This window comes from Rhipicephalus sanguineus, chromosome 1 (genome assembly GCF_013339695.2).
Source record: "Rhipicephalus sanguineus isolate Rsan-2018 chromosome 1, BIME_Rsan_1.4, whole genome shotgun sequence".
Taxonomy (NCBI): Eukaryota; Metazoa; Arthropoda; class Arachnida; order Ixodida; family Ixodidae; genus Rhipicephalus; species Rhipicephalus sanguineus.
The window spans coordinates 171500460-171560458 of record NC_051176.1 but is presented as its reverse complement, the minus strand read 5'-3'; the positions used below and the strand labels follow the sequence as shown (position 1 = coordinate 171560458).

The 59999-nt window shown below is 46.2% G+C and overlaps 1 protein-coding gene across 1 annotated transcript; it reads left to right on the top strand.

The window, feature by feature from the left end:
* Positions 1 to 15926: 15926 nt before the first annotated feature.
* On the top strand, positions 15927 to 58448 carry LOC119402279 (heterogeneous nuclear ribonucleoprotein H; the record flags this gene model as incomplete). Its single annotated transcript, XM_037669420.2, is given in 10 exon segments — positions 15927 to 16054; positions 16818 to 16923; positions 17516 to 17671; positions 22426 to 22569; positions 23221 to 23359; positions 44009 to 44184; positions 46207 to 46239; positions 47564 to 47658; positions 47945 to 48080; positions 58261 to 58448. Coding segments are annotated over 9 exon segments (1167 nt in total), but the record flags the coding sequence as incomplete, so codon positions are not given.
* Between the last annotated feature and the right edge of the window lie 1551 nt (positions 58449 to 59999).

Below are 59999 nucleotides of genomic sequence, written 5' to 3'. Positions count from 1 at the left end.
CGCCATCAACGCGCCGCGCCCGCAGCCAGGTGAACGGCCTCGCGACATTGACGACTACCTCACCGGAACACAGTCGCAAGAACGACGACCTTCCCGATCGCCGTCGCCCGGCCGCTACATGTCACCGCACCGCCGGCAGTACACTGGCCCAAACAGGGGCCGGTCGCCTAGCCCGTATCCGGGAAACTAAGGGCAGCAACCGATGGAGGTGCGGTTGCTGTACGACGAAATGCGGAAGATCCTCCGCGGCCGCCGACAACGCGACGAGACCTTCAGAACACGACGCAAACCGGACGGAGCCCTCACGACGAAATTTCGCGGCCCGAAGAAAACCTGACGACGCAACGTCGAAACAGCGGGACGAATCGACGAAGCCGTGATCCGACGCCACGACCTAACCGCAACGCAAGACGACGGACTAGCGACCTCGATGTTCTTATCGACGGCCACAGCGTCACAGCTCTCGTCGACACCGGAGCCGACTATTCCGTCGTCAGTGGGCCATTCGCCACCAAGCTGAAGAAAGTAAAGACCGCTTAGAGTGGACCCGAAATCCGGACCGCTGGATGCCATCTGATAACGCCGATTGGTGTCTGCACGGCGAGAGTCACCATCAATAACCGGACTTATCCTGCGAGCTTTGTAATCCTACAAAGCATGCTCCAGGGATGTGATACTCGGAATGGACTTCCTAAGTGACCACGGCGCCGTTATCGACCTGAGGTCTGTCTTCCGTCGCAACGCCGGAGTCTTCCGTCGCTGGCAATCTCGGCAGGTCTTAACGTAGTGGGCGACGTCGGCAGCAAGGCGTGGCCAGTAGTATTTTTCCTGTATTCTGGCGAGCGTGCGGGAAACACAGAGGTGCCCAGCCGTCGGGTCGTCGTGTAGGGCCTGGAGGACCTCTGGTCGCAATGATGAGGGCACGACAAGAAGGTAGTCGGTTCGAAGTGCCGAAAAGTTCTTCATGAGAACGCCGTTCCGTAAGAAAAACGACGGCATTGCTCGCTTGAATACCTTCGGAACAACGGCGGTCTTGCACTCGAGGTACTCCATAAGGCCCCCCAGTTCCGCGTCGGCTCGTTGCCTTTCGGCGAAGTCGTCGGTACTTATAGTGCCGAGGAAGGAGTCGTCGTCGTCCACTTGCGGCGGCGCGTCAACGGGAGCTCGGGACAGGCAGTCGGCGTCAAAGTGTTTTCATCCGGACTTGTACACGACGGTAATGTCAAATTCTTGAAGCCTCAGACTCCATCGTGCGAGACGACCTGAAGGGTCCTTCAAGTTAGCTAGCCAACATAAGGCGTGATGGTCACTGACAACTTTGAAGGGCCTGCTCAGCACCTCCACCAGTTGTCACGTGGTCGTGACGTCGACGAAGACAGCAGTCAGCACGTCCGAGATGAAACTGTTTATTTGGCCGAACTTGTGGCCGGGAAACTGAAAGTCAAACTACAGCAATACACTGATATCGTCGAACAGAGCGTCGACCGTCGATTCACTGACGAGCGGTCAAGTGCGTCGGCTTTTATACAGGTGCTATCGAACTTTCCAGCGATGTCGCTGGTGGCGGCGTTATCTCTCGATAAAGCTGGAACATTCGCGTGCGGCGCGAAATCTTAACAAAAATATCTACTACAATCGAGAAGCTTCTCGAACACTGCTTCGCGGACAGCCTCGAGCGTTGATAACCGTCCTGCTGGTGTGGAGATAGGTTTAGCACAAAGTTTACCCTATGAGGCGACCGTGAAGGGACGCGACGTTCTCCACTGCCGCAGTTCGTCGACTCCGGCACGGCGCAGAAAAGGCACTCGAAGCAGGATGTCAACAAACAACACGGGTTTATTAACCCAAGATGCAGCACAGTACGACAGTCACGGGCTTGCAGGCCGTAAAGGGAACTCCGCAAGACCGATCGAGTACGCTTGCCAGCGGCGCTGCGACTATCACACAAAGGGCAGCAGTCGAGCACACGAACGAGAAGCCGCCTGCAGAGCAGCGCGTCAACCTCTCGTGCTAGCCTGAGAGCATCTGACGCGGGCAAGCCCGCGCCAGACGCTCAAGGGGGAAGGGATTGTCACTCGTGGCCAATGAGGACAGGCGCAGCGCAGTGACGTAGGCTAGCGGGGTGGCGTGAGCACGTGAGCATGTCGAGGCATGCCCGGACGCGTGCCCGCGCTCCGGGAGGCCGACGCATGGCTCGCACCAGACAAAGAGGCCTGGCGCTGCCGCCGTGGTCGCCATACTGCCGATTAACGGTGGTCCCCGGCGCTCGAGCCGCGCGCTATGGAACGAGGCGCCAAAGGGGAGGGCGCGCTCGATTCCCACACTGGTCAAACCCAAAAAACATAAAATAAAACAAGAAGTGGGCGTGGCAATATCTAACCCTCCTTCTCACCACTGCCTTGCCTCCTCAACTCATGAGACACGCTGGCGATTGCAGCGCTCTCGTGAGCGCACTCGACGGTTTGAGGTTCGCCCAGTCATGGCCTCCGATATTGCGCACCGACAGGTTGCGCGCAATATCAGATGCCATTAGAGTTACTGTAATGCTACCTTTGGGTAGCAGAGTTGCGCATAGGTCTGGCAAGCAACCATGGCTATGTCACGAAGACTCACTCCGTTTTTGCAGGCGACATGCCTTCCGGGTCACCGGTCGACATGTTCGGCGTGTCGAAGACCGGTGATTTACTTTAACGTGAATGACTAGTGTCAATCCAGTTCGCTGCAGCGGCGCCATCGAGAAATACAACACTTTGCCCCAGCGTCAGCTTCTCCGCAACGCATGGCTGCTAGCGGCGTTTGCAAGACAGATGCGCAACTCTGCTACCTAAAGGTAGCATATTCAGTAAATCTAGAGGCCATGGTGGCCACCCTAGCCATGGCACAGTGCGCCCGCCTCACCGCACGCCACAGGTGCCGCCACACTACCAGCCGATCTTTTTTTTTTTCTCCTGTACGGTGACAACCTGTAAAAGCATGCGGACAAACAAAGAGAATTCGATAACGATCACCGATAAGCGTAAACTCTGGCAATGTGGTTGTGTCTTCAGGGTTGAAGTTACAGCCGTAGACACGTGGATGGTGGGGTTCAGGGGCGTAGCCAAGGGGGGGGGGGGGGGGGGGGTTGGGGGGTTTCAACCCCCCCCCCCTCGGAAATTTTTCAATTTTGTTTGCGTATATATACACGCACACATACAAACGCACGCACGAACATACATAAAGCATGGTTGAACCCCCCCCCCCCCCCGAAAAAAATTTCTGGCTACGCCCCTGGTGGGGTTGACCGGATAGCGAGAGAGAGCGCGACGCTCATTGCAGCGAGGAGCTGCAGCGCTTCCGCTCGCCAGATGCCTCACAAACATTACGAGATGTCGCAGTTTTACATGTCACCAATTGCTATGTATTTGGCACACAACATAGCTAGGGCAATTCAGCTGTGTCCACTAGAAAAGAAACCTCGCGTCGAGATAAACACTGTCGCTCAGGTCACGTCAACACGGAGCACGTTGTAACACAGGCAGACGACGCTCGCTGCATACAAGGTTCAGTGACGTGGACTGGGCATATCCAATCAGATCGGTCGCTGGGTGCTACGTGTATTGGAACAATTCTATGTGTAAAAGGCGCGAGTGTGGTACAATTCTACGTGTAAAAGGCGCCTTACATTGCAGTGAGTGTGGCTCACTGTAATGTAAGGGGCCGGCACGTGACGACACCCCGTGGCAAGAAGCGCATCTGATCCAACGCCGCTCTTGATTTATGTTGGCTATTGACCAATAGTATGTTATCCGCTGTTCGACGTCTAAGAGCAGGCGCCGGGAGCTCCGAAGAGAGTGAGCACAGACCTCTGTATGAAAATAGGGCGCCTGAGAAAATGGGAATTTCAACCCCTTTAAACGAAAAAGTCACAGTGAGTGAGTGAACAACTTTACTGGGTTTCTGCAGGTTGCCGGGTTGGGTTCCCCGGCCGAGAGACCGCATCTCTCACCGGCTTCTGCTGGATCGCGCAGAGTTCGTGGTCCAGCCCTGAGCTGAGCAGCGCGGCCCGCCAACGCGCCTGAACGTCCTCATTGGAAGCCACGTCCCCAGTTTTGGCAATTATATAGTGTTGGAAACTACCGGAGAACATGAGCTAGCCTAGTGAGGTCGTATTATTAGTACGAAAGGCGTTAATATTTATTGAATAGCCACAATGCGAAAAAGAAAAAAAATATGGGTGTTCCCTCCGTCATAGGAATCGGTATAACACGAAAGTGAAACGTGTCTTCACAGAGGTAGTTGGCCCTTTATTGTGCATCGTTTCGCCGTAAGGGCGAAGCAATGAATGCGACAGCAACAAATTGAAATGTCACGCGAAGAACGACAAGCAGCTCGAAACTTGCAGCGTGCTGCTCAAGCACAAAGGACGCGTGAAAAGAACACACACAGGGCGAGCGCGAACTGTCACAACTGTTACTTCTTTGTGTTTGAGCAGCACGCACATTTAGCAAACGCGGCCGCTGCAGCGAACTAAGTGACTTTCGTGCACTCTGTAACTTCAGCGTAAACTTGCGGTGAAAGCACAAGACGTACAAACAGCCCATGGGGCATAGGCAAGAATTTGGGCAAAATGTGTCATAGGCAAAATGTGTCATTTGGCAAACGTAGGCAAAATGTGTCACGTGAAACGGCCTTTAAGGCCGTTTCACGTGACAAAAAACAGAGCGATTTTCGGGCTGCGAATTCGCTCGCAGCGAAAAAAAAACGGCCGATCGCTGTCGCTGCAGCGGTCAGCGGCGAGCGACCAATATGTTGGAAATTTTTCGCTCTGTTCGCAGCGGCGGAGCGATTTTTCAGTCCAGACCCGTCGAAATTGCGTCGACCCGGCCGAGCCGCCGAAATTGCGTTTTGGTTATGGCCGTTGTTGCGTGTTCTCAAGTGAATTTAGATTGGAAAGTGCTTTTAAATGACAAAACACGCGTGCTCTTCGCTACCGGTGATGAAAAGTTAAGAATATCATGACGCACAGATTGTTACATTACATTCGAAAATTATGCAGTGTCTGCCACAAACAACGGCAGCAAGCAGCTTTGCGCGCCGCGTCAGTAGCAGAGCGAAACCGCTGTTAGCGGCGGTTGCGAACCGAGCGATTTTCTTCGCTGCAGTCGCGGCATGTGAAACAGCCTTTAGCTGGCGGGAAGCGCGTGCTTTCTGATACTCGCCGAACATCGCAGCCCCGACGCAGTAGCGAAAGTCTTCGTCGCGAAAGTGCTTGTAGCATACACAACTCGCAGCCGACGGGTACCGGTGCAGGCTGCCACTGGGCTCCGTTGCGTAGGCCCAGCACTGCGGCACCGAGATGTTGAGCAACATGTTCGTCGCCTTCGGAGGCAGCCACTTCTATTACAATGGGTTGTGTTCAAAATGCGAGAAAACCTCCGCATTTCAACAGACCGCAGCGCAGGCGGAACTTGAAACTCGTTTTCAAAACACGCTGCAGCGCTCCACAATCAGCCGACGCGGCCGCTGAGACCACGTGATCCTGCCAAGCACGTCGCGTCGACGGTGGTGCCGGCGTTTCCAGTGGTGGGATTCGCGCCCAATATCTGCCAAACAACAATAGACATTGCCATAGGCGTGCGCAGGGTTCCCCTCCAGGGGGGGGGGGGTCATCGCGGCGCCCCCCACCTCCCTATTAAGTCAATGTATGGGGCAGACTTTGCGCCCCCCTCTTCTTCAGTGACTAGACGGGGGGGGGGGGGGGCGCCCCCCTCCCGTGCGGACGCCTATGGAGATTGTACAAGCTCTCATGTACCAATACACTATAAAGAATCAACTACTGCGGTGACGACGCGTTACACTTTCGTGTTATACCGATTCCTGTGACGAAGGGATCAGCCATCTTTTTCTTTGTCATCTGTTAGTGTACATTTTGCAACGTCATATCCGTGACGGAGAACGTCAGTGAAGTCTTGGTGGGCCCAGGCATTAAACACTTCCGTGTTAAAAAAATTGCGTACAGCGGTGAGCACTGTTAGGGTGAACACGCGAGCGCGTGGCCGACGGCACTATCGGCGCCGCGTAACAGCCATTGTTGGAAACTTTGCACATGAGCAGCATGTGCTTTGCGATACACTCTTTCCACCACGCGCACTGCGTCATAGATATGCTTGTTGGGGATACGCTTGTGTGCGCGCGGTGGAAAGAGTATTTCGTAGAACGCACGATGCGCATGCGCAATGTTTCCACCGATGATCGTTACGCGGCGCCGACAGTGCCGTCGGCCACGCGCTCGCGTGTTCACCCTAAGAGTGCTCACCGCTGTACCTCGCACTGGAGGCGCTACCCTTAATAAAACAAATTTAGACAGTCTATTGACTGTCTAAGCCAATTTTTAGACAGTCTACATACTGTCTACATACATTTTAAATGCGAAGCATTTCTTAGCGAACTTCTGCGACTTTGAGCGTATCTATCTATCTATCTATCTATCTATCTATCTATCTATCTATCTATCTATCTATCTATCTATCTATCTATCTATCTATCTATCTATCTATCTATCTATCCAGCCGCCTACGACTTTGTGCTCTCCTGACCGTTTCGTTAATCGGATGTATACCAAAATTGGTGTGTCATAACATGGCCTTATTACGAACGGAAATGACAGGTCATATCATGAAAATCATGACACGCATGTCATGAACAGCATGATTTACATTTCACGGCATTTGGGCTCCCTGGCCGTTCCGTTAATCGGATGTGTGCCAAAATTGGTGCGTCATAACATGGCCTTATCACGAACATAAATGACAGGTCATATTATGAAAATCATGACACGCATGTCATGAATAGCATGATTTACATTCCACGGCCTTTGGGCTCTTGCGGCGGTTCCGTTAATTTCATATATACCAAAATTGGTACGGCGTGACAAGTGTTCATGACGAACATAATGACAGGTCCTAACATGCAAATCATGACGCGCATGTCATGTGCAGCATGATTTACATGACATGGTCTCGGGGTGCTCGCGGCCGTTTAAATGAAGGGATACATACGAAAACTGGTATGACGAGACATTTCTGTATGACTAACATAACTGACAGGTGGTAACATGAAAATCATGATATGCATGTCATGTATGACATGATTTACATGCCACGCTCATGGCGCACTCGCGGCCGTTTCGCTGGATTGATATACACCAAAATTGGTACTGTGCGCTGTGACTTTATGAAGAACATGAATAACAGGTGGTAGCATGAAAACCATGACATTCATGACATGTATGTCATGATTTACATGCCACGCTCATGGTGGATTCGCGTCCGTTTCGCTTGCGTCATGTACACCAAAATTGGTGTTACGCGACACGACAGTATGACGAACGTAAGTGAGACGTGGTAGCATGAAAATCATGACATGCAAGTCATGTACGTCCTGATTTACATGCCACGCTCATGATGCGCTACCGGCAGTTTCAGTAGATTGATATACACCAAAATTTTTATTGCGCGATGTGACTGTATGAAGAGCATGAATGACAGTTGGTAAGATGAAAACCATGACATGCATGTCATGTATGTCATGACTTAATTGCCACGCTCATAATGCGTTCGCGGCCGCTTCGCTAGCTCGATGTACACCAAAATTGGCAGGGGCGTAGCCAGAAATTTTTTTCGGGGGGGGTTCAACCATACTTTATGTATGTTCGTGCGTGCGTTTGTATGTGCGCGTGTATATATACGCAAGCAAAACTGAAAAATTTCGGGGGGGGGTTTGAACCCCCCGAACCCCCCCCCCCTTGGCTACGCCCCTGAAAATTGGTATTTCGCGAAGCGACTGTATGACGAAGGTAAATGGGACGTGGTAATATGAAAACCATGACATGCATGACATGCACGACATGATTTACATGTCATGCTCATGACGCACTCGTGCCGTTTCGCTTGCTTGACATACACCAAAATTGGTACTGCGCTACGCGACTGCATGAAGAACGTAAATGAGAGGTGGTAACATGGAAATCATGACATGCAGGTTATGTATGTCAAGATTTACATGCCGCGCTCATTGTGCATTCCCGGCAGTTTCGCTAGCTTGGTATACACCAAAATTGGTATTGCGCGACGCCACTGTATGACGAACGTAAATGAAAGCATGACATGCATGAAATGTACGCCAGATTTACATGCCATGCTCATGGCGCACTCGTGGCCGTTTTGCTAGATCGATATGCACCAAAATTGGTATTGCGCGATGTGACTGTATGAAGAACATGAATAACAGGTGATAACATGAAAACTATGACATGCGTGCCATGTATGTCATGACTTACATGCCACGCTCATGCTGCATTCGCGGCCGTTTCGATAGCTTGATATACACCAAAACTGGTATTGCGCGATGATACTGTATGATGAACATTAGTGAGAGGTGGTAACATGAAAAACCATAATATTCATGTCATGTATGGCATGATTTACATGCTCTGCTCATGGTACACTCGCGGCCATTTCGCTCCTTTTATATACACCAAAATTGGTATTGCGCGATGTGTCTATGACGAACATAAATGAGAGGTCTTAACATGCCAATCATGTTATGCATGTCATGTACGGTATGATTTACATGCCACTGTCATGGTGCGCTTCTGGCCGTTTTGTTAACATGATATATACCAAAATTGGTATGGCATGACACGAGTGCGTGATGAACATAAACAACAGGTCATGCATTTATATACCAGAATATGCGTTTCATTGGCATGGTGCACACTACATTGTGCATGCATGCTGAGTGGCAAACATGCGATATATGATGGACTAGATGCCATGGCATGAATGATTTCATTTGTCTCAAAGACAAACAAGGCGATGTATGCAGCTCTTTGCTGGCTGCTTCGCATTACATCGATTCCCACAGTGCGTGGGATCTGCCGAATTTTTTTGTAAGGGATTTGCTAAAGAGACAGCGGAGCTGATGGGGACCTAGGTATAGACCTGGCTGCAGCTGTTTTGCCAAACTTTGCACATTTTCTGTTTCTTTCTTCCTCTATTTCTTTTTACAGCGAAGCTGCTACCCCGCAACAGCTTCGTCTCCGTGGGCAGAAACGCCAGGCCCTTAAACCATCAACAGACGCTCGCGCTCACGTGCTCCTCTGCTAGCAGATGCGCGCGCTCCTTGCGTTTTCACCTCGGACACTAGTCTAGGCGAAAAACTTTCTTCGCGAGGCGAGATTCGAACCCGCGTACCTACGATCCGAAGGCTACGCTAGCAGAGCATAGCATAGCCTTGTATAGTAAGTATAGCAAGGCGGTGGAAAAGGGAAGTGAGGGTGAGGAGGAGGGGAGAGAGTAAAAGAAAGAAAGGGAAAAAAGAGGAATGTATATATATATATATATATATATATATATATATATCGCTACACTATAGTATCGCCTAGAGTTACTGTATATGCTGCCTTTAGGTAGCAGAGTTGTGCATAGGTCTGACTACAGCTATGCGGGGAAGTCGCACTCTGTTTTTGCAGGCGGCATGCCTACCGTGTCGCTGATTAAGATGTCTGGCGTGTTAATCATGTCTCGCGATAAACATCCCCTGTCGATGACTAGTGTTAATTCAGTTCGCTGCAGCGGCGGTGTCGAGAAATACAAAAAAATTGACCCGATCCGTCAGCTTCTCCGCAATGCATGGTTGCTAGCGGCGTTTGGAAGACAGATGCGCAACTCTGCTACCTAAAGGTAGCATATACAGTAACTCTAGTATCGCCAGAGAACATCTACCACTTTGTATCGCCATATCGCCTCTTGCCTGGGCACGCATGCGCAGATAACCTTTTGTGTCTACCTTCTTTCCCGCCGCTGTGCGCCTTTTTCAGTTGTTGGTTGGCGTTTGTGGTGTACTGACTTTTTCTCTCCTGTGTCCGTGTTACAGGGGCGTAGCCAGGGGGGGGGGGGTATTGAACCTCCCCCCCCCCCCCGAAATTTTTCGATTTTACATGTGTATATATACACGCGGACATACAAACGCACGCATGAACATCAAAAAAGGATGGTTGAAATCCCCCCCCCCCCCGAAAAATATTTCTGGCTACGCTTCTGCCATGTTAGTACGCCCAGTCTTTTTAACATGAATACCTACCAACTAGCTCAGCTCTTAGATAGTTTAAGGTTCTCTGCCGTGAGGAGCAGAAAGTTGGCCCCGCTGCCCACAGAGCGAAGCCTGTTGAAGCCATAACTCAGTTCAAATCGACCGCCTCATCAGAGCTGCGTATGCACAACCAGTGGGTTCACTGCCGTATTATGCCGTATCCCTGCGCCGCGCCGCCGCGGCTCCGCGGCCCTCTCCCCGTCGACAGCTTGAGCGCCCGCCAGGGGCGCTGCCACCAGTTTCTCCTGAAAACTCTAGCGGGGTGTGAAGCGCGTCCCCTTGGTCGGTGGGGGTTAGGCTGGTTACGCTGTAGTTGCGGGGGTATCAACAAACGCGATGTTGGTGGCGGGGAGAGGGCCACCACAATGACACAAGACACAAAAAAAAGAGGAGGAGAGAGGGTCGATTATTTTATTTTTTTTTTAACTGACCCAGGCTTTAGTTGAAGCTGCTGTTTCCATTTGTGTGTGCCCTGCAGCGCATGTTCACGCCGTTCATTCGTTTGAAGGACCTTTGTCGGCACCACGCGTGTCACTTTAGTGCACTTATATATGCTTGTTTTTCTGAAGGACCGGCATCTGTGTCTATCCGCAAATCGCAACTGTCTCAAAGACGGCCCGCCGTTTCATCTGGACGGGAGGGACGCGCTTTTTTACAGCCTCAGGCGGTCGTGCACATAGAGCATGAAGCGTACGTGCAGAGAAATTTCTGTGGCAGCGTTTGACAACAAAAAAACAGCTGGACCCAACGAAGCTAGGAGTGACCGCAGAGTCAAGTGCGACAACAATAAAAGCAATGAAAACCATACTCGTGCTTTGGTAAAACGGGGGGGGGGGGGGTCAGGGTACTTCTAAAAAAATAATAAAGAACGCTGGTACGTTGCTGCTTGTTTCGCTATCGAAGTCCTGAGCACAGAACTATACGGATGAAAAGGGCTGGATAGGACGTACAGAAAAAGGAGATGTAGAGGGGGCCCGGGCTGAAGTAGCAGGGGAGGTCCAAAGGGATTGGGCTCTCTTTGGGATGCCCCAGTGCCTGGTAGATTGACGTTGTCGTCGGCTGTCGACTGCAAGCATCGCCGGCGTTTCTTGCTGTCCTTTATTTTTCATTTTCGTAGTCGATTAGCAGATGTTCATACACGTTTATTGCATCTGTTTATCGTTCGACCACGAGTGAAAATTTCTGCATTGTTGATCCATATTGTGATATGGGAAACATTCGCGCATACATAGGCAGGGTTTTGTGTAAATAAAATCAGTTTGTCAGCGCGTGACGCTGTCGAGTGTTTCTTCGTGTCCTGTTTTATCCGCGCTGCTGAAGAACTGGTGCAATTCTACGGTGCAATAAAAATATGTGTACGCACGTGATGCATGTTACTTGTTATGTACTCATAATGCTATGTATAATTTTTTTTTTCATTGGGCATACGAGTCCAATTGCAGTTTTGGTAACCCTGTACGATCTACGTCTGCAAATGAAACATTTTTTAAGAGTTGGGTGCGGATACATCTATTACGAAGCCGAGTGATTCCGCCCATTATTGATTCGCGAAAAAAAAAAAAGAACATTAAGTGGGTTAGTTACACAGACCAGCTCATATATATGCGAAAAAAAATAATTAAAAAATGAGGCGTTGTTTATATAGTCGCTATGATCGCTACAGTGGCGAAAGTGCATTGAAAATCGTATCGATCAGCAGAACAAAAAAAAAAAAAAAACTAACGCCCCCAACTACACACCCTGTTATTGCAGCGGCTGCGTGGGAGCATTCATCTATGCAATAGCCGCTTAAAACATCACCCGCCCTCCGTAAATCAGTCACAACGACAGTAACTTATTTTACAACACACAGAAAACTTGCATCAAGACAACTTCCGTGAATTGCGCACCACAACTTTGACTTTTCTTGCGCGCAAAACAGCAACGCGCGCTAGCCGCGCCCTGCAACCCGCCGGAAAGTTTCAGGTGATGCTGCGAGCCGCGCCGCCTGTCGGCGGCGACATGAAGTGCGTCACGCTCCGCCGCTCAGTGAGCGCACTACAAACTTCTAGAACACTGTACTCGAAACCAGTGAAAATGCTCCCCACGGATTGGAGCAATGCGGATACTAATCTTGATCCGAGCCAGAGAAAGCATGTATGAGCTACAGTGCACTGTATTTGAGCCGAACCAAGCACTGATCTCCACTAGGAGGGGCTGGATGGCGCATCGAGCTTCACCGGAAGCCGCCGTTTTTGTCCCGGAAAAGAGCTTTTCTCTTCTTTTTTTTAAAGAAATACTTGTCTGTAGCGCAGTAAACTGTACGAATCAACCGGAAAAGTCGTCAGGGAAGATATTTAATGCGTAAGTACCTCAAAGCTGCATTACTTTTTACGCGTTTTGTACGTTGCAGCACTCCGCTGTATTCGGACGGTGTCGGCACGGCGTCTGTCATCTTTCGTATAGCGTTCGTCGGCGTCTAAAGTGAGGCGTAATCGCAGAGTTTGAACAAATAAAAAAACGATCATAACAACAGCTGCCACCCGAGAATATTTGAATTGCGCGAGTGAGACGCACAGAAGACGCCAGCTTCCGGGACAAACAGGGGACCTTCCGGTGGCTTCACAAGCACCCGCCTCGCAGAGCGGGGATGCGCCGTCCAGCCTTTTAAATGGAGGTCAGTGGAACCAAGGAGGATAAAAAAGAAATTCTGGAGTGGAAGCTCTCGCAAGCCGGTGAAGCCCAGGGATGGGTTCTGCCATTCCTCTAGGAACAACCAACCAACCAACCAGTGAAGTGGTAGCTGCTTGGAGATAAAGTGGTTTTGCTCCGTTAATGTAAACGCTGGGCTCATTATGAAATAAGAGATCGTTGTTCCCGACTTAAGTAATACTTTTATTGACGAACGTTCAACTGGTTGACCGTTCGGCAAGGTGTTCACTGCATGGTTCACTGGTTCAACCATGCTCGAGATAGAGTGTACTAGAACTTTTGAGTGGCGCGACCGAAACGCTCTCCCCTTGCTTTCCCATCCCCAACTTGCGGCGAAAGTAGCGGCGGCGCTGCCATCGCCCAATCTTCCCACTTGGCTTGCTCGGCGGCATGGCCGGCATCTCTCTTTTGGTCGCGAAATGTAAAAAAAAACAGCGTTTAAACATTTTTACGCGCCAGGTTGCACAAATGGACATCCGCGTGTGTAACAAAGTCTCAAGTTATCCCTTTTTAAGGCCCCGAATGACGAAGAACAACGACTCCTTTGGGAGCGGAACCTCCATCGGCTTGACAAACCGCTTGACGCCGATTGTGCTGTGTGCGAATTACATTTCGAACCGCATTTCATTGTGAGAGACTACGTGCATATTATCAATTTTGCTGAAGCTACTTACATGCAGAGATTGCCTATGCATACCTTATTACAAGCCGCTTAAGCGAAGATAAAATTGAAAACCTCTTCGGTATTGTCAGGCTGTCATCTGAATGCAATGCTCATCCCACTCCGCAACAATTTCTCACGACCATTAATTGTCTAAGCTCCTTGCCAAGAGTGTTGCTGGATCACACGTTTCAGAGGGGGTTGTAAGCTCGCTTTTCACTGTCGCAGACAAGCCTGCTAACTTGTATAAGCAGCAGCAACTGATTGACTTGTTGCTTGATGAAGGATACTTGGAAGGTGCTGAAGGTTCGCTTCACAGAAGCTCTTTGACTGCACCAGACCACCCATACGTCAATCAGCATAGCGACTCCAGGCGTACGTACTTGTGGCAGGCTATGTTGCTAGAACATGTGTGCTCCAAAGTGCAGTGCATGCATGAATGAGCTTCTGCTGCCTTCATGAGATGGCCAGTCCCTAAATGGTGCTGTTTTCACAAAATATTGTGATTTCGGTGTTCTTCTGTACCCTTCACAGAAAGCTTTTGTTTTTATTAGTGAACTTCAAGAAATTTTCACTGGTTGTTTTAGTACGAGTGACTTACACAAAGACAGCATCTTGGATGCCTTGGCAGTAATCAACAGGAGAAGCATTTTGGGGGTGTTGGCTGCAACGAACATTGCAAGCCATTGACTGCTCAGCTGATCCGTTTTTATGTGGTCACACGTATGCATGTTTATGTGAAGGGTTTAACACGACGCGGGATGAGAAACAAAGCGCACAGCAGTACCTGAAATTGAGTAGGTTATAATTGCTACAGCGGCGTAAAAAGGATGTCATTTTTCGTGCATATTTTATTGCACTCCTAATTTTTTTAAGGTACACCAAGAAGAAAAACAATTTTTCCGAGAAGAGGCTTGTAAGTGAGAGAACGTGCAAATTCTGACGCGATATCTCAAAATAAAACTTTGATTTTGAATCTTTTTGTATTAATAAGCCTGTGATGGTAAATTTAGCAGCATTATGGGTGTCGGAGCACAATTAATCGATCTAAGCCGATTCACGGTTCCACTTTAGTGTCCCTTCAAACGACTATGCAACCATAACATATTTTTTTTATTTAAATGTATTTTGGAAAAACAACCTAAACACTGTCTTTGTGTTTTCTTTGTTTTATGTTATTTTTGTATCCTGGCTCTATAATTTTGTTTTTTACAATTTGCTAATTTGCAAATGTATTGTTTCATAAATATGCAAACCTTGTATTTTTGTGTTATCAATGATTATTATCATTACAGTTACGACTCTGCTTTGCAGTGGTGCTGCGTTTTTTAAACTCTCAAAATCTTCCATGACTATGTTTCACTGAAAGCCTTCTTCTGCAGTATTACGTATTTGAATTTTTGTGGGTCCTACAACAATGAATCTAATCCCATATTTCAAAATCAAAGGGAGGTTTGGAAAAACTCTGCTGTTATTCAAACAATGTCAATAAAGCCTGCTTTTTTGTCGTGTGTGCACGCAGCCACAAGCAACGCGCCCTTTGATTCCAGCTTTAGTGTTTTACATGGAACGGGCCAAGAGTTCTTCGTTTTGTGGGCAGCATACTCATTTTTTTTTCGGGGAGATGGGGGGGGGGGGGGGGAGGGGGGGGCTTCCGTTGTGTACCAGCCAGCTGGTTTCTCATTTAATTGTACACTGTAAAACATGGCAAAAAAAAAAAAAAACGCGCTCCTTATACTGTATAATGTGCTATGCTGCTTCAGTGCGGTCAGCAGCAACTTCAATAACAATAATGTCAAATAATATTTATTTGCATTAATATTTATGAAAGAGAGGAAGTATAAGAATAAGAAAAAAGTGGGAGATCATCTTGGCCGGCACACTATAGGCGCGACGGAGAGGCACCAACACGTACGCGGAACGCCTGCCAGCCATCCGCCCGGGAAGATTGGTCGACGCCAGCGCCACCGCATCATTCCACGCTGAAACGCCCGCTCCCAAGCAGCCACTCGCGCCACTCAAAAGCTTCTAGTACACTCTACTCGAGAGATGCTCGAGAGCAATTGGGGGCCGGAATAGGAAACACGTCACCGCTTCTGCAAGCGCGAAAAACTGCCCCACGATGTCTACAGTGGTACCACTGTAACCAACGCACATCTCGCAGCCGTCGCAGCTAACCACACACCAGAACGGAAGCGCTCTGAGCTGGAGCGTGCTGCTCTGAAAGAAGCAACCGAATGTATTCACTATTTATACCAGTCGATTTGACGCACTTCGCCAGAGCGGATGCCAGGGCTGCACTTTGCCAGTGTGCTGCATAGATTTTTCTATTCCACTGATCCTATTCGGTGTGGTGAGAGAGGAGGGTGAAAGGTGGCATCTACAGTAGTGGCATCGCAATCTACATCGCAAGCGATCGCAGCACCCTCTTGCCGACCGTTTCCGACTGCCTCGTCAGCGGGTCTCCTCTCCTGGCGCTTGGATAGGCCGGCCCGCCTGAGCAGCCCAGCCCAGCCAGTCCAGCGGTATTTGCCGTTGTTTTCTGGTTCTTGCCGCCATTGTTGAACGTAGGTGTGTTTTATGTTGTTTTATCTACCAGTTTCTCACTTTAACTTAACATCCATGAGCGTTTTTGGTCAAGTATTGCGTGCTGCTTGAAGATACATTTGAATCTTCAGCCAGCAAGCAATGGAGAATGCATGGGTTGCCGGTAGTCCTCGCGCAGGAGCCGGTGATTGTTAAGCCTATCGCATCTGACTGCACACATGCTTTTGTACTGAATTTCGCGTCATATTTCTGCGCATTAGGAGCTGTAACGAGTCGAGCGTGTTGTGGTGCGTGTGACATTTGTTTATGCGCTGTTGTGTGCTTTGTTTGCGTTACATTACACTTCTCTCTGTCGCTTCTTTGTTCGTCGTGCCGATCGGCTGAAATGGCGATAGCGGGAGAAGCTTCAATCGACGTCTGCGTGGGTGATGTAGATGAGAACGCCTTAGCGTAATTGCAATATGTCGCGTGCGTGATATGTTTTTTACATCGGACGCGGATGTGTTCGTATACTTTTTTTTCTATACGCTGTTGACAGTAACATTCTTTTTGCTCGATGTTCGATGTCGCGCGCGCGCGGGAGGCGGCATCGTTTTACTAATTGCTAGTTTTGGCTGCTGACTGGAAGTGGCTTTTGAGCTGCTGTGGAAATATGGTAGGCTGATTGGTACTCTTGAGACTCAAGTATTAGCGATTTCCTTTTGTACATGTTCGGCTGCCTCGCTCGCATACTGCATGTAGCTGTTAACACTATTGTGCAAGCGAAGGATCTGCTAATTTCTTACAGAACAAAATGACAACTCCTGTGGACGACGAAGGGTTTGTTCTGCGCATTCGGGGCCTTCCGTGGTCAACGACCAAGGAAGAGATTTTGAACTTCTTCACCTCAAAGGGTAAGCGCGCCTGTTATGCACATGTAAAAGTAGCGACGTTTCTGGGAAGTTTTAGCTTGCTGTGTCATATTTTAAACGTTTAGTTTAAGCGTTGCACTGACTCCATAAAGCGTACACCTCACGATAAAGCTCGCTTAATATGACTTCAGCATCTGGTGAGGCGTTGCAGAAGGTTCTTGTGAATCGCAAGAGTAGACGTAGGTAACTTGTGTATGTAGGTCAGGTCGAAAAAGCCACTAAGCCATTTTATGCATGGTTGTCATGAAGATACATAATATTTTTATGTTGACTTTGCTCTTGCTGTGGTGGCTTACTGACTGCTGTGTTGTTCAGGGTGGGTTTTGATGGCTGTGTTTCAATTATTGCAAAATGCAAAATATACCACTGTGTAAGATTTGAGAGCATGGGAAAAACCTCAAGTGTTCAAAAGTACCACACACCATACATTGGTGCTTGGTACTTGCAATAAGCGCCCTGATAGTTTGCAGTGGGCTCTCAGAATGTCATTTCTCTATTTTATGTTGCGACTGTGCTGGTGAGTTCTACACAGGCCTGAAGTTTAAAGGTAACATATTTTTTGCTTCTTCTGCAGAGTGCCACATCAAAGGAGGCATTAATGGAGTGCACATGACACTTTCAAGAGAAGGCAGGCCCAGTGGTGAAGCATATATTGAGCTTGAAAGCGAGCAAGACATGGAGATAGGCCTGCAGCGTCACAATGAGCACATTGGTCACAGGTACATTGAAGGTGAGCATATTTAAACCATTTTAGGTTTGTGCCTTAATGAACTTGTAATGTTTGCTCACAAGTTACAACAGCAGTCGGCAAGGGTATGCACACATCATCCACAAAAAGTGCTTGCATTGATCATGACTGTTGCCATTGCTGGTCGCAATTTCAACTTTAAATGATGCTTACATTTGTTAAAGCTCACGTGGGAAGTCACAGAAAAGGAATCTTGGTGGTTTTTAGACCTGAAGTTGTCTCTTTCAAGTCAACATGTTTGTTGGACGTATGAACTACGAGCAAAATGCTGTTTCCGCCGGTTTCGTCAGCCCACAGCTAGGTAGCCAGGAGGGCTGTCGCACATGCATGTACCGTATTTGCTCGAATCTCGGCCGACCCTGGAAATTCGCAAGGCCAGGAAAAAAAAAAAAAAAAACTAAACCCGAACGCAGGCCATCGCTTCTGAAGCACAGTTGGCGCAGGCGTTTCGCGATCACGTGTTTAAGGCACGACTACACTGCATGATCGCTTCCAGAAAACTGACCAGCTCGCGCTCTGCCACCTCTGCGTCACGCGACAGGAAGAGAGAGGGTGTCAAAGTGTGTGGCATTTGCCGACGCTGTAATCATGTGACCCGATCCACCTTTGCCCGCCTTTGCTGGCGTGAAATCTCGCCGGCTCGATGACGACCCTTGCTGCATGAATGTGGGACTGTAAGATTTCGAAACAATGGACAGTACGAAGCAGACGACGCGGTTGGCCTGAGTAGCCATGGGGACCACCACTTTGCCGCTGAGCCTGAGCGACCTCGTCACCATGCAGCTACTGTAGGATGTCGCGAAAATGACCCTCGGACGCGCGTGCAGAGCCGTCTGCATACGGTAGCCTGAGATCTGTGCATGGTGAGCTGCCATGCCACTAGCGCAGCCTGCCGGGCCTTTAGGTAGGTGCCGGCTGCGGTCAAAGCATGGTACTGGAATCTTAAGCCGACCCCCCCCCCCCCCACTTTCGCACACCGTTTTTTCGAAAAAACATCGGCTTAGATTTGAGTAAATACGGTATGTGGAATGCACTCAGTAGATCTTGTCCCCATGCCATTAATTACTTCACAGTGAAAATGGCTTCTTCGGGAAGAAGCTGGTTACCCAGCACACTTGTTCATCCTGGTGTCTGAGATGCTGTGCAAGAGGACAAGATGAGGTGACACTGTTGGTGAAGCACAAACAAGGAAGAAAGTGGCACACATCGCGGCCTGAATCATGTGTTTGGACATGGCTTAAGAAAGTTGGACAGTGCACAATAATTGCCATTGGTTTTAATGTGCTGTGCAGACTTCTATTTGTGTAGGCATGCTGGGGTGCAACAGCGATGCAATTTCGTTTTCTGTGCCAGAACTGCAATATTTGTCGAAATTGCACCACGCTGCGCCAAAACGCCCCAGGTAACCACATTTTTAGGTTGCGCTAGTTTTAGCCTGGTTTTAGTGCAGAACGAAGCCTGCATTGGCGACCTTATGTTGGGAAAGGCACCTTCTCTAATCCAGTCCGATCCAGTGGCGCTCGACTCAAACAAGACATTAATCTGTTCCGGCGTGTTTGCTGGTGGGCCGATGGGCCTAAATGAAGTGTTTGCTGCTGGTTCAAACACTGCTTTACAGGGTCATTCACCATGAGCAAAGGTGAGCACCCATTTATGTGGAAGCACGGCATAAAGAAAGTTAACTGACAAATTGGCCCTTTGACACGTACTGCAAATCTTAGTGGGGATGTCGTTATTGTTAGGTGGCGTCCGGTTCAATACTGCCTTTGTTCAACTAGCAGTACTCACGTGCACGAATTCGCGAGTTGTATATACAGTAAAGTCTTTTTAAATGTATTGACGAGGAAAGTGTTGTTCAGAAAAGTGCTACACGCGAAAACCCTGACCGCCTTAGCCGAACGTGTTCGTCAAGGTACTTGTTCCCCCCCAACTAGCGGTGAGGCCGACACCACAATGTGCTGAGAAAGGCCTTCTGCTTTTTGGTCACTAAACGCTGTACTTGTGTAGCATTGGCATTCTTGTCAAGTACAACAAAGCCAATATGCATGGGGATCATGTTGCTACAACTGCCTTTTCATTAGCAGCTTAGTAGAACATAGCCTGTCATTGCAAAATTAGTTCTGCCTGTAATTAATTATATCACATAAGGTGTCATGCTGCTAAGCTCGACGGTGCAGGTTCAATTCCCGGCCATGGCAGCAGCATTTCGGTGGGGGAAAAAACAGTTGTATGCTTGTACTTAGGTGCACAAGATGGAAATTCGTATGGAGTCCCCCACTACAGTGTGCTTCATAATTGCATTGTGGTTTTTTTCACATGAAACCCCAGAAATTATTGTGCAGTTAAATATCAGTCCAGAAAAATAGATTTGCTCAAAAAAGTGTTTTATTCCACAAGTAGCCTTAAAAGGACATTAATACATTGTTACATGCCTATCAGTATGGGTTTCTATCCGTTGCTGCTGAAACTGTACAAATAACAGGACACAAGGAGAGGGGACAAACCATACTGCTAACTGAAACAAGTAAGGGGCAGGTCTCTTGTCATGTTCTTTGTGCCATTTCCGTGGCAAGTATGAACCCAAATGGGCACACTTTTGCATTCCAGCCACTGTCATGGTTTTGCTGTACATACACAAAAGTACATCTATCAATACATGCGCCAAATATCCATCCCTTAGCAAATGAACAGGGTTCAATTACACTATTATGGGCTTCTTCAGATCAGTTGTGCAGTACCACTGCCCCTGTTAACACAGATGTTCGCATTGTTGGCACAATTTGAAGCTGTTTGGTGGTCTTGAGCGACAGTTGCTCGAGGTGTTAATCAGCATGTAAAACAAGGCACAATACGAGACTCAAATTAAGCTTTGCAACTGTGGCTTGGCTTGGTTTGTCCCATTGTGTTTGTGCAGTCAGAATTGGCAGATGCATTACACTTCAGGGGGCACTCGGATGTATACCAGAATTAATATATTGCTCCTTCTGCGACTAATTCATCACGCAGTCATGAATAGGGAATCTGTTCTACTGAAACATGCTTTGCAAGGCATTCAGGTTTTCACTCGTCTTGGTAATACAGTCAAACCCACTTATAACGATCCCACATATAACGATCTATCGGTTATAACGACCATATTTGGGTGCACTTACGATTTTCCTATGCTAATCATTGAAGCTGCGTCCAGATATAGCGAACATTTTTCAAAGCCTCCTACTTTTACAACGAACATTTGAGACGCGGTCGCAGTAAAAATATGGCGCATACGAAGCGAAAAAAAGTTAAAGCATGCCTTCTAAAGCGTGACAGGGGCCCGCGCTCGCGCGTGCCCCGCTCCCGTTTACTCGCGACAAGATACCCAGATCAGCGAGCACCGCACGCAGATTTCGGACGCTGCGAGCGAGGTCGCTCACTTTCGAGGCGTTTCTTCAGTGGTAGAATGGCAGTGAGGAAAAAAAAAAAAAATAGTAGGCAGCATGAAGCCTTGTGGTCAGCTTTCGCACGGGGACCTTTCCTGACGCCGTTCTCTGTAGCTATAGTATACGACCGCCTGCGATAAACCAAACAATGCCTTGGAACGCAAGAAGGCATAAATGCAAGAAGTGATAACCGCGATAACTTTTCATCGCAAAAAGGTTCACTGCGTCCCTAAACTCGTCGACGCCACAATGTGCCGCAAGAAGTCGTAGTCTTTTCGGTAACGGCAGAGACCGGTCGATCGGTGATTACGACTTCCGCGCGATTGCGGCGATGCCTTCGCGGATAAGCATCAGAAAAGAGCGAAGGCGAGGTGGCGGCCGTCGATAAACGTGCCGTTATGCCTTATAGCCGACAGCCTTATCACAGTCATCTGTAGATATCTGCTCGGCTGCGCGTGTGGCGTACGCCGTACACTGCGGATTGACGGCGGTACGAGCATGGCCGTTCGCAAGTTTGCCGCCGCCGCATCGTGCGAGACCGCTTTAAAGTGCGCGTCGCTTTGTAGAAACGAAAGTAGCTCGCTGTTGTTGAGCGGCGCTGGCATTGAGAAACGTCGATGCACTGACAGCGAGCGTATACTGCGTGTTTGACTAGGTGACAACTGAAGTGCGCCGCACATCGTCGTGCAGGGCCGCGAGAGCATCGCGGAGACGTGGTGCGCGTTGCTTGGAAAATGCTTGTTTTCGCCGCGTTGACCGAAGAGGCTAGTCGCCGCATCCGTGCACGATCCGGAGTGAAGCAAGCACGAAGAACGTACATACAAACGCGCGCATACGGCATACAGCAAGCGGCCCGGCAGTGACTCCGCGACCCGAGTAAACGACGCGCTGCACGCAACTAGCCAGGGACGATCGGCTCCACATCGCGGTACCTGCGCTTCGGTGAAACGGTGTCAGCTCATTGCAAAGGTGGTTAATTCACTCGTGAGCACGCAGCGGGCGTCGCTTCAAGACGCGAAAAGGCTTAGCTTGTCACCGAAGGGGTTGTTAGCACTTTAATAAAAGTGCACAAAGGAAAAAAGAACGGCTTGGCCGCAAAGCGCACGTTTTTAAGGGCGAGTCCATATACAACGAACTACTGATATAACGACCACTTTTCGCGACACTTTCGAGTTCGTTATAAACGGGTTCGACTGTACGTGTATGGGGTAAGCGATCGTGTCATGAAGTTGAGGGTATTGCTGTCTGGCGACTGCTGTGGGAGTTATTTGACTATTGTTTATGAATTGCTGGTAAAATATTTACTTTTGTCGACAGTGTTTAAATCAAAGCGCAGTGAAATGGATTGGGTCGTGAAGCGCAGTGGAGCACACCAACAGGACTCTCTCAATGATGGCTGCGTCAGGTTGAGAGGCCTGCCCTTTGGTTGCTCCAAAGAAGAAATCGCACAGTTCTTTTCAGGTAAGTTTCTTCATTAAGTAGTCTCTTAGGTGAGAGAGGTTTTTCTGCGGCAGTGATTGATTGGCCTGCATCATCACTGGGGAAACAAATAAATGTAGAGGCTTATTATGGAGACATTGTGGCAGGAGGAAGAAGCACTGCTGCATTGTGCTTACCTGCACTTGAAACCTAAGTTCCAGTAATGCGTACCTTTTAGTGAGCACTTAGCCGGGAAATGGGCGTCACTTGTCTTCAGTAAGCCTTTATGCAGCGCTCGGAAAGGCACTTTATGTATTGCATGTTTTGTGAACTGGGCTGCTTTCTGACGACGTTAAGGGGTTGGGGGTTCTGGTCTGTATACAGCAGAAAAGAAAAGCGTCCTTTAACTTGTTTGCATCTTGTAACGATGTAATTACCTGCTGTGGGAGGAGTGTTCTTTGCATCTAGTGGTGAGGCAGCTGATATGGCGTTGCTTTAAAAGTTTTTATGTTCGAAATGCAAAACAAATTCGACTGCTAGAAGTTAAGATGGAGCTGTGAGCATTGTTGCATGGTGGCCTTAATTTACAGCCGTGTTGTGGTGCATTGTTGATGAGTTAGTGTGCCTCTTTGTGTGCAGCGAGAGCAGAGCGAGTGACAATGTGTTTTTCTCCCATTCTGGGCCTTATTGAAGGGTTGGAGATTGTCCCCAATGGGATTACACTTCCTACCGACTACCAGGGGAGGAGCACGGGGGAAGCTTTTGTGCAGTTTGCCACACGGGATATAGCTGAAAAGGCGATGGGGAAACACAAGGAAAAAATTGGGCACAGGTGGGAACAGAGTGCTACCAGGCGGTCAACTCGTTTGGGCCTCCATTTCTCTCTTCATTTTTCTCGTCTCTCCTGTGCCAATTCTGTGTACCATGCTCATTTATCGCTGCTTGTATTTTGGCGTGTTGGAGCACTTTTTCCTTCAGAAACGTTAATCTTGAGTGCTGCTTGCCTAGCTTTATCTATTTTCACTGAATCTGGCAGAGCTAACTTGAAGTGAAAACAAACTGCATTTGTGTAAAGTTAATTCTTGGAAAGGATAGCAATGCTAGTGTTTGAAAGGTGTGAATGCAGCTTTCTTGTTTCACATTTTGGTTAGAGCACTTGAAAAGGGATGTGTCAAGTCTGGAAGAAGATTGCTGACTGAAATTATAGCAGAAGGTAGTCGTTCATTTATCTTACATCTATATTACTTCTATTGCAGTTTTCTTACTTCAGTATACTCTGCCTTGTTCAGTGTGCATTTCTACACATTGAAAAGATTTTAAATGAATTTGCAGTCTCTCTCTGCAATTTTATTGTGAGCCAAGCAGCACTCAAAGATCTGCCATTTTAGCTTTCCTACTCCTGTTGTAAAATTGAGCCTTTGTTAACGCAATATTCAACAAACTTAGTGCCGATAGACACTTCTCCAGCCTTACATCGATTAGCCACTAAGTTGTGCTTTAATAAAGCATTTTCCTGTTTGTATCTCGCATAATTCGGCGTAATTATTCTAACAACTTTTCTTTCAGTCTCTATTGTGTCTCGCCTGTTAGAAGGAAAAAAAAAAAAGCTTCTGTAAAAGTTACTGCAGTTGATATCGCTGTCAGGATGTTCAGCTTGTCGCATGCTGTTCATTTCACATATAAGACATTTCTATGCTCATAACACTTTATTAATGATTTCCTAAAACTTACTTGTTTAAATACTGAAGGGCATCTGACCAAGTTTCAACATAAGAAAACGCTGCTGCACAGTGAGGTCATGATTGAATGTGTGGACTATTTATCATTGACAAGACTGAAATATCAAACAAATGCACTTGTGCTTTGTTTGGAATATGTACCTGGAATATGTGTATGGATTGCATGTGTACTGAATAGTTTCATTGGAGGCATAGGCTCTCTTCTTGCAAACAGTACAGTACGAACAGTGGCAGATACCTGCGCAAGGAAACATTTGCCCTATAGGTGTTGATACTCGTCCTTTCAAACAGTAACTGGACAATGCTTGCCTGGCGTTGCCATGTAGTTGCCTTTGAGCAGTAGAACCGTATTGCTTTTTTAAGTTTTACTTGCTATCTTGCTACTCGCACACGCTTAACCAAAGTCCACAAACTTCAGATTCTGGGCTTTTGCTCATTTTTTTTACTATTCCTGCGAGAAACGTTAACGCGTTCTGCACTCCAAAAACAATTGCACCCCTTGGGAGTCGTTTTGTCTCTGAACGATAATCATAATCTCACTTAAAAGGCCCCAAAACCACCTCCGATATTTTTTTTTTTTTTTAACATTTCAAACGAACACATGCATTTAAGTTAAGAATTCCGTCACAATCGACAATGCCAAACGCAGCAACGCTATGCGCCACGGGCGCACCACAAAATTAAAAAAAAAAGGATCCATCTTGTGCTCCTCTCCGGGCCTTTCCGGTATCGCTAGCGCTGGCCATGACGTCACCTGTCGAAGACGCAGATAGTGACATCACAAGAACGTGTTCCTGTGCTAGCAAATACACGTGCTCCCTGCTCTTCTTTCATTCGTGACAAGAAGCTCTTGGAGAGAAGGAGATCAGAGCTGACGAGCTGAGCGAAGCGAGCGGGGGCTGTTTCATTCGTCAAATGCCTATAACTCTATTACGGTACCATTTTGCAGTATCCTGGCGGCTGTGTGTTTGTTGTTGACTCATGCACAACTGCGGAGCCACTAAATTTTGACCTCTGGGTGGTTTAGCGGCTATTTAGGTTTTCTTGAAAAACTGCACTTCTTATTTTTCTATCAAGAATGCCATGTCACACTGGTAGTGCACAGACCATTCATGACTTGAAAGTATCAGGCGTGCAGCGTTAAAGCAAGAAAAGGCATGCAACATAGATTACAATTATTGTCGGGGCACAATGACTCCAAAAAGGGAGCGTTTTTATAGCATATCAAGTTCTGACTACATTGGTTGCGGGTCCATTAAATCTATTTAAATGGGTGTAGTAAGCTTCTGCTCAAATGTGTGATGATCGTGGTGTAAGGCGGGACCCTGCTTCAGAAACATATTTTTAAAAATTTTTAGTGGATTTTTATAAACTTCTCACAGTTTATGTGCATTCGAACCTTGTTCTATTCAAATGCATATAACGAAATAATGGATATAACAAAGTAAGTGAAATTCCCTTTCAAAATTCGCGTGACAGGAGTTCGGTTTACTGAGAAATGAACAGGAGTGCAGAATACAAGTATGAAACCAATATTGTCAGAAGCACTTGTTCCATTTAAGAGATTTCTGTGTGCTGGGAGTCTACTGTACTTGCATTTGAAACCTCATTTTAAAGAAGTAAAATTGACCTGTCTCTGAAACCAAAAAAATCCCCACGTTTGTGCTGACCATAGGGCGTTATAGCGGCGACAGTAATACCGTACTGTTTACACTATCGTATTACCGTTCTGTGTTAAATGTCGCACATTTGGAAAACAATTAGCTGCGCGACTTGCTTGCTGTGTATGGTTATTATAGTGTCCAATGCAGGTCTTGCAGATTAAAATAGTGACGTGCTGCCATGACGGTGGGATATTTTCGCACTTAGCGCACGTTAAACTGACACTGCTAGAACACCTTTATATAGCTTCCCACTGCCTTCCGTACTATTGCAGTCTCATAAAATTCTGTTCAAAAAACATAACATGTTTTCTTTCCTGAAGGGCTTAGTATTTCTGGATGTCCATATAAGTTGAACAGAGTGTCAGTTGCATAAAGTATTGGGCCATAAGGGCTTTCCTGATCTGACTGTGCAGCATCTCTCTAATATTTGCTGGCTTGCTGTTACTTGTTGATTGTGAAGTTAACCAAGGTGGATTATAGGCTACTGTACATGTCTGCAGTTGCACAAAGCTTTGCAGCATTATCCTTCTTGAATGTTTGAAGGGCTTCCAGTAATTATGATATAACTAATGCACTTTTGCATTTAGATACCTGACTGCTGTGTTGTTTAGGGCATGATGTGTCGCACCTAAAAAAAAATCTAGTTCATATTTAGTTTTGAACCCTGTTGATAGGTTTTTATAGATGGCTATGAAAAAGTAACGCATGATTCGAAAAGATTAACGTCTGATAACTCTTCTGGCAACAGTATGGCAAAAAGCTTCTTCTAAAGAGACTTTGAAGTTAAATAAAGAGCAGACTTTTAAAAACACTAAAGAGAGCTTTAGAATAGGTGCAGCCTATCTTTTTAAGCCTCAGAGATCTTCGCATACAATGGCCTCAGGTCACACAGGTTCAAGATTTAGAATAGGCTACTGTGAATTACCAAGCCACTACGACTAAAAGCTGATACAGAAACACTCCTCAGCAAACATGGTTTTAAATTTTTTCAATGAAAAAAATAAAATCACTGGTAATCACCAGCAAGGAAATTGTATTTAGTTTCTGGTTTGTCTTTAATAGAAAGCCAAGTTTGAGTGCCCTAGTGGCTTTAGGTCTCCATGTCAACAACTAATATTACTGTGGTGATTTATCGCCAAACATTTTTCATGCGTATGAGACAAAAGCAAGCAATAGGCTACATCAGCATCTATTTTTTAATGTTATGAGTTATTCAGAAGTCAGTCCTGTATGGTCCTGGATGAGAGTAGACTGCAGCAATGTGTGTCGCCGTCCATTTCTTATTAACTGCAAAAATGTAGCAAGTATCTGTCAGCGAGGTTTTACCGAAGATTTTGAGAGCTCGTGTTGCAAAATTTAGATTCATTTTTAGTACATCCCATCTGATACCATAGTTGTACCCCTTCTCTCACTGATTTTCCTAGTTGAGCCAAGGCAGTGCATTATGACTTCATTGTGGAAATTCTAACTGTATTGTTTTATATGTGAAATGGCACAGCACCAAACGATGAACTACATGTGTTTAATATTGTAGGGCTACTTTACATTAAAAATAGGTAATATGGCAAAGCTGCTAAACAAGACTTAAAATTGAACACACCAGTAATACCTGCTCTCCAAGTACCCTTTGTTTTGCAGCTTTGTCAAAAAAAAAATGCAGACAAATAGCACTAAAATGTAATTGATGCATATGTATTTACTTTCTGGCCCATGCTCATAATTGATTAGTCTAGCTTAATTTAACCTACTTTTCTTTATGTTAAGTGCTATTTTTTCTACAGCTAAACTTGGCAAAAGGCAGCGCAAAATTGAAACAGGACACAAGACGAAGGAGGCACGTTATCGTGCCTTCTTCGTCTTGTGTCCTGTCTCAATCTTGCGCTGTTTTTTGCCAAGTTTAACCATGAACCAATTAGCCCAAGCCTCGACCATAGTAAGCTTTAATTCTTCTACAGAATGTAGTTTCCTCTGTGTAAAGAACTGGTTCCTCTAAGGTATAAACTGAGCATATTGCAGAGGATTAATTTCAAAAGACAAGTGGACAAGGAGATGTGCTTACTAGTTCTTGTGTCCTATTCAGTTCTGTCAATGTGCAGACCTGCGTGTCCATATACTTTATGTGGCATTTCCAGTTTCTGCCCCAACAGCTTTACGATACATCGGTCCCGCTGGTTCTCAAGTTGTGCAGGAGAACTTGATTAAGCAGAAAAGTCTCCTGTGATATTTTGGCAGTGCATGTTTTTAAAAAAAACACGTGGCATTTCTTTGCATATATTATTGCATGCAGAGGTTGTGAACAGCACAGTATTTTTAACTGACCTGAGTGAAAAAAGCACAGTTTGAGCTTAACATAGACCCTTCTCAATAACCTCTACTAAACTACTACTGACACTTGTGTTGTGAATTTTTCATGGTACTATGCTGTGCAGAACTACTTTGTGGGTGTGGAGCCCTAAACAGCTGCGGTGCTACAAGTCTGTCAGATATGTTTCTTGTACTTTACTGTAATTTGGTCATATACCTGTGAAGGGTTCACAAAACATAGTTATTTAAAGGGCGTCTTTGTGTGTGTGTGTGTGTGTGTGTGTGTGTGTGTGTGTGTGTGTGTGTGTGTGTGTGTAGATAGATAGATAGATAGATATTTTTTATTGAAGTGCTATGACAGTAGTGCTCCTTACGTCTTCGCACACAAACTATACGTCCTGGAGGAAATGAAGTCAAAACTGACTATCGAACTCTCGTAAATCAATCAATGCTATAACGTCAATGCATAAGGAAATATACGGCTACGCCATATAGTGAAACGCTATTTCACGATCTGGCGCTTCGTGCTGAGGGTGGCAGCAGTGATCTGCTGCCACCAGACTCGGCGGGCTGTATTATATCAACGTTGTCGCACAGGAGTTGCACTATTGCGGGGTTTTATTTGAGCTCATTATATATGACACTGCATGCCGCACACTTGAACCGGAGATTTCCAGCTGGCCCTACGACGTACACACTTTTGCAGAAATTTCAAATGCATTGTTTTCAAGTCACATGCACCCTGTCATTTTTTAGTCAGTGCTGGAAATTGCGAAGTGGCGAGGGGCATACTGTTATATATAATTATTGCGAAATCTCCACATTACATTGAAGAGACTGAGTCGTTATAGTTATAATTAATGAGATTACGTAGAAGTTCAAGTGCCAACGTGCGAACCGCGCACTATGCACACACAGCACACGATCTGGATAGATTGTGAACTTGCCTTTCCATCGGGAAGGAACAAAGACGGCAGTGCGTCGGCTTTGAGGGGATACCTCTTCACACCGAGGCCGAGTCGCTGCATAAACACGGAACTGAGCGCGTAGTCTTCCGGCTTAAAGTTGACTGCAAACACGTATGTCCTGCCGTCGATGCGATACAGAGAGTCTGATGCACTGCAGCCACTCGGCGCGCCTGCTGCCTTCCAAAGGCACACGGTGTCATATTTTCATTTGTTGCCAATCGCTGGACTTCCAGCCCACAATGCAGCAAGGGCGATTCATGATGTCAGACAAAAACCTAGTGATACACACTGGTCGCGCAGCTCATGTCAACATGGAGCGCGTGGCATCACATGCAGTTGACGTTCACTGTGCGCCGGAAGTACTGAAGCCTAGTTGTGAATTGCAATTGTGTTCGCTTTATTAGTGACTGGTTTTTAACGAAAACAAATTATAAAGAGTTTGAAAGATCACGAACAACATTTGTTTGCAGTTATGTCGAAAAAAATTACCTGTGACGTGTACTGCGGGTCCAATCAGATCAGCCGCCTGCGTGACGTCGCACTTCCAATACGACGCACACTGGAAGTTGGCGGCTTGAAAACGCGTTTGGCTGAGCTGCTGTGATCGATGGTAATTCGCAGCTTTAAAGCCTTGTAATTGGGGATGGCTGAATAGTGATTTGGTCGAATAATTTCTAATCGAATAGTTCGAATAGTATTTACCGCATATTATTAAGAAAAAATTTGCAGTGGCTTAGCTCTGCTATGCCAGGATATACGTAGCGTTAGCAAAGGTTCAGCTGATTATTCTTAGCTTTCCAGATTGTGTAGGATTATTAGCCTTCTTCTGTTCATTCTTCGTACGCTGAACCACTAATTGCCAGGCAACTACTTCGGGATCCGATGAGATAAGCTTCTCGGCTCTTCTGCACCGTTGAGCACCATTTGCGTTCTCCTTCTCCATGGCGTTACCCACCTGCAAACGCCAGTCAGAGGCGCTATCAAGCGGCTCCAGCACAATGTCAGAGGGCGACTGCACAGCGAAGGCGAATAGCTGCACGTGCGCTGGCGCCAATACATCTGCCAAGGCTACGACGTCACTCCTCTAAAAAGCGCAGACCGGTGGCGGCGAGTCGCGCTCTGCGGTGGCGGAGTCTGCGCACGCGCCGCCGCCAATTTGTCTGCCACTGCTACGACGGCACTCCTCCCGAATGTGCAGACAAGCAGCGGCAAGCCACGCGCGGTGGTGGCGGAGAGCGCGTGAGATGCCGGCTCCGGTGAGCCAGCTGTGTGACATCACTGATCCTCGCGCATGCGCAGCACGGCTCTTGACCATCCACGCGAAATCGGCTCCGGCTAAGCAAGTGTAGCTCACGCTACAAAATGAACGTTTTTGTCATGACCCTTGCACAATATTTTTTAGGATTGAACTAGGTATGAGTGAATGTCACTTTTTTGGTTTGAAATGAAGTGGAAGCAGCCTTGAATAGTATCAAGATTTGAATAGCAGTAGGGTGCAAGTTATATGTGGTGCAATATGTTACAATTGAAAAATTACTATACTTATCGCATATAAGCCCATACAGTAAAAGCTCGTTAATTCGGATTTCTAGGGACCAGAAAAAATGTCCGAATTATCGAATGGTCGAAATAAGCACAATAAAAAATTACACCATCTCCCGCTAGGGGACCATGAGGCGATGCGAAGCCGGAGCACTTGCACGATCGCGTTCCGTTGGCGTTCGTTGGGCATGCTACCGACCTCGCGTCGTGGAACACGAAGAGGGACGCTACGCGCCTCGTATCTTCCATCTAGCCTGGCCGTTAATTCTCACAGGGCGAGCGGGGAACGCGGTCGACAGGCGGGCGAGAGGGGGGCAGCGTAGGAGAGGAGAGAGAAGGGGAGGGGACGCGCATGCGCTCGAGCTCATCGCGGCGTTGCGCAGGAGAGAATTTCGGCATGTCTAGCCCGCGTTTGAAGAGTGGAAAGGGGGAGGGGGAGTGGAGAGGTGTGTGGAGAGGGTATGCGCATGCGCAGTAAGGGTGGTCACGCCGCACACCACCGGATTGAGCTCGGCCTTAAGATACTTCGCATCTAAAATGCAAGTTTTTCAACATACCTTTACTTTACAAGGTAATCGTGGATGCGTCTCTTGTTTTCGAGCAGAAATTCGCACGGACAATTTTTCTGAGCCCTTCAAGGTGCTCAGCAGCTTGCATGCTGTCTGCAGTGCCAAAACAAAATTCTTTAAGGATGACGTGGGCTTCCGCGGCTTCCTTCACAGTATGAGGGGCCCTGTGTGGCTCATAGTGTGGCTGCTCCTCTTCAGGCTCATCGTTTTCGGATTCGTCGCCATGCATCACTTCCTTGACGATTTGCTCATCAGTCAGAGAGCCGGCAGTGGCAACGCCATCAATGCCGATATAATCGTCTAGTGTCACTGCATCAGGCATAAAGGTACATGCACACTGACGGGAAGCATGCCGCGGCGGCGTCCCGCCCGTCGGCGCCTCTGCGCGGCAAGCAGCAACACGCTGTCCACATTGCCGGCGCGAGAATCACGAGACAAGAGCGGACATGTCGAGGAGCGCGCACCCGCCGGCTTGCTGCCGGCTCGCGATTTCTCCCAGAAAGACGGAGAGGAGTTGCGCGGGTGAGGAGAACAATGTCTGGTTGCTATGACGATAGCCCGCGTGAGAAGGAAGAGGAGGTAAAGCAGGCGCTGATTGGTGGTTTGCTTGCGCGGCAGCCGGCGGTAGCGGCGAAAATAGGTCCCCGAGCGATCGAGTCGGCGGGAGAAAGATTTTGACGCTCCGCGGGAGAGAGAGAGAAAAGCGGCATCGAGCGAGCGGTGAGCGGCGGGCGGGAGAGTGCCGCGCCGCCAGTGTGTTCGTACCCTAACACTTCCGAATCCTGCCCGTCATCGGCACCGTCGTTCGGCGACACTTCGGCCACTGCGGCATCGCTGGAGTGGGGTACAACAAAGCCACTGTGCCTGAAACAGTTGACAATGGCGTGCGCAGGCGTGCTCTGCCACACATACGCGAAGAATGCTAACTGCGCTCAGGAGACTCACGTCGTATTGTTTGCCGATGTCATGGCACAGGAGCTACTTCTTGCCGGGAGAGCCCATTTTTCAGGGCACGCGAAATTTCTACTTTGGTGGTGAAGTCCTTGGCCTCGTACTTGGGCCGCTTCGCCGGCGTTGCCATCGGCGGAGAGTGCGTTCACATGAGAAGTCAGCACAAAGGCACCAGCAACGATCAAGCTAAAGGAGCCATACTGAATTGTTCCTCGATAAAACGGCAGTTCAACGATGCAGCACACCAACGGGAACAAAGCAACGAAAATGACACCGCACCAAACCCACACGCTATCACGCGCGAAGAAACTGCGTTCAACCAGTCTCAAGTCAAGCCAAGCCGATAATTGATGTCCGTGGCGATGCTGCGTTTGAGCTTCACTTTTGTTGGGAATGGTTCTTTTTTCGTTTGCGAGCCTCGCCAGCGGCCCGAAAGTCGCCGAATGATCCGATTTGTGGTCAAATCTGTCCGAAATAACATAACGAGCGCCCAGTCTCATAGAGTGATGCATATATTTACAGGGACCAGATGACGTGTCCGAATTAACCGATTTTCTGAATAACGAGAGTCGAATTAACGAGCTTTTACTGTATAACACGCTTTTAAACTTTAAAAAATGTGTACATTTAACCTTGAAGTGCGGCTTCGCGGCAGTGCAGATTTCCCCTGGATGGGTTGTTTCACGGCACAGGAACTAGACGCTGCAGTGAAACCACCTTTACAGGGGGGTGCAGTGAAATGTATACATATATCCGTTCATTTGGAATACTTCGAAATTTCGAATAATCCAAATTCGTATCGAAGCGAATTCGAACACTGTAATATTCGTTCGAATACAGTAGAACCTCGTTGATACGTTTCCGCTTACTACGATTTCCCGGCTCCTACGCTCGAAATCGCGAAAATTAAAAATAACCCAATACAGCTGTGTGTAATACGTTCCGGTTAATACGTTCCCGGAAAATACGATTATTCGGTAGCAACGTTCAGCACAGCGGAAAACTGCGGTCGTATGATACGTTTGTACTCGGAAACTCCCATTCAGGCGCGCAAAAGGGCCCTCTCGTGTACTTGTGAAGCGAGAAGCGGCAGACAGCCGCCACGCGGCGACGGCAGCTTCTCCGCAGTGCCTTTCCCCCCTCCGCGCTTTCTCTGCTTTGCACAATTGTCTCCTCCGCGTCTCTTCCGAATTGCTCGATCGCCGCTCTGTCAACCACACACCGGAAGGCAGGCGGCGACACTGGCCGTCAAAATCTTCTAACGGCTTGCCGTGGAAACACATGCCGCCGCCGCATCGCCACCGCTGCACAACACGCCGCAACCCGTAACCATAGCAACGTTGCCATTGTGCCCAGTGAATATGGCCAATAATTTCCCCCACGCTTTTCTCCCGGAGCGCATTTGTTTGTGGGTTGCTGCGCCCGGCGCAATTCCAGTCGGCGATTCTGCCTACCAGCGGGTCGTCAGAAGCTGCCAGAAAAGATTTGTTCTGGAAGATATCTGGAAAGTTTTTGGTTATCAGACGCCAAAACGAGACGATGCGCGCTCGCCGCCATCTTTTTGAGGACTCGACAGATCAAAGTGCAGGTGCTTAGGGGCTTCACCTTCAGTTGGCATTACGCCGGGCGTATCTTTAAAGCCCGTTCCGCCGTGTGAGATGGTGCGATTATGAGTGGCGGCGAACATAGCTCGTGTCTGAAGTTAAGACAGAACGCAAACTGATCAGCGCGAGTATGCAACGTAGTATGTGATTGCCGCGAACAGCTGTCGCTTTCGGGGACGCTTATCACTTTCGCGAGATTTCGCATATCGCGTTGTACCACGATTGTTTCGTGCACTGCGAAGAGTTGAGCTTGTTAAGCCTTTAGCGGGGCGGATTTTTCTTCACAGACGGGGCAAGTCACGCGTGATCTCGCGAACGTACGTTAGCGTATCCCAAATGCGTATGCTCGAGAATATCACTTCTGCTTTTCGGCAAACCTAGCCCCATATTTCCAAGCGGCAATGCAGAAAGGACCGACGCTCATGCGGCGCAAAGTTTCGTCTGCTGACATGGTGGTAGCGTTTCTTTACGCTTGCGCTGGTTGCCACAGAGTTTGATTTTGCAATATTCGGGTTGTCTCGGGATTTCAATACACGTGACCACGACGTTATTTTCGGTCAGGACCGGAACTAGCTGGCTGACCTCTGGCTGCCAGCGAGATGCCAGGAGTACGAAAATCGAAGAGTCCCTCCATGTTTCTTGAGAAATAAATGTTTTTTTCCCTTGCACCTCAATATGGCCTTGTCAGCCTCAAGTTTTACTGGATTCGGATCGTACGTTTTCCCGGATCATACGTTTATTTTCCGCGTTTTTTTTTTTTTTTTTCGGAAACGTATCGAGGTTCTACTGTATTCGAAAGGCCCGAATATTCGCCCATCCCTGTTTGTAATAAATTGCATAGTTTACGCACAGAGCTTAAATAGGTCTGTGAATGATCCTTAGGACTTGCTCTACCGGCCTGGTGTGTTTGTACAAAATCGTCAAAAGCATTTCAGGGTCCCTTTAAGGCATACCCATTTTTAGAAATCTTAAAAGGTACACAAATTTGAAATTTAATGGTGATATTAAAACTGATCACGCACGAAACACAGGAAACGCAGCCATTGTTACACCAGTCTGGGACTACCCATGAAAAGGAGGTGACGAAATTTGAATGAAGCCATATCTGGGCAGTATTTTGTCGTAGAAAGCACCGAATCATCTCACTCGCACCAGTGGATCGCCTTGCAGGCAGACAGAAGTGTTTTTTGGTGCCTGTTTATAGGTTAAGCACCACACATCGTACACAAAGAATAAGGGGTCTACTCAGGTATTTCAGATGAGGTGCAGATTTTCCTGGCCAGATTCTGCTTCAACGCACCTTGAGTTAAACTTCGTCACTTCATTGTCACGGGTAGTTCTGGTCTGATGTAACAGTGGCCGCGTTTCCTGCGCACCGGGCACGGTCAATTTCGATATCGCCTTTAAAATTGCCCTGCCACCGTGGTCTAGTAGTTATGGCACTCAACTGCTGACCCAAAGGTCGCGGGATCGAATCCCGGCCGCGGTGGCTGCGTTTTCGATGGATGCGAAAATGTTTGAGGCCCGTGTACTTAGATTTAGGTGCGCGTTAAAGAACCCCAGGTGGTGAAAATTTCCGGAGCCCTCCACTATGGCGTCTCTCATAATCATATCGTGGTTTTGGGACGTTAACCCCAGATATCGTCATCATCGCCATTAAAATTCGATTTTGAATATCTGAAGTTATGTACAACTTTTGTAGTCTCTAAAAAATAGATGTGCCATAAATAGTGGTGCCCTACAACTTTTCCATATAAGCAACTGCCCTCTTGTCAATAATGAAAAAGTTAATGCTTAATTTGTCGCTTTAGCTGTGTCAGCTAAAGTGACAGCATACAGCTTGTGTGTGAAGACAGGGGACTGTCATAACATTTTTATTTTAAAAGTCTGTATAAACAAAAAAAAACTCCATGTGTGTGTGTGTTTTAATATATATATATATATATATATATATATATATATATATATATATATATATATACACATACATACCCACACACCGGGTGTCCCAGCTATCTTTAGTCAAGGGTTAAAAGATGCAATATTAGAGGCAGGCGAGTGAAATCAGTTGCAAATTGCTGATAGTCACCTTGCGCACTACAATTTTTTATTTTGTAATTAATTTGTTAATTAGAATTTAACTAAATTGCTAAATATTGACTTTAGGCAAGAAATGAGACTTGTAAAGTTCAAGAGAGTCTTCAGAAACCCCCATTGCATTATTTGCGATAAAGTCTCACATATACCATTTTTTCTAAGCTGCAAGGAAAGCCCACGAAATGCGAAAAAAAAACATGTAACTAGCGGATTCGTGTGCAGTGGGCCTGCTGCTCTCAGCCGTTGTTTGAGCAAACGAAATCAGCTGCGACCACAACTCGTCGGCTCCGTTGCAGCGGTAGGCCGATAAGTTAACGGTGGTTTCTTGGCCAGCACTCGCTACAACTAGCACAGTCACGCGCGCTAACTGGCTGACGCAGGCCAAGAAACCACTGCCAACTTACCAGCACTGCTGTAATGGAGCTGGTGAGTCATGGCCGCAGCTAATTTCGTTCGTTCAAACCACGACTGAGAGCAGCACGTGCACTGCACACAAATGCGCTAGTCACATGGTTCTTTTTGTATTCCGCGGGCTTTCTTTGCATAGAAAAATAGACTGTTGGGCGAGTTGGTTTCTTTGCAGCTTGGAAAAAATGGTATACATGAGATTTTCTTTATCGCAAACAATGCAATGGGGGTTTCTGAAGACGCTTTCGAACTTTGCAAGTCGCATTTCTTGCATAAAGTCAATATTTGGCTATTAAGGTAAATAATCATAGTTAACAAATTAAATAATTGCAAAACAAAAAATTGCCTGTAGTGCGCAAGGTGACTGTCAGCAATTTGCAACTGATTTCACTTGCCTGCCTCTAATATTGTATTTTTTAACCCTAGCTAAATGTAGCTGGGACACCCGGTATGTGTATATATGTATGTGTGTATATATGTGTATATAATGAAACAACCATGGTGCATTGTTGCTGTGCTGCTCTTCCGAAATGATTTGAGGGTTCTGGTGTGATTGACTGTATGTGTGTTTGTATATAGTGCGTGTAGTTCTGTCCTAATGAAGTGTGTAGGTAATCGCAGTGTACTAATAAAGTAGGTAAGATCTTCAGAGCTGCTTGGCCTGTCCAACACATCTTTTCCATGCTGCTAAGTACTGTTAATTGCTATATACAGTATAACCTCGTTACAACGGATCTACTTACAACAGACATTCAGATACTAAAGACCAATTTGCGGCATTATGCCAACCTCCCTATCCATTGTTCCATTGATTGAGCTTTGTTTACAATTGATTCTGGTACAACGGACATTCGGATATAATTGGCCAAAATGTGAGGCCAAAAAGGGGGCCAGGACCCCTTTACAGCGGACTTTTCTACCACGGACATTCCAAATTAACCTCAGGTTTCAAACATTGCTTGGCATACTTTCGGGGCAGGAACAGCGTGCCGGATATCGACGTACAGATTTAAGAATGAAGGCTGCCGATCTGTCAGCGACCAGTTATGCCTAGCCGCGCCGACAGAAATTCGGCGCGCAGCGTGCTTGGTCTTGCATTTTGGGGTGCCGACGCGTGAAACTGCTAGCCGCTGCTACGAGCGGTCGCTGCACGGTGAGCTTGGACAGGGGGTACGCTGCCGAAGCGTAAAATGCTCATCTGCGGTTTCGTGGAGCCAGCAGGTGATGTAATTCGTTGCTTGCAATGGAGCACATTATGGCTTCTTCGCTTTCGCATGCCCCCTAGCGCAATGTTCTTGCCCGCAAAGTTCGGATTCGGCTCGTACATGAGCGCCGTGAGTGTAGCTAAGCCTAGCCACGACGTCGAGCAAAAGCTCGGTTGCGATGTGCATGGCCGCGGTGCCCGATGTTTCAAGTACGTCATGCATGATAGTGAGTACAAAGAGTTGTCCCTGGATGGTCTTCGTCACGGGGTCCCATGTGATGAGCAGAACCTCTAACTGGGGTCCGTCAAGTCGGTCCGAGACGCGCGTCTGCGATGTTCGTGACGAGTGCGGTGCGATATCTTGATTGAGCTTCTGCTTGAAGCTGCCAAACTAAAGCTTAATTATATTCTAAATGATCGTGGACCCGTGAACACAAAACAAGTGCGAACGCGTCAGTAAGCACCGCAATTTTCGCCAGCCGTGATCTCGTGATGCGCAAGCAGCAGACGACGCTCTCCCAGAGCGAGCATCGGATTGGCAGAAGCACCCAATCGGAGGCCTCGAAACGAACGTCAAACGTTTGCTTTTTGTGCGCTTGTTTCTGAATGAAGGAGATAGCTGAAGCGGGAAATGTGAGTACGGAGAAATGCTCTTTCCGACAAGCCCAGTATGGCGGCGTCCGGTTGCACCGTTGCGGAGCTATAATTACTTTTATATCAGCAGTTTTTTTTATTTTTGTGATTTCCGCATTAATTTTTGCCACCTTGGCAGGCGCAGCAAATTTTTTACAGCACGCCTTTGTAGTTTTCAGTGAAGATAATTTTGGAATTAAAAAAAAAGCTACAGAAACTGAAAATGTGACTTTCAGAAAATAGATTTTTTTTTTTTTTTCCCCTGCTGCAAAAAAGACGCGTCCCCCATTAAAGGGACACTAAAGGCAAATAACAATTTATGTCAGAGTGAAAGCTCAATGTATGACAACTTCTAAAACGGCAATATTATCAACAGCAGTGCCCTACTTACCGAGAAATTAAGCTGAATGTATCACATGATGAGTGCCACAAGTGGGACATTTTCGAAGTGATCACGATGGCGTATGAGAGTCTGCTTACAATGAATCACAAGTAATCAAACTAGCAGCAATACAAAAAGAACCTTCCGTGCATCAAAAGACGTAATAAAATTCTGCTTGTTTGTTTCCGTTCGATTCATGGAAAAAAGAACCTCTGTGGCGTTGACATGAGGAACGGCGTGCGTGGTTCAAAGGTTCCGTTTTCGCCGAACTGCGCTTCGCCCGGCGCCCTGCTTCGCTCACGCGGTCGCGTCTCAGTGGTAGTTTCGGGATCACGTACTGCCGCGTGTCTTTTGCGCGCTCCTGAAAGTCGCTCTGACAGAAAGTTCGGCAAAATGCCGCACGCATGTGATATTGCCGGATGCCCAAATGGTGCACAACGCCAGTGCTGCAGCAAGGAAACCGATGTGTCTTTTCACTGGGTGCCGCGGAATGAACCCTCTCGCTGAATTGGAGCCCAGCTTGGCGAGCCAATGTCTCGTCAAGTTCTCCGTCCACATACATTGCGGCGATTGCAACAAGCTTCGATGGCTTCGATGGCCGTTGTTGCTGCTGTGGGTCCCGCTACCTTTCGCTCTGCTGCTACTAGTGTCGGTGGCTGCGCAGTAAAGGCGGGCAACGTTGGGCACGGCAGCAGTGACGTATGAAAGTCTGATTTCAGGCGGGTGATTTGAAGTGCGCTAATGCGATGCGGACCACTAAAACGTGATTTCATTTCAAAATAAGCACTTCCTTGGCATTAAAGTTGCACTACGAGGTTTCTGGACTGCTATTTCAAAAATCAATGTCGACTTAATATTTGCCTTTAGTGTCCCTTTAAGAATAAATCCGTTCTTTGACTGTGTTTGTGACTCTCAATTCTCTCCGGTTATAACAGACCCATTCAGCGTTTACAAAAAAGTCTGTTGTAACACCACTTGGATTTTATATACTCCCTTTACAACGGACCAAAATCCTCTTCACTATAAAAGTCTGTTGTAATGAGGTTATGCTGTATAACCAAATTTTATTTACCTCCCAAATATACACCAAGGTAGCACAAGTGGTAGTGCATGTGTGTGTACAGAGACATGTGCTGATAGTATGTCACCTATTAATATCTCACTTAAGTATAAGCTCATTCGAGCACTTTATGAAATATTAGCTGTATGTTGCATTGAGTCGCCTGCATCACTTCGAAATATATATATCACATTAATGGGGTGATAAAACAGAAAGGGGGCCTAGTTGGTTTGGTTGCATAATGATAATATTGCGCACGCAACACAAAGACACAGACGAAAAGTTCACAAGGACCAGCGCAGTGAATTTGTGTTGCATGTTGTGGCTGCAGGCATATTGAATGTTATAACTGCCAATGAAGCAGCCGCATATGTTTTAAAGTTGATTGTGCTTGTTTAGTGCAGTAAAATGCATTCTAAACTGATATATATCTCCAATGTAAAATGCCATGCATGCAGCGTGGGCTGCCACTGTAGTGCGCAATCCCAGTAGAAGGTGTGAACATGTGCAGAGAGATCCAAGTATCAACTTTGCCTGTCTGAGTCTTGATATTCTACAAGGGGGACGGTGGGCTTATAAGTCTTATCCCCTTAGTCACCTAAGAAGAGGGGTCCGCAAAGTCTACCCCATACATTGACTTAATAGGGAGGGGCGATGGCCCCTTGCACTCCCGAAGGGGAACCCTGTGCACGCTTATGGGCCTGGAAATTTTCCTGTCGTGTGCCCTTCTTAGCGCAGTATGGTAATAGTTCCCCCAAAATTTGTGCGTCTTGAGCGGATTCGGTGAAAAACAAGGTATTGATATGGTTGTAGTGTGTTTGGGAAACAACACACATCTGGGAGCCTTCTAAAAGAGCAAGAAATTAAGCACACACAAGCCGAATGCGGGTATGGTAACGGAAGGAATGCGGACGTAAACAATAAGCCGACTGTAGCTTGCACTAGTGGCGCAAGGCTAAAGGCACAGCCTAGCTGATCTGTTCCTGGCTGGTCCTGGCCATATGTAGTGATGGCAAGTGATGCTAATTTATACGAAGTAATGCCTAGTGATGCCAAGTTCCATTCAAGCATAGTCACCTCTCGTCGTTTCGGCTGTACTATGTCGAGTCTTGCGGTCTCACTTGGCAGCGCACCACGATTCGCAATAAGTGGCTTCTTCATTGGCAGTGTGAACCTTCTGAGGTCTTCCCATGTCTCTGTCTGGCGCCGCCGCCACGCACCAGCTTTATACACAAGTGGAGTTGGGCGTGACATCACGTCTGGCGGTACTGAGTGGTTGTGCGCAATGTCCAGGCAAGCGGGCGGGTTGTGGAACAGTGTATGGGCTTGCGAAGCAGGCGCACAGCTGTGCAACCGGTTGCTAGGCTACGCACGGTGATGTCATAGCGACGTGGAGATTTTTGTTTGCGTTGAACTGATTACAGCTGGCTTAAACAGCTCCGCTGTAAAAATGTTTGTACGCGAACTCCCACAACTATTTTCACACCGTACTGAACTACTGAAATCGTTAATTCAGCTAGATACACTAACGAGATATATATTTTAGGCATCCTTATATAACAGAGCAAACATCACAACTCATAACAAACTTGTGCAATGTGTAGGCAGAATTGTGGAGGTTGGCGCATATGACGCTATTTTTAAGTACCTTCAGTTGGACATCTAAATAACGCTTGCTCAGAACGCTTGTATATTGTGGCATATTGTAATAGACAAACACGAAATCCTACTCAAATATTTCAGAAAAGTTTTTTTTTTCCGTAATGCTGGTTATCTTGTATTAAAAAGAACTCGTGGTCAAACACATGCTTGGGACATTTGTCTTGGAATAGCCTGTAGACACTACTGGTGGCATTGTTGATGTTTAGAAAAAGGGATAAGGCTAGTGGTTGGGGTGGTGATACTTCGGTTATACAAGGTGCTATGCAAGAGGGCATGTATTTCGCTGTCAGATTCTGCCTATATATTGCACTCTAGTTTGAGGTGCCTTAATGCCTTCGGTCTTTTGTGCTGACACCAAGTCTGACCGAGAGCAGTTTCTTTGTAACCATCATCCTTTTATATTTGATTTACGATTTGTGATGCTACCAGTATGCAGAAAAAGCTTGGTAATTATTGCTTTTTGAAGTAACTGAACAATCATTCAAGCCAATTGTCTTTTCTTGCTTTTTCATGATTACTTACTCAACCACTCACCCCAATTCTTAGATGGGGTATTTGGAAGGAATGGGGTGGTAGTGCAGTGAATGTTGTGTGTTTTTCTTTATGGTTATTTGAGCCATAATTATTTTTGGTTAAGCACCTCTTGGGGATGTATCTTGTCTGCAGCTCTTGCGTTGAAAAGGAAAACTAATAAACTAATACAAAAGCTTTATGACTTTCCCATGTAAAGTGTTAAAGTACTATTGTAGTCTGTCTCCACTATGCCTGAACCCATGGTAGGGCTCCTCTGTGATGAACGCCTCATTCCACTTGCAGTTATGTTTACAAGGCGATGTTTATTGATCCCACTATACTTCCGATAGAATTATCGTGAGGCTTGATCTGGTTTATGTGCGTGGTGTCAGATAAGACAGCTTGCCAGTCATTGTGCTGCCAGAGGAAATGAACGATGTATGCAAGCGATACTGCAGCATACACAAACGCTCAGTTTGGTGTATTTTGTGGGGATCCTGAGCATTCTGATTTGGTAATTCACTTTGTTTTGATATTGTGTAATTTCATCCTGGATAGCAACTACATTACTGCTTCCCATTGCAGAGGGTGCATTTCGAAAGCCCCCCCCCCCCTTTTTTCTTTTTTTGTTTTTTTTGGTGACTGTGTGACGTGCACAGTCCATACATGTTTGCTGTGTGTATACAATGCCCTGAATAATAGTTCGTTGTTGAGATAGAGCGGTCTCAAGGTAGTTGTTTGTTAGAAATATTGATTACAGTAATATATGAAATAGTGAAATATTGAGAGGGGTCTGTGGATTTATGAAATCGTAAAGTTAGACTGAAAGTTTGATAACTGGAAATTGTACAAAAGTAAAAGCTCGCATCTGTTTCCTTCAAAGTGAAATGCCCTGGAGAGAAAGCTTTGTCTTGCAAGTGCGCTGCATGTCCTTTTGTATAGGGATGTATTCTTCAAAACCTCATGTAACAGAGTAATGCCAAAATATCCTTGAGGCTTGTTAGCATTGTCATTCATGAAACAAGCCATTTTGGCTGCCAGTATACGTTGGCAGCATCTGTTAATGTTTATTATTTTGTTCATTATTTTGCTGTATTATCCTGCTTCCTGGTTTTTCTAAGCACATTGGTTTCTATATATGGATGGAATGATGTATCAACTTTCTTTGGCTGTCCAAAGTTAACAAACTTAGGTTAAACTGCACAGTTCTTTCTCTAAACTTTGGTTAAATGGAACTTTCACCTAAGTTACCAGCTACGTTGTTAAAATTGAACAGGAAAATTCCAACTATTATGTACAGTGGTGATGGCCTGTAGATAGCTAAGAAAATCTCATCAGGCTGTTGTAGGATGTATGCAAATTAAGGATGTTGAAGTTCTTGCACTGTCACCATCATGATGACATCACTAGGAGAGTAATGATCCCAGAGGAGGAACTACAGAGGCTGAAGTATCTTTGTCAGGTTGGCTCTGCTAATTAATTTACATTGCCAGTAATTCGAGAGACTGTAACCTTGATCTCTAAGTATCTGTGAAGTTTGTGGCAGAAACTGATTCTAGTGACGGACATAGATGTTGCTTTTGGAATAGGCTGCAAGAGATGCAGCTAAGTCTGCAGCACTTTTTTGAATATTACGACTGCATAAAATTATTAGGAATTCTTTCACACATGAAGACAACCTTGTATTAGAAACTAAAAAGCGGAAGAAGCGTAGCTAATTGGGCGAGTGTGTACAAATGCATATTTATTTGCAGCACTTTAACTGCGACAGTGCTTTTTTTTTGCGGTAATTTGAGAAAAGACTGGCAATTCTTGATTTGAATTGACGCATTCTTCTGTTCCTTAAAAGTTCTGTTCAGGCGGAGCCTGCTGTACATTATGATGCAGTTCTGTTTAGTCTTGGATAACCCAGTCATGGCAAATGTACTTTTGTGCAATATGCCATGTGACCTAGTTGGTGGTCATTGTGAAAGCGCACTAACTAGTTCAATAACTAGGCAAATGATGTCACCTTCCAGTGTATGTTCTGAAAAAAAAAAAAAAAGTGTGCAACAATATGTACATTTTTTTTATTTAGCCTTGTGTCATAGATTGAATGTTCCAGGGAATATGTAAGTGCGATATCAGTCACTTATATCAGTGGCCTGGTTTTCTGGCCAACCTGTTTTTGCCCCCTCATAGGTACATAGAAATCTTCAAAAGCAGCCTGCAGGAAATTCGCTCAGCAGTTGGCATGGGTGTGCCCAAGATGATGCGTCCCATGGGCTCTGCCAGACCAGGGCCCTATGACAGAGCTGAGCGCTTTGGTGGCGGTCCTTCGCGCTATGGCATGGGCCGTGGGGGCCGCAACTTCCGTGGTGAGTTATCCTCTAGTCAGCTGTTCACTTTCACTTTAATTTTTCAGAGGACGAGGACTGGCTTTCTTGAGCAAATGCACCAGTATTGAGAGAACTACTTTATACGGACTTCATGCTCCAAACCTAATGGCTTCATTATCACAGAGATAGTTATGGCTGCTGCCTTGTCTCACCTTCATTTGTGAGGCCGTTCCTTCTTTTTTTTTTTTTCGAGTGCCATGCAGCATCTGCCAATACGTCTCCATTGTAGCTCTGATCTTGCCTGAAAGTGTAAATACTGTGGCTATGATAGCTTACACTGGCTGATATGGTGGTAGGGAGCAAGCAGTTGTAGAAACATCTGTTGCTAGTGCCTCGGTGCATAATTGCTACTAAGGTCACCTGGAGCAGTTGCTTAGCTCCATGAGCAATCAACAAAGAATTGCTTTGGATGGAATGGGCTCACCCACTACACTTACATTGGCCACCTTGCTCAAAGCAGCTTGCCATAACGTATATGTCACCGAAAGAATACTTTCGGGTCACTCACTGTTCTCGCATCTTATTTCCAGAAATGACGCCTTTGCGTTTGTCAGCTGGTTTCTGAATGTATATTCCCGAACTGGTGACACATTGAACATACTGCACCGATCACGAGGATGTTCAATGCTGTTATGTCAGTGATCAAGGAAGATTTATCCCGTGGTCTTTCTTCATCGTCGAAGGGACGAATCTTCTTTTTGGGAAGCATTATGTTCTAATTCACTATAGGAAGCACCGACATACTCAGAACGCCGCAGCAACCTCATTGGAAGCATCAGTGTCTCTGTCGCTAGGCCTCGTGGCAGCAGACACACTTGCCATTGGGCCAGTGTATGGCTTCAGTTTGTGCCAGCGTCCTCAAAATTGTTCACCAAGCGATACTTCACTAGCCGGTGACTGTGCTTGCTACGACTTTCTGAAGATAGATGCAAGAGAACAGTTGTTCATTTGCGCAGCTCAATGAGACAGGCACCCTGCAAGTAGGCTTCGCAACACTAAAGGCATGCAGCGGCCCATGGCGGTTGCCCATCCGTGCCACATAATTTGAAAACCAGTCTCAGCGCTTGAAAATCGCAGCAAAAGCATGCTTTTTTTATTTCTTGCTCTGCAGCAGCCCGGGAAACCGTGGTTATTTGGAAAATGAGGCTTGGCTGATTTTTTTTTTTTGTGGTGTGACAACCAAATACAAACCCTATCTGAGTCATCATCAGCCCATTCTCATCTGGCCAGTGGGAACATGTAGAAAACAGATTGAATGTGGGGCTGAAAGTCGAAGAAGAGGTGGCCAGGGGCGCACTATATATATATATATATATATACACACACACACACACAAACACACACACACACATTTTTGTATTCTGTCAATAAACCGAAGACTTATTGGTTCTGTGGTCATTCAGAAGTGGGATGCTTGTTGAGTGTGGAGACTCCAGATGCCTGCCTGGATCGACAGGTGTGTTCGGCGAATTGTGGCAACTCGGGTGTATGCCTCTGTACTGCTGCTGTTTCATCCGAAACCTTGCTGGCAAATGCCATCCTGCCTCACATCCCCATTTTGAAACTCTCAATCCACTCTGCATGTGCCTCCCAATATGCACATGTCTGTGGCGTCTGTAAACCGCTTTTGTGCAGAAGGAATTGAAAAGGGGTGCAGGTCAGGCCCTTGCCAGCACCCCCCCCCCCCCCAATTTTCGATACATGGTGTTTTACCAAAAATAATGAAAATAGGCGTTTTTCTCAAATAGTCAAGGCTTTCAGCAAGTGGGCTCTCCCCCGCCCCCCCCGAAAAATTCCTGGCTATGGGCCTGGTGCAGGTCCATGTGTGCATTGATAGAGGCCCCCTGCTGGCTGCATGCGTAGATCCACTGTAGTATAACTTAATGCATTGCCAAGTGTGCTGGCTGAACTTTTTATGCTTCCACATTTCATATCTCTGCTTGGTTTCATTGAAAGCAATTGGGCTATAGAAGTTAACATTGCATACTTTATTTCTGACAGGATTCGTTGAAGAGGATGGCTATGCAGACTTTGGTGAGTGTTACATAGTCATACTTTCGTGCCTCAGAACAAATTTTCAAGGTTCTCTTTCTACCATATAAGGGTCAGACAAGATACCTGGATAGAATTGAAAAAAGAGTTTTAAGATAATTCCTTTTTTAAACAAATTTTCATGCTCACTATCAGGGTGTCTACCAACTTTAAAAACCTGGAAATCCTAGAATAGTCGGGGAATTTGGGCATGTCTGGAAAAGTCGGGGAATTGTCATGGAATTCTGCAAAAAACAGCTAAGTGGGAGTGTAAAAAAAAGCACAGTGCACACTGTTGCTTCTAATGATCATCCCAAGCATGACGTTACCTGCTCCGATAATCTTATTCTTGTTTGTCTTGGCCATGACCTCGGCTCGACTTGAAGGCATTCTGGTTTTGCCAGAAGCACTATGAGCAGAGGCTCGATGGGCGGGGTCAAGCTCTTTCAGTGGCAATGCAACAGCAGACATCCTCTGTTCTGTGCTCAGTTTATGCAAGTGCCTTGTTTTTGCTTTTTTTTTTTTACACTCAAGGGCTCATTTCCAGTACACAGATAGTTAGTTTTCCAAGCAGGCTTACCAGTCTGAGAATGTAGAAAAATTGAATTGGCAGACACCCTGACTATGCTTAATTGGCTATACTTACCCTGGTTCAGCTTAACTAGCATAATTATGAAACGTTGCAACGCATATGGACGGGGACGAAGGAAGAATACGCAAGACAAAGCGCTGAACTACAACTGATACTTTATTTCTGATGGAGCAAACTTATATGGGCTTCACAAGCCAGTGAGAGCCCTTTTAAGCCAAGCACCAAAAAAACAAAGCTAGAATTTCGCACTCTGCCTATGACTTATCAACGTTAAAAATGCTACCTCCTTTTTTGATAGCGTCACGGAAGGAGCGCTCGTGCGGTTTTCATTGTGACGATCAATTTCATAAGCTTCTATTACTTCTCGGGTTAGCTTGTCCTTCACCGAACACTGGCCAAAAAGTGGTTGACAGGCACAACTTCTACAGTGCAATGACGAGTGGCCTGAAACGACAGTCTTTCCAACAAGATTCTTGTGCTCCCTGAGCCTGTCGTTCACCAGACTGTTCAATTAGGCCGCATGAAACTCAAGTATTTGGTGGTCTTGGTTTCATCACACACAGTTAGTCTTAATTAGCACTAATACTGTTGGTAATTATGGTATGTTCCTGAGCTTAGCCTCGTTGGGAATTCGACTTCGGTTGCCTGCTTCAAACCAGTATAATGAAAAGCTTAACAGCTTCGCTGTAAAAATAGTACTTCCTGCACTCTACCTAACAAAATTTGTATTCTTAGGAGGTTCTGGTGGAGGTGCTCGCTTCTCAGCCACTGGTCACTTCGTGCACATGCGAGGTCTACCATTCCGGGCCACTGAGCGTGACATCTTTGAGGTGAGTTTTTGTATTTTGCAAAACTGTTCTTCTGTATTTGCACTGGTCTTTCTGTTGGCTCTTAATCCTAGTGTGATTATTGCACCTTCAGACACTCCTCATGTTTCGTTGGCATGAGGACTTCGCTACAGGTGCAACATAAGGTCAGTGCTTCAAGTAAACTTCACGTGAAAATTGATGGTCATGTGAGGGTTGCTTGTTTTGAGCACAACAAAATTTTTGATCATTTAAAATTGTCACATTAGTTTTGGTCATGGAAGTTGAAAGGGAAAAATTTTGCTTGCAGTTTTTTCAGCCCATGAATCCAATAAATGTGCACCTGATCTATGAGGACAGTGGCCGCCCATCAGGTGAATGTGACGTTGAGTTTGCCACTCATGAAGAAGCTGTCAAGGCCATGAGCAAGGACAAGGCCCACATGCGTAAGTAATCTGTTCATCAGTAGATTGTGGTTTATTTATTTTCACCTTAAAGGCCCAAGGACAGTACATGGACGGGGTATAATTCTATGCAAGGCTGATAACTATAAAAATTAGAGCTATGCAAACAGCAAAATTTTGGGTGCGAAGCAAATCCGAGTATTACAGTTTGAGTGTAAATAGAATATTTTTTGAATACGTCGAAGGAAGCGAAATTACAGAAAAAAGTTGCAGAGGATCCCTAAGCATATATAAATAATGAGGCAATGCAGAGGCTGAATTGTATTAACACGATTTGGTAAAACCAAAGTGGTGTCGACAACACTACATGTGAGAGGAAAAAACACTATTACGTCAGCCTCTTCTCCTCAAACTTCTGTGGAGGCCTAACTGATGTGGCAGACAAGAGCGCGGATTTCCCTCTCCTCCTTCGCGGCTGCGAGTAGTTTCTGCGGCAGTTGTTGCATTACCGGTGGTGGAGTTGACGCATTTTCCTCAGACGGGCCTTTTGCGGGGGCCAGATGTGTGCGCGCTTTCACAAACCTGGCCAAGTGACCTTTCACAATAAAATTTAATGCAAAACATGGCCAAAAAGAATTTTCCTTTGCATGGCAACCTGTAGGCCTGGCAATAGTGCGGTGTCCACTGTGTGAAAGCGAAATTGTGCTAGCTGCTGCGTAGCGACACGGGTGACTTAACTTGCGGTATTGCCACAAGCCTGGATAACTTGACATTTTGCAGCGCCAAGGCATTATTCGGAAAGCATGTTTAGCAAAATGAGCCGATTGAGTACGAAACCAACACCACGTTCACGGCATTAGTAGCAGCCGACGGCCAGTGGCAGATGTAGTGACAGCGCCATCACAAAATGGCGACTGAATGCATTTTAAAGCTAGTCTACATAAGCTCGTTTCATGCTCGACTGTGGTCTGTCTGCTTCACATTTGTTTCCAACGAAGTGGAAACGGTAATGCACCCCTTTCAATATGAAAGCTCATGTCAAAGGAAAGTTCATTCGTGCACTAAGGACAGCTATGTTGCGTCTATTCTGCATGCCTGAAACCTGTGTCCGTGAGGGGTGCAGACAAAGGAAGGAAATCTTCAGCTGCATTTCGACCAGGAAAAGTTTCTACGAGCCGAAAATGAGAAAATATTCGGATCTCCATGACAAGCTTGTTATGGTAACATCCCTTGAAACTGCACACGATCGAGGCGTATCCAGAAGTGGCCTTAAAGCCAGTAAAACTGGAGCACTGAATGAAACTGCCAGCAGAATAAATTTCACTTTCTATGAAGGTGCACTGTGCTTGCCTTTTTTTTTTTTTTTCTTCTGATTGTCAATATGGCGGCAGGCCATAGGTTTGGGAGATCTTGTAGCATTACGTGCAGATGCATTTATGTTTAGGACTGTTGAAAATTGGGCGCGCATTACATTCGATTGAGTATGGTACAAGCAGATGCTGCTCTTGCGCTTTTATGTTGCACTCCTTCTGGTCTGTGCGTAGTCATCGTGCTACCTTGTCTAAAATAGTGTCAGGGTGTGGTGACAGCCACTAACCTTTGAATAGGTCGAAGTTCGCGAGGAGAATTGTGCTTACACACACCATTTAGAAGCGCTATGATTTGGTATTAAGTGAATGAAACCGTTTTATTTTTTGGAAGTTCGAATACTTAGAATGGTGAAATTCTGATGTGAATCAAATAGAGTAGCAAACACTATTAGAAACATATTCGAAAGTTCGAATATTCGCACACCCTTAACAAAAATAAAACTAAGGACAAAATAAAAACAAGCACTATCGTATGCTTACAATTGCAAAGTGCTGCGTTTGGCATATGGACATAGTCACACAGAATAGGTACATCATCATTCTCTCAAATTTTTTTAACGTTTTCCGAAGCACACTGGCAGCGAAGCATAGCCTTTGAGATTCAAGGGAGCTGTTGCTGAAGCTTCAGTCAGTGACTATGGTATTCGTAATGGATGATAGATGTTACCAGTACATTGCACCATCTGTCACTTGGTAAAGTGACCAACCATTACTGGGAGAGCTGGCCAGAGTGGTGTGCAGTATTTGGAGTGAATCAGATTTGCATGTGAATTGCTAATCCTTTTAAGGGGAGACGCTCCTCGAAACAACTTTTTTTTAATTTTTTGCAATAGAGACTTGAAAATTCTGCTATATGTATAGTTTTTCATGCAGATTTCAAATATGTCATACTTTCCATGTAGCTGCTACAGTGTTGAGTTATGTCATACACAATAGAAAAATGTTACACTTTTTGCGGGAACTCTTTTATGTACTAAACTTTCAGTAAAATCATTGGGTTGAATCTTATTAGACTCTTTGTAGACTGTAGAGTGCTAATATCTATCCAGATATTCCACAGAGATAATGGAACTAATAAAAAAAAATTGTACTCTGTAACTGATTATTTTCAGTCTCCTTTGAAACAGTAACCGAATATTTTCACAAGTAATGCTGATAGATATTGCAATTTCAAGTAGATATTTGCATTCTACATGTCTTGAAGAATACGTGTGCCAAGTTTCGTTACTATACAATAAATATAAGTTTATAAAAGGCTGCCCGCAAAACGTGAAATTGTCGAAAAAAATGAGAATGAGAAAAACAAGTTTGAAAGTTTGAAACGTTGGCATTTATCAGGAAAAAACACTATTTACATCAAATTGGGCCACCATCCGCCTCCACGTGTGCGTGGACGAAAGTGTAGACTCGGGGCAATCGGAATTTTTACAACACAGTTCGAGGAATGCCGAAAGTCTGCGCTTTCCAGCCGCCTCTCGGACGCCGAGCTTCCGTTCGCGGCAAGGGTGGCATGCCGAACCCGCCACAAGTGCCGTGAGCGCGCCGATTTCGCAAAGCATCGTGTTGACAGTAGGAGCACCTACAAGTCTAGGCTCACTCTCAAAGAATCCAATCTTCTTTTGGGATGCACTGATAAATTCCACCGCAGCGTCAATTTCACCACCACTGTCGCGGGGTTCGGTGTCGGCGTTAGGCCTATCCGATATCGGAGCGTCGGGGGCATCGTCCATCGCTGTCGCTTTGGGAAGCGTCCGACGCCGTTTCCCTCGATACTTGTGGCGAGTCCTGAACTTTCGAACATCAGAACTGTGCTTTTTAGGGCTTGCCATGGCACGAAAATACAGAAGAAACGCAGAACAACTCGGTCGCGGCGTTTGAGGCTTCGTTCTTTTGCCGGGGAGATGGGAGGGAGGAGAGGGTGGAGCGCGCCGCCGTCCAATGGCGGCCTCGCGCTGCGTGCCGCGAAATTCAAAACGCTCGACGTACGCGTTGTTTTTCCTCGTTTTTTCTTTATTCTGCGTGAAGATACGAGACTAACCCTGGTGTATTGTGGAGAAGACAGCTTTACGCTGCATGCGGGCAGGATTGCAAATGGCGGGCACCGCGTCATTTTCGCAACAGAAGGACGCAAACTACACCATTTTTTCGCGATTTTTGCGCATTTCTCGCGTCACCGCTTCTCACTTGGAAGCCTTTTAGATAATTTCTCGTGCGAATTTGAGCTTGATATTTTCAGAAATAAAAGATTATAGTCCAAGGATGACAATACAGCCGAAAAAAAAAAAACCCAGATTTTTTCGGAAAACCGCGACTTTTCGACCCGCGTCTCCCCTTAAGGGGGGACGCGGGTCTTAGAATAGTAAAAAATGGACAGAAAATCAGTTTGAGAAAAACGCATTTTAGGCATGTTTGCACCCCTAAGCAGCTGCCCTCAAAATATTATCGCCGATTTCGCCCGGGAAATGGGTTAAAACTTATTTTTAAGACGCCACGGGAGCCGCAAAATGCATCTCAACAGGCAAAAATTGTTCAAACTTCCCGCGCGCGCCGCGCGCGCAGCAGCTGGCTGATTGCCGCCATTTTGGCTTGTTTTGAAGCTGTTTTCTTTGTGTACATTTTGCGGCGTTTCAAAATGGCGTCGCTGCAACAGAACAGCCGCTATCGGCGCTTTTCCGAAGGATGGTTGTAGAACGCTCATTGGCCAGAGCGCTCGCGAGACGAGCCCCTTCTCTCGCGCCTCCCATTGGCTGGCGCAACCCGAGGCGGCCATTTTCTTTTTGTATTTTTGTTCTGCGCTCACGGCTGCCGTGTTGCCGGTGTTGTGTGCTCGTGTGTTGTTACAAGTGTCATCTTCCTGTGTTTACGCTCGTGTTCGTGACACCTTATTTTGTGCTGGCACATCCAGAGATTCTCGTATAAAGAAGACGCGCCAAGCGTACGAGGGCGCGATGCCGAAACTACTTGTCGCTACCGGAGCGCCGAGCCTACGAGAACCGCCCGGTTCCCCTTGGTCAAGCTGCAGCCATTGGATCATTAGGCAACGCTTCAGTGGCATTCGAAACCGCGTTCGCATGGCATACTATGCAGGGACTGCCGAGTGCGCGGGCGGGAAATACGGCGACGGGAGGAGTGCTTGGCATCGCAGCGCGCAACGAAGCAGCGGAAGTTCAAGCCGTTGGATGTTGGTGAACGGCGGCAAGGAAAATGGCACAGAATTTATCCGCGTGGACTTATCCGTCATAAAAACGTTCTTTAAGCTTGTGCCTCGTTCCGAGTTCGGCTCAAGCAGTGACCTTTTTCAAGGCAGAGGGTATAGGCTGCTTTCAAAGCCTGTGCTTCATTATCATAGGTGCGACTCGCGCGAGAAGTGTTTCTCGTAGAAGGTAGCTGGTGATAGTGGTGCTAAAATAATTAATGTCATTTGAAGTGAAATGCATTAAATTAGGGCCACAAATACTGTCGACAAGGGTGCAACGGTAGTCGCTTCAACCACGACCTGACAGAGCAACACCGAAATTGCAGAGACGCCGTGTTACACTTTGGGAAATTGATTTGTGCTCCACAGCCTTGAGAAGGTTAAAAACTGACATTGGAAGTTGCAAAAGGAGCATTTATACAGTAGTGACACCAAGCACAGACTTTCAAAATTACACAAACCAGCAGGGGACCCCGAGTACAGCCCTTGCCTGCTGTTGAGCCAAGTGCTATTGCTGGACACTAATACCGTATTTACTCGCATAATGATCGCACTCGCGTAATGATCGCACCCCTAAATTTTGTCGTCAAAATTCGATTTTTTTTTCCCCCGCGTAATGATCGCACCCCGAACTTGCCGCAGCGATATGTCGTGTGCCAAGTCTAGCTGATGATCATCATGTTTACCATCTGTCGAACGTTACGTAAATAACTCTTCAAGACTCACCAAGTGAACTGCACGCACCAAACAGATTCCTAATTTTTGCCCACCGTTGGCGGAAGTGTGCCGTCTTAGGATAGCAGTAAAGACAAATGCCGTAGTTTTCACCACATGCCCGCCATGTGTTTCTACGTCTGTGGCAGCTGAATGCGCCCATCTCTGTTTCTGTCCTTTAAACATGGCTATGCTGTTGCCGCAAATTTACCGATTTAAACGAAATAATTCATTATTTCGACGGAAGAAACTGTTCTGACGCGCATGACCCACTCACGAGCTCCATGACTTAAGAGAAAAAAACGCGTTCGCTTAGCTCCGCCAGCCGCCATGTTTGTTTTGATCACGTGGTTTTGATATCCCGCAGTGTTAAGGCCCAACCGCATGCACGCGATTTTCGAGCGACGGAGACGAGGGACAGGATTTGCTGTCGCGGAGGGCCATCCATCGCCGTCGCTTGTCGCGTTGCAGGTTTTTGGGAAACCAGAAAAAATCGCTTGTCGCCCGGAAGCGAGTGTGACGATTTCCGGCAACATGGCAGCATCCCTGATCCTCGCTTTTGCTTCGGTTGCAATTTGCTCTTGATGCTTCCAATCGGCGCGTGCTTCAAGGAAAGCAAGTTATGGACTACCTTCTTTACAGCCCCATCTCACGTGGAGAGCGAGGCAGCGGCCGTATTTTGTCGTTAATTTTGATCGACGGTTCGTTTTGATGTTTCGGTGGTAGCTTGCTGCATTTATGGTAGCTTGCTGCAATGTCAACATCGTCGTCGTGTGAGGTAGCCCTTCTCCTTGCGAAGCAGCGATGTGAGGCGCTGCGGCTTTTCTTAAACGTTTCATGACAGCAAGAGGAAACGTTGTCGAGATGCGCCTCGTGGGCTTGTTTGAGTGCCGGTTCACGATGGGGCGATACGCGAGTTTTACTGCCGCGTTTAAGCTGAAGGCGGTTACGCGCTCGAGCACGGCAACCGCGCTGCCGGCAGGCATTTCGGCGTCGACAAAATCAGAATTAGGTATTGGAAAAATCAGTGTGAGAAGCTCATAGCTACCAACAGCACGCGCCGGGCTTTCCGTGAAACCAAAACTGGCAAGAGCAAAACTGTCGCCAACAGCTTCAAGAAGACAGGCATATCTGACGCGCTCGACGGAACGGAAGGTAACCTTCTGTGGGACTGTGATGACACTGCCGGTTTCAGTGAATGAAAAAAATAGGGCAATATGCAATGCATGTAGTTCCTGCGTAATGTGTGCGTTGATTACAAAGGTAAGCCTTACTCTACTTTTATTTTTGGTTATGTTCAAGATAGCTATCGTAAGAATTCCGATACGCGACTTGTTTGCGTTTTCGGTGCTCAAAATATTTCGCGGAAAATTTACCCTGCGTAATGATCGCACCCCGAAATTTGCGTCAATTTTTTTTTAAAAAAAGTGCGATCATTATGCGAGTAAATACGGTAACTGATTTTTGGTTTATTAAATAACCCACGTGCTTTTTAGACTTAATCTCTCTGTCTATTTTATTTGCCTGTTGCAAAGCCACATTCATAGACAAATTTTGTATTTCTTTAGCTTGCAAGGAATTGGTACAGGCCTATGAATTGCTAAAGGTGGAGTTTATCACTCTGGTACTGGGTGCACTATGTGGCTTTATAAGAAGATTTTGCCAGTACATTGGCAGGTCATGGTCACATATTTGGTATGGCTGTTCTCGTGAAGAAGAAACCTATCAAATGATATAACCACTAGTGCTGTGGCTGCACTTCCACAAAAGTTACAGTTGTCTGAAACTTCAAATGCATTTTTCTCAGTTTGATATTTTTGCTCAACGCACTCAGCCTTACGGGGTTTTTTTCCATGTTGTTGCGGAGTAGAAATCACAAATTTGGTATCATTTTAATCGTATTGAAACGATCTGTGGGGTGATGCTATTTGCATTACTCTAGCACCATTTTACAGCTTTTAATTAAAGATACTAATGAGAGTGAATCAGAAAAAATAACCACCAGTGAGTGTTCATCTGTTTTCTGACCTTCACAGTGCTCTCAAGGGAATAAAAATAGCATCACCCCCTACAGCATGATCTGGGCATTGGGCCCATGCACTTACATATTGGTTTTAGTAGGTCGAAATTGCCTAAAAGCCCCGTAAGAAGCAGGCACTAATTATTGTTTCGAACCTCGAGATCTTTTAAACTAGTGCAGCTATTAAAAAATTAATTACAGATCTGAAATCAGCATAAAAAGCTGGTCAAGACAGTGAAGTTTAGTTCATATTGACTCAAAAATAAAGAAAAATTTTAGGGACCCATGTCCCCCTTAATGCGTGGAATTCTGTAACGCTTGGCTAGACCGTGCCACTAGTTCGAATTATCTAAAAAATTTGAATGAATGAGGTTCACAATAAGCTTTAACTGTAATTTGATTACGCTAACTTATACAGTTGATCACGGATGTATCAAATGCGATTTTATCAAATCATTGGCTATATTGAACTGTTCAAAAATCCTTTTGAAATTCTATGCAAACGTACAGAGCTGGTGTGCAAGTGTATCGAACTGCATCATGTCAAGACTTGAAGGTGCATGTTTATGGACAAATATTGATCACTTTTCGGCCGTGTTCTAACAAGTTGCAATTCCTCCTTGTGCAAGCAGGTGTCGTTGAATCGCCTTGATAGGTGTGCAGCGCTTGTGAGCACACCTGCTTGTTTATTTTGCTGTTTTTAAGTTGCAGCGTGGCACTACAATGTTTCTCAAATAGACTAACTGCCAAAGGAACTAGAATCGCGTCACTACGAGTTGCTGCAACTCTGGCAGTAGTCTCTACCGGCAGCTTTGACGCAATGTGCGCATTCCCATGGTTGCCCATGCACGATGTCATGCAGTCCCCAAAAGCATGCATAGCCTGCGAGTTCCACGACCTAGTGAAAACCTCTTCTTTTAGCTTACCGTTCCAAGCAGTGGTCACCTGCTACAAAACACAAGTGCCACTGCCAAAGGGTCGACGGGTGGGTCTTGTTCCTTGATTGGTGTGCAGTGTGCCGTGTGGTTGTCTAGCTTGTGGCACTGTCGACTGTGCACTTCTGATGACTGGTGCTTGGCACTATGTCAAACAAAACCAATTTTGTAAAGCGGGCTTTGGTGCCAGGTGACGATTTTGGGTGTATCATGACTGCAAACAACAGCATTCTGTGCCTAGATAAATTTCATGAGTTATCAGTGTTCGTGGGTGCCATCTGAAACAGAGGTGCGGCAGAGACTTCATTGGTGCTGATGACAACGGAGCTGTTTCTGACTGCACCAATGCAGAGATCATGGCGATGTCACTGGTGCTGTGAAAGTGGACCTGAGCAGTGAAGGTGCCAACACTATACACCCTTGCACCATGCTACAGATCTTGCATTAGTGCTCAGCGTCATTCACTGAAAACCAACACCAGATTTGCTTATTTGGAAGAAAGCCTCGACAATATTGAGATTGGCTTGATGAACTTGACGGCACATACAAGAAGCAAGTCTCTAACATGATACAACTAAACAAGGCAGCAGAATTTGCCCCTCAAAAGGTGGATGAACATGAGCCTGCACCAATAGGAACTCAATCTAGACTGATGTCACGAGCAGGACTATTTCTTAAAGCAGTACTGACACGAATATTAAAAATTTTCGGATTGTTGCTCTAAATAAAAGTACTGGTGTTGAGAAACCTAAAACGGGTATTGTGGTGCTTGGGAATGCATCGCATGTATTTAATTACCGCTACCTTAGAAAGATGCTTTCGGTTTCGATATCGAGGGGGCGGCTTCTCAGTGACGTTCATAGCAGTGTGACGTCACAGGGATACGAAACTTGCGATATACTAGCAGCAAATCAGTCATCGGCTCGTGGTGCACATAAACGAGTGAATTGTCGTCCAGTGACACTACGATTTAGGCTGCATGCAGGACTCTGAACTCGCTAACTCGGGGGGACTGTCCTGACTCGTCGGGATAATGTCCATTGCAGCGGGGCTGGCTTCCAGATGCTCAGCGACGAAAACTTCAAAGTCAAATGTAAATATTTTATACATGTTCTCTGACCCCGGTGTGGTGGACAGCGTTGACACTGCATACCAAGGAAACGAAAAATGTCCCTGTTGTGATGTCTCAAACTCGTGTCAGTAGCGATGTCTCAAAATCGTGTCAGGTCAGTACTCCTTTAAGCCGCAGAGGCAATCAGTGGTTGATTTTAGTCATCTGGGTGGGCCCTCTCTTGCCTTCAAAAGTTGTATCCAACTATAGCTTACAGGCTGTCTGTTTGCGAAATAAAGAGCTGTATCATGCTAAAGAACAAGTTGTCACATTGTTCTTCTGTATATTGTGCTCATATAGAAAAGTTTCTGCTTGTTGCAATGTCTGAAAACCATTACGAAATTGGCATTGGTTTATATAAGTATGCATACTTTGTAGTTTATATCATCTACATAAATGAAGATATAGTGCGGTTCCCCTTCAAGTTCAGTAGTTTATCCAGGATCGATGGTTTTGCTTTCTTCCTTGTGTGAAGAGGGGGCTGATTTGTGGCTGCTCCCACTGTTGGCCTTCTCTTTGTTTACATGACAGCAGTAGTTCTGTTTGCACAGGGATGATAATCTGCACCAAATAATTACGCACCTAATGTTGTACTGCACCAAGTGGTGCCAAACACCACTTTCTGTTGCTGCAAATGTTCTTGCAAATCCTAAACTGGCTTGACCACCACCACTGGAATTGGTCCACCTGTGGGTGAGAACATCCATTACTGTGAAGGCGCCTGAATTGTGATGAGAAAAAGCATGAATTTTACATTTAAATTACATTCTTGCTTACCTTTACACATTTCCTGAAATTTTTCTAGCTACGATACAAAATGTGACAAAGCTATTTGGTTGTTATTAAATATTAATTCTAAAATGATTTTTCTTTCAGAGCACCGCTACATTGAGTTGTTTCTGAACTCAACACCGAGTGGCTTGAACTCTGGCAGCAATGCTGGTGGCTTCGGGAATGGAGTAGGTCCCATTGGGTCTGCCTCTGGCACCCCGCTTTTGCAGGGACCATGGCTAGTGGAGGATCTGGCTTCGGCTCCAGCAGTTTTTGTAGTGGCCGTTTTGGAGGTATAGTCAAGTTTATTCAGTCACTATACATTTTGCTTAACTTAAAACTGAGCAGTACAATGGAGCATTGTTATTGGGGACTTCATGTTAAAGATTTTTTCTGCCTGTTGTTTGAAATAATTGCAGTGATGGAAGTGTTAACCAGCTGTACTGACAAGGATTGCTAATATAGTACTAAAGCCTTGTAATTTGAGCCCATTTAGGGGAGACACTGGTCTCGAAACGAAAAGTTCTATTATTGGAGATATTGTAATGAAATTGGGTGTGTATGTATTTCTTCCTCCTGTTTTCAAAAATATAATTAGTTTTCATGTACTTCAATTAGTTATCAATTGTGAGAGCATAAGTGAAATCTAATTAGGTAATTTCTTACGGGTCATTAAGACACTTTCCCTCAGTATTTTTAGGTTCTGTTTAAGATGCAGCTGTAACCAAAGACCTGCCATGTGGAGCTATGCTATTTATATTGTCACTGAGATATATCATCATATAAGAACTTTCAATTGTATTGACATTGTGTAATCTTGAAATGCAATTAGCTCACATTATTGTTCACAAAATTTCATATGTTCATCTTAGCCACAAAAAAATAGCATAGCTCCACAGTCCTATTTCTTACGAATTCAACGGTATAAAATTTATCAAAATTACCTTACAAAAACAAATGAAAAGATCCGTAAGGCTGGTCAAGTTGGCAAAAAATGTGAAGCTGAGAAAATCGCGTTTGAAGATTGACACGCACTGTATAAATTTCTAAAAGGAACCTTTAACCATAAATTTTATTCACATGTTCCCATCTGTTTCCCTTCAAAACAAACAGAAAGTGTCTTGTTCCACCCAAGGAATCATATCTAAAAAAATTTTCCAATGTGCAAAGCATGATCAAAACCCCACCATGACAAGCGGCTGGGGGGTTCTGGAAAAGCCATGGGGTATGAGGCTCAAGCGACTGGCTGCTCATGTCTTTTCAGTCTTTAGGAAGAATCTTCTAGATGTTAGGCAGCATGTTACCCTGGGTAATAGGTTGCTATGCTTGAGAGAATACCTTCAAAGTAGTCCAGGACTGTAATCTTCAGTTGCACCCGTTTTGTGTCTCCTTGCAAGAGTCTTTTTGTGTTGGTGCTCTTCAGATGAGTTGCATTTGCCTTGCGTAAACGCAGAGAGTCTTTTCTAGGCTGTGGTCCCAGGCACAGCCGAGACAAAAGTTTGAGTAAACAACATGGTCAATTACAAGGCCAGTGTAGAGCTCAATGATGCAGCCCACACCTATGTGTGAGCTCCGACCTCGCGTCATCCATGAGCCGTCGAACACAACATCGATGTTCCCTATGGGGTTCAGGAAGTCTGTATACCGCTCTTTTATTACTGCCACACTAGCAGCTTCACTTTCAGTCGCTGTGTTTTCGCAGGCTTTCACTAAACTTTTTAGGTGTCCCTGAAACGTCTTGTGGTGCAAGCCTCGGTGCGAAAGGTTCATACACGCACAAAAGTCCGAAAGGGCAGTAACACCTTTGCCTATCATCTGTATCCCCTTCATGGCCCTCATTGGAA